The sequence below is a fragment of the Struthio camelus genome, chromosome 1, assembly GCF_040807025.1.
Source record: "Struthio camelus isolate bStrCam1 chromosome 1, bStrCam1.hap1, whole genome shotgun sequence".
NCBI lineage: Eukaryota > Metazoa > Chordata > Aves > Struthioniformes > Struthionidae > Struthio > Struthio camelus.
The window spans coordinates 115,989,544-116,061,632 of record NC_090942.1 but is presented as its reverse complement, the minus strand read 5'-3'; positions in this window follow the sequence as shown (position 1 = coordinate 116,061,632).

Below are 72,089 nucleotides of genomic sequence, written 5' to 3'. Positions count from 1 at the left end.
TTATATCATTCCCTTCAGTATTCAGGAGCAAATATTGTCTGATTCCCCTAACCTCAGTGTGAAAAACTCAAACCTTTGCTTCTACTTCAGGTGAATTAGTTTCCATCTTCATAGCTTCTCTTTTTTCAGCTTTACTCTTACTGGCCTTATATTCACAAGCTATGGGTTTGCTTCATATCATCATTGGGAGCCTTGCCATTGATTTCTATGTTCAAACCTTCATAAATTTCTAATGTTACTATGCCATGGGCAAAAAGTATCTTCAAAAAACCACATAAGCAGCAAATACTAATTTTTCAAAGTAATTTAAAAAATAAATTATGAAAATGTATAAAGTAAAACTCTAGAATACTACCTAAATTCAACAAGATGCAATCCAGTATTAGTTACCAAGTTTCCTCTCTAATAACAGGCTACATACCCATTTGCAATGAGTAAGGTCAGCCACTCGGTAGTTTGAAACTGATAGCTAAACTGAAGCCAAAATTCATACTGGATGCTCATTAGCTACTAAATACTTTACTGTCATCCAAATTATTTTAAGTAATTTGAAATGTATCTACTCAAAGCTAAAAGCATTTGCTCCTCTTTATTGAATGCAAATACGTAAAAGAGCATTGCTGGCCAATACAATTTCATACAATTTGAAAAAAGCATAACTGTGCAGCTGGAAAGCAGTAAGATAGATAATATGGTAAATCAAAATTAGAAAAAATAGGAATAAAACTTGAATGAAGATGGAACAATAATTAGGAAATACAAAAACAGACCTTGACTTCCGAATAGCAGAAAGGATAGCCAGTGCACGTATCTATAATTGCAGCAGAAATTTTGCAGTAAGCAAATCAACAATTCTATTAAAAAGAAAGTATTTTATCTCAGTGGGGCCAAGAATCCAAAAATATCACGTTGGGGAAAGATCTGAGTAAAAAATCTTTTAGATGTCTTCAGATGTCTTACATTACATTTCTGTCATTATTGAGGTTATATTATCATTGCAATTTAAACTTGTACCCTGTCATTAGTCAAAGAAAAGTCTATGACACAGTTCAAATATTTCACCTGAACAAAAATATCATGTGTTTCTCCTTTCTGACTTTTCTCAATGAAGGGACATATAAAATAACAGAAATAAGTGATATTCATACGCTAAAGAAGCCTCAAAACTCTGTTTCCTATCTATAGCTGTGCTATAACACCCTCCTGTGTGAAGTGTCTAGGTTATAGACATGTGAGTCCCAGCAAAAATCAATAGTGCATGGTAAAATTTGGAGCGAAAAACATTAAATGTGTTCCAGAAAAGGCAAGCTTTTTCATTCTAGGGATCTTTTTACAAACTGCAGTGATTCATCTAAAAAAAAAAATCTTATTAAATATCAGACTTCTGAAGTTCAAAATTACTCTTTAATTCTTCAAAGGAGATAGGGAAAAATGCAGCATGCAAAGACTATTTCATATCAAACCCTGCTGAATTCCAAGAGAAAAAGTAATTCAGTTGCTTTTGCCAGTATACAAAAAAGAGGATTTCTGTAGTTATATTTCTTTCTTCTGTACCATAAGGCAGACAGCAAGCCAAGAAAAAAAGTTATCTTTATGTTTAAAAAAAATAAAAAAGCAATTTTATGTAAAAGTTTTCATTGTTTCTGAACCAAGATAAAAGAATTACTTTTCAGTCTGATTTTTCATTGTTTACAGCTTCTTACAAAAAAAGTAAAAGAACTTTAAAAAAAAAATCTCATGCTGTCAGAGAGCTGTTTGTATTAATTCACTGTCAATCACAATAGCAATTATTTATACTTATTAAGCATTTCAAACATTATATGAAATCCTTTATTTATCCAACAGTTTGGAATAAATATAGCTTTTCAGAGCTATGTAAAACATTATATACTTTTTTCCCTTTGACATATTACAGATTTGCAGAATCAACCATACAACAAATGTCACCCACTCCACAGGTTAAAATGCCAACTTCTTCAAATGTTACGGTATTATATGTGAAGGATGCTTTTTGTGGATTGCATTTTCAGACAGTTAAGCTGTGCTGATGGATTGCAAGCTCAAAGTAGTAAATACTCATAAGGGACGATATGTAATGTTATGGGTAATATCTGTTACTCATTAGAAAATGGGCATTTATTTTGTTTAAAAGATCTTTCTATAGACACCTGATATCACTTAGTCTTTGGTTATCACTTTTGATTTTCTGGGGTAATAATAATTTTTTTTTTTAATTCTGTGTATTTCAGAATATAAACTGCAATATCTGTTAAGCTGACCTATGAATTCTGCTTCTCTATAGTCAGCTAGAATGAACTTTTCCATAATATTAGCACATCAGGTATTATTGTATAGTCCAGTTTGACATTATGTATTTTTACCTATTTTATTACATTGCTGGAATGGAATTTTTAATTAATAACTAGTTTCAAAATACTTGTTTTGAGGGAGAAATGCTTGCTGATTATACCTCCCTCTCAATACTTTGAATATAAAATGAATGTAGAACACGGCTTAGGAGTCCTCTAGGAACTTGGCAATGTAAAATAGACAGGGGCATCACATGTAACAGAGTCAACTTTAAACTAGAGGGTAGAATGAACTAACTGATAGCATTCTAACAGTCAAAATGAATGAAGTTATTAATAAAATAGGTCTTGGGAATCTACTGCAATTAATTAGTTTCAGTAGTCATACTACATTCTTTTAAAACTAGAAGTGTACTAATCCCAACTAAATAAAGAGATCAATGAAATCAATCAGTAACAAAAAACAGCATGAAACTAAAACAAAGGTATATCGAGTATTTCAGTAATATTCTGGGGAAAAAGTGTGTACTTAAAAACACTGAAAATGAGCACATATGCAAACAACTTAGAAATCTATCAACTTACATGGATGAGATGGGGAAAAAAAGAGAGAGAGAGAGAGAGAGAGAGACAAAGCAATAGGGATAGGTCTACTCCATAGCTCAGAATCAACTTAATTGAACCAGATGTGTCCTATTTATGCAAGTGTACTTTCTATAGCCTACATCAGCAGGACTAGATTATGAAAAAAATACAAATTTTCCAATTATTTTTTTTCTTAAAAGAAGGCCCTGACTCCTGCCATTGAGTTCAATGAGAGCAAAACCGGGCCACTGATTTGTTTGCCCACAAAGGCTGAGAGCTTGACTTACTTTGAAGTGCTGAGTGGTCTCCAATTCCTTTAACTCCAAATGAGACTGTAGAGAGCCTGGCATGTGCTCAGTCCTGGAAGGTTCAGGTCTTTGATTAAATACTCACACCTTTGCAGGTGTCTCTAAGTACCTAATGTAATTTCAAACAGCCTGTCTGCCAGAGTTCACACACTTTATGAATTTAATGAGGTTTTTTTTTTCCTTAAATAAGTAATAAATGTGGAAGAGTTCTAATCTCAGGATTTTATAAAGCTGCTTTTTCTCAGGCATGAAGATATGATCAGCTATTAAAACTGCTGTTAGGAAAACGGATAAAGTAGGTCTAGGATAAAGGGCTGGGTTTCTTTTCCCTCTTTAAAGATATTCTTTTGTTCCATGTTAAAGTTGCTGCTTGATATAGACAATGGAATTAAAGTTTGGTATCAATAGAAGCTTTTATAAAACTATTTTGGTGAACCATCTTTGCTTATAAAGTTCCACTTGAAAGCTAACAACACTGTCTACAGACTTTCAGGATATTTTTCCTTTTGACATAGCTTACTATGTTGCTTTAAAATCAGGTTTTTTGCAAATATTATGATCAGAAGGAAAAAATGGGTGGGAGGGGAAGGATTTTTGTGGTTTAAGTGCTGTGGTGTGGCCGTTTGTGGTTGAGAAGCGTCAGCTCATAAATAAGGCTTGATTTATTAAGGAGAAATTCCACACCATTAGTCTATGGTCCTCGAAATTGTGCAGTCCTGAAGTTTAAAAAAGAAAATGTGATTTATTTTTAAAGGTTAAATGTGTCAAAATGGTTCCGACTCTAACTAACAGTTAAAAAATGCATAAGAAACCAGTCAAAGCATAATGGAACTGTGGGTAGCAATGAGAAAAAGAAAACTCTGTAATAACTATCAGAAGACGGCAAGGAGATAAAAGATGTGACATTATAGCGGGTGCACACAGATTGTTAAGAGAGATCAGATAGCCCAGGGGGCTGAGCTGGTGACAGAGAGATTTTCATTGCTGTTCCTTGGTTCAGGATCTCACCTACCTTTGTATCATTTTTATCTGGTGGCACTTTTACAGTATGTTGCAGAAAGCAAAAATAAGAAGAAACCTGGACGGTAGAGCAAAGAGTGATAGCCCACAGAGGGCCCTGTGAGGAAAAGGCCCTTGGCCCCTTCGCGTGCAGATAGTGCAGTGCTTTTTGGGGGTCGACACAGAGCTCTGGCTTTGGGGCAGCTCAGGTTCACCACGGCAGGAAAGGGTTTCAGAGGCCCGTTGCCCACCGTTTCCACCAAGATGTCAATCAGCTCCGCTCTCCCAGGGAGCCCTGCCCTCTGCACGGGTTATCGGCGGGGCAGAGAAACAGCAGCTCCCACCGGAGAGCCGCGGTCCGAAAATGAAGCTCTTCTGCTTCAAGATAAATGGGGAGCAGAGCAGAAATGCGACGGTGCACCTGCGTTTTGGGCTGCAAACCTGCCTCCCTGCTCCCACTACCTCACCGGCCGGCCCTTGCTGAAGGCCGCTCGGTGGCATCCGGAGCAGCAGCAGCCTTGGTACCGTCCCTTCAGGTCCCTGCCAGCCGGCTCCGTCGCCTCCTCGCGGCAGGGCAGGCCCTGCGCACCTCCATGACCCTTCCTGCCCCCACCCGGGCGCAGCACCCAGCACCCAGACCGGCCCAGACCGCTCCAGGCCTCCCCCGCCACCCCCGCCCCCAACCCGCCGCCTTCCGGAAGGTTCTCCCATCAAGAATAACCTTTTCCGATATTATCTAAACAATTCTATGCAAACGTAATTTGCTGTGAAATGCTTAGCACTGTTTTTAAAGGCTAATTTCAGGTAGGCGGCTTTCTGAGGTGGATGAGTCTGTACTCTAGACCGGGAAACCATGTGTACCTTCTGCAGAGCTCTTGCTGTCTGAGATAGTTAGGGTTAAGAAAGTGTCTTCTCCGACCAGCTTTAAAATTACTCTTCCATCCACTAGATTTGGGTGACTTAATTCAAATTCCTTTTCAGTGCATGTCTGGATTATCCTTCTTTCTTACCCATAAATCATCACCATTTATTTTATATCCCTTATCTAGTTCTCCCTCAGTCCCCTCACCTTTCCCAACTCACAGGCACTTTCGTCAGCTTCTAGAGTATTTAGCTCTTTGTGGAGCTAAAAATCACATGTACAAAACCTTTTCCTGAAGATATCAAGCAGAAGAACCCAGAACTGGTGACACGGCAAAATTTACAGGTGTAAGTACCACTACGACATTTTTAATATGAACTTTGCTTGATGCCTACACGCTAAACTCTCAGTTAACTTATATATTTTATAATTAACCAAAGCGCTGTGGTTCAAGGACTTTGCTTCATCTCTTGTTGCTCTGCTGCTACAACATGCATGGGTTAATGAAAAGGAGGTAGTGGTCTCCTTACCGCTGATTATGGATGATTTTGGGGGGTAAAATCCCAACAATTTAACTACCTATAAAAAAGAGAATCAATTAAATTTTCCAGAAGAAGAATGCTATGTTCTATGTTTCTCTCTCTCTCTTTTTCTCTCTATATATGGATATATATGGATATAAGTATATATCAATGTGGTTTATGCATGTATGTAATTTATGTATATGGTCAATATATTCATTCAGTTTTAAGGCTCTCCTCAAATGCATGTGACAACCCTTCTATTAAAGAACAGATTTAGCAATCCCCAGTATCCATCCAACAGCTATTACACCGCTAGTTTGCCTGAAGAGAAGCAAAGGGTACCGTTGTTAAATAAATACATAAATAAAACACCAGCAGACCTGCTAAAGAATAGTCAAGGACCCCACTTACAAACTTTAAAACTTTTACCTTGCAAAATCAAGGAGGTCGCCTGTTGTGGATTAATCCTCATGGAAACGGCTGACAAGCCAGAGGTCTGATTTTAGTACATAAACTACATGAACATGACAGCTTAAATATAATTTTAGAACATCATATATTTAAATTTGTAGTAAGTACATTTAATTGCCAAGCTTCAGCTAAATGTTTTCAGTAATTTCTGTGTTCCGAGAAATATTTGCATATGCTTTGGAAAGCAGCTGTACCAAAGAAAATATAGACTTTGTACTTTCAAGACGTTTTTTTCTGGATTAATTAACTTTTATACATTTTTTGGTCAAGGTTTCCTGGGCGAGTTAGACAATGGCTAATAACAGTTTGTGTTTTGAGATCATCATAGCAGATGGTAAGGGGTGTCACTTTTAGCCCTCATTATGAGCTGCACTGAGGAAATTTATAGAAATTATAAACAGGAGCAAAAGCATAAGAAATACTGTAGTAGCACAAACAGTGGTCTTTCTAGCCCATGCTCTGTCTCCACAACATTCCCACCCTGCAGGGGACAGCTGTTTACAGAGGGCATGTCAGCCTCGCCACTTTCAGAACCCACAACTGCTAGTAATGGCCAGCAGGGAGAGGAGGACTGATTCACCTCTCTGAGTCTTCTGCAGCTCTCGCTGACCGCAGTAGCAGCAGGAGCTGAGGTTCCTACAGAGGCTGTTCCCTTGTACTACCTTTCACAGGGTCAAAGCAAAGAATCAAACACCTCTGCTGGAACCTTCCTCTATCAAGACTACAGCCACCTTCGTTATTTTTATAGTTACCTCCAGACCTGGACTCAACCACAGCACCTTTAACAGTATCCAGAGACTCCAGGGGCTGCAGCTGCAGCTTCAGTGCACTTCATGGGCACTTCAGTGCACATGACCTACACTTTGTACCTCACTGTCCCCTGCATGCTTTGCACAGAAGGACTTTGGGAGGAGGGGCAGTGTTATACCCAAAACCTTGGTATAAGCAAAGAGGAACACATCATATATATGGAGCCAAGAATTTATAGACAGTCCAAATAACGTTTTAGCAGTCTAGTAGTCCAAATTATCGAATACAGAAAAGCTTCAATAATAATAATGCAGGCTAAATTGTTACTTAAAAAAAGCTGCCTGGTATCTACTCTGTTTCCCTGGTGTTATGCTCACCCTTCCAGTGTCCCTCAGGGTCCTGTACATGACAGTTTCCGCCTTCCTCAAGAAGAGTGGGGCACCATTACAATAAGTTATCAGCATCCTGAGGTCTTCACTGGGAAGACTAGGAGACTCATGGTAGGTGTCCCATCTTCATCAGTTTTGGGATCTGCTTGGGGCTGTTTTTATGCATCTTTATCCCAGCCTACTTCCTTCTCACTGTCCCCAGCTAAGTCATGAAAGCTGCCCCACATCATCCCACAGTGCCCCATTCTGTGTCCCTGGGGGTTGTTTGCAGGGCAGGGGCTGCCTGAGGCTGTCAAACCCAGAAGCACTCACCAGCTGGAGCTCAGGCAGGCTGGGCAATAAGCACTTGGCCGTGAGGCGCCTGATCAGCCCAGCCCAGCTCAGGACATGGCAAGCCCAGCCACCACTGGGAGACCATGTACAGGTAGACCAGTAAAAAGCCTGTGGCCTTCTACTAGTAATGGAAAAAATCATTTTTTATGGGCAACAGGACACTAACGTATCACCCCTCCAACCCTGACCCCTGCTGCTGTTTTCTCCCCTGCCTTGCCCTTTTTCTCTCCTCACGCTTGTTTACATGAGAAAAACAGGAGGAAAAAAGTCCCCTTCCCTTTTTGAGAAAGTTTTCCTTTCACCCACCTTTGTATAAATCCCTTTCCAGTCTCTTTCTCATCCTCCCTGTCTCTGTATGCACCAATTCTCTTTACCCCTCTCTTTCTCCTCATTTGTGTCCAGTCTGGCCCTACTCTGTTGCTCAGTGCAGTACATTCTTTCTCAGTCAGGTTCCTAACCCCCTCATACCTCCTTGAATTTGTACCCACCTCCCCTACTGGCACACCTCCTCAGTGAGACTGCAGACTATCCATCCCTGAAAGACTTGTTGTATATTATCTCCTTGGACAGCATTTCCTTCACCTGTGGAAGAGACCACGCTGAGCCACTCCCAATGAAATCACATTTACTTATGGGACAGTCACATCTTGCAGACCCACTCCTTCAACATTGGACTGACCTCTACATAAACAAGATTTGGTGTTCATGATGGTAGCTGTCAGTTCTCTATGGTTGGGGCTGGCCCTGGCACTTCAATAACAAGCTTGTTGGAAGATGTGGAATCTTTAGTGGCCGTGAGGGAGTTCAGGCTCATCTGGCAGGAGGAGAGGTTTGTCTTTCCCTTGACTGAAAAGTGATGAAACACAGGGAAAGTGCATATGAGCTGCTTCTGCCACTACACAAGAGGCCATCTGGCAGAAAGTTGCAGCAATACAGCAGCTGAAACAGGAGGTCTTCAATCTCAAGAGACAGTTGCCCATCCTAGCAAGCCATCCTTCTGCAGAGAATAGGAGAACTGGGAGGAGCACCAGATCTGGTTACTCCAGGAGAAGGAATGCTGCATGCACTTCTACACCCAGAAAGGAAGAGAGAACCTGAGAAACACGTCACCTGTCGCTTGGCAGAGGATGGCACTGCTCTTATGGAATCTGTCAGATATGAGAAAATGCAAGAGCTTTCTATGTTGACCTCTTCTTTCTGGATGCCACTGATCCCAGTGTTTGCCAAGCTCCACAGAAAAGCATCCCAGCAGTCAGGGTGGACAACTGGGATGAGCTGGAGTTCCTTCTCTGCTTGAAATCTCACACACTCACTAAGTCTCTGAGACTGACAAGCCGACTGGGGATTTTTAAGACATGCCTAGGAAGCTGATTTTAAGTTAATCTCCTTTCTCTGAAAGCTCCCAAGTGTTGCGGGATTTGGTGAATAACCTTTCTGCATTCACTTTATCTACCACCTTCACGATTCTATAAGTCTGAGACATATCCCCTATCAGCCTTCTCCTATCCAAACTGAGACCTTTTTAGCCTCTCTTTATAAGGTAGCTGCTCCGTCCCCTTGATCACAGTAATTGCTCTTTTTATCCTTTCTTGTACCTTCTCTGTTCATCCATAATATCCTCTGTGAAGCACTGAGACCAGAAATGCAAGCAGTTTGCAAGATGTGGATCACTACAATGCATTGTATCTGAGGCATCTAACATGTTCTTTGAACAATAAAACCAGTTTCTTTTCCTTCTGTTCTCCCTTATTTTTCCTTCTTATCTAATAGTGAGAAAATATAACAACCCTCTGCTTAATATTTCTTACCTCGATCTTCTCTTTTCCCTTCTTTCATACAGACTTGATTACTCTGCAACAGACATTAAGCTTCATTCTCTCCTTACAATAAATCTGTAGGGTTATCAATCCTGTTACAGGAAGAATCCTTAAGTCATCTAAAGTAGCATAACTTTGTTGTCTTTGAGAAAGGAATTGTTATGTTTTGTATACAGTTATAACTCTATAATCATCATGATATTTTTCGGGCTTTGATTCATCTGGGAAAACAGGCAAGCAAACAAAATGATAACTGATTTTGGAAAGAATGAACACCAGCGAAAAGAGGCAGATACTCTTTTTAGCAACCTGCTATTCCATTTTATTCCTGTGATTTCTGAAAAACTTTTAATAATTATTTTTGGTCTTCCCCACAGATGTGAGACTCCTGTGAGACTGTTACCCCCTGCTATTCATGCAGTAGTTACTTGCTAAAAAAACAAATACCAGGACAAAAGTCTTGGTCAGTGCTTCTTTGAGTGCTCGGTGCATAAAACTACACAGCTGAATTCAGGGAAAATGTCACTTTTTTTTTTTTTTTCCTTTTTGCTTTGTACAAGCTGTGAGCAAACAAACACTCCTAGGGCTGATCCAATTTGTAGCGAACCAAACATAGCACCAATCAGTGCGAAAAAAGGCTCTAAATCACTCCAACCTAAGTCCCATTTGAAAAGTAGCTCCAAAGCAGGCATTCAGCTGATACAGCTATAAACTAGTATCAAGGTATGTGGATTCCCAGCACAGTGGAATGACCCCATAAACACTGTGGTGACATATGGATAACTGGACAATATTGGCAACTGTAACCATACCCACATGTTTTCCTGAGCAGACAGATGGACCATCTGAGCTCTTGGGAAAGTAGTTTAACTGCTTCCCAATTCAACTGGCATTTTCACAAATACCTGAACAATAGTTTCGTTCTGTGGAAAACTGGATACCTTTAGGAAAACATCCAGATTTATCACCACCTGCACTCACTTTTAACTTGCAGAAGTGGTGCTGCTGCTCAATTTCACCCATAAGGAAGAGCAAAATATTTGTCATGCAAAATCTATGCTCTACCCAAAACACTACCAAGCAACAAATATCTCTTCCAGAGGAATGAATTTCTCAGCCAGTGGTGTAAACAATACACATGCTGTCATACCGCAGCTCTACATAAGCTATTTCTGTTGAAGATTCACAAAGGACCATGATACAAAAATGATGAGGCTTCTGGCTGTTTTGGGGGATAATTCCTCAGACTTTCACTGTAGCCTCATTTGAATTTTCTGAAGAGTACTATCTTTGGAAAGTTTGTGTAACAACCCAAAAGAATCGTTCCATACAGACTTTTAAAAATGAAAGCCATTAACTAGTAAATCTCTCCCCAGTTTCACGTATATTAAACTCACTAGCTGGCCAGCACAATCTTCTAGGTCCGCCTTCAAACACCTCAAACACCGTGAGACTTCTTTTCCCTCAGTAACATCTCCAGTGTTATTTATGTCCACAGAGGTAGCATTAAGACCAGGATCATGGCAGTCAAGTTCATTTTCACAGACTGTTCATTTTCTTGTTTAAGCTCTTCTTCTATGTAGGTCTATAAATGGCTCATTCCCTTTATGTGTGTCTGAATTTAAATACTTACTTCAACAACACTTCTTTCAATAAATTGATAAGTTTTCAGTGAGACCTCTGAAAGTATGGTGCAAGAACACAGCAAAAGAAATACACGTAATAAAACTATGCTTGCTCTTCTTTTCCTAAGTGTAGAAAGTCATTGTAAACACCTGTTACAAGATAACAAATAACTACAATATTCCAAGCATTGGTATTTCTTTACTAGTTTTTTTCTTGGGATAGCACTTAATTAGTTTCAAGTCTGTCTGTCATGAAGCAGTTAGTGTGACAACATAACTAGGTATTTATACCTTTCTGATGTTTCAAAAATCCATTTTGCCATTAGATTGCATTTTGCCTTTGGCAACATTCAGTGAGAAAAGTCTTTGAAGAATCTGTTGAATATACTTAATGAAAAATTTACCTTTTTATAGTTGCTATGTTCTGTGGAATGGAATATTGTATTGTTTTTGAATGACTATTAAAATATGACTAGCCATTCTGTGAGCCATGAAAAATAAATCTATCTAAATAAATTCAAGTCTATAAGAGATAGATACTACTAAAGAGTTTTGCTTTGACATATTCTCTTACATATTATTTTTCCTAACTAATGGCTGTACTGGTCAGAAGGAGAAGCATGGACAGGCAAAGAACAGGCTTAAATGGTGAAAGAGTTTACATAGACACTGAGTGATACCAGGATCCTTGTTTTCTTAGCTTGTATCAGGTATCTTAGCAAGCTATTTCAAGATATAATTGCAGCATTTCCTCAGAAAATGAAGAACATGATGAACTGTTTTCCTCTATTCTGAAATGCATGTAATGGAACAGCATTTCTCCAAAGAAAACTAGCAAATTATGCTGTTTAATTACATCTTTTTCTGCATCTTGTGACAAAAACAGTTGATGATGGAATGAAGATGAGTTCCAGATGTATCTCCAGTTCTTTGGGAGAATTAATATCACAGTATTAAAGACTTTTTTAAATTTCAGACACTGTGCAGTGAAAGCTAAAGGTTTTAATATCCTCATAATTAGGCTGGGGAACTGGGACCCTGAAAGCTGGGGGTTGGTTGAACAGCTGGTAAATGGTTGGAGAGAAATTGTTATTGAAATTTTTAACAAATTAATTTATCTCTCCCACAATGACTAGTTCTCAAAATCATCTCCACCCCAGCCCTTGAAAAGCTTTTTGATTTTGTTTTGGTTTTTCTTTTGGTCTCTATCCTTGCATATATGTTACTTGACACAACATTTGGAAACTTTATTTGATAAAGTACTCATTTGTGTTCCACAGATCTATTTCCTTGTTAATATTTGTATGATCAGAGGTCCTCATTTGGTTCAATGCTGAACGAGTACCAAACAATCAACAATACGGAACAGAAAGAGTTAGAGGCTTAATCATAAATTAAGGTGTAGCAGATGAATCCACCACACCAGTGAAGGACGCAAGCAGACAGTAAAACAATAGTCCTCCATCACTTTGGGATGAATATGACCTTTTACTTCCCCTCCTGCTCTGCCAGTACACTGGCTACTCTTACAGATAATATCATGAGGTTTGACACAGCACCCTTTTGAGAGTTTGTCGAGAAGCTTCTGCAGTGTGACTTGTCTATTTGTCAGCCTTTCCCTCTTCTCTCCTCATCAAGTATTAATTTTTCACAGTAATGAGGACAGATGTAAAGAGAGGGAATATATGGAGAATGTCATGTTGCTGTCACTAAGGCTGGGCATCATGTCATGCTTGAGAGAAGTATGTTATGCTACATCATGAGTGAAAGGCTCATGCTATTTTTGAGTAGTTGTAAGTTTACTTTTTTAAATAAAAATTACCAATTCTGTTAAAAAAATAAATATATGAAATAGGATGGTGCACAGAACTTAGTGTTTCAGACGTGGATCAAAGGAGGAGTATGAATTGAAGGGGTATATAAAATGATGGCACAGTCTTTCACATCATACGAGAAACATGCATAATAAAGGAAATTATTGACCAGAAGCTGTAGAACGAACACAAGCAGTTATTTTTCATGCAATGTACTCCTAACCTGTGGAATTCATTGCTGCAGACTTTTGCAAATGTGGTCAAAAAGCACTTTGCAAAAGCAAAAAGTAAATTCACAGAAGAAAAATCAATCAAAAGCTCATTTCTACACAATTGTAACATACCCAGTGGATAGCTAAGGAAAAAAAAAAAAGATGAAGAGTGATGGAGAGGCTGGCTTTCATTATTATTTTCACATGCTATCTCCAGGTTTTCTCAGTCTTAACAGCTAGGAGAATAACAATGCACCGTTAAGGGTTTTAAAGAGATGATTAATTTAGATTCACTGATATGTTTACTGTGAATATTATTACAAGCATATCAAATGGCATATTGCAGCCACACAAATATATTTCCTGGAGTTTTAATTTTTTTTTGTTTGTTAATAAGACTTATCATTATCATCTCAATTTCAAAAAAAAAGCGCATAACAACAACCTTAATGTGTTTTTTTTGTGTTGCCACAATAATAAAACAGTATGTAACCAAGAATAAGGCTAAAATATTTTGTCAAATTATTCTACAGATAACACAAGTGCTGAGAAAAAATACTGAATGCCAAAATTGTAGCTGTTCTTTTGCTTTCTTCATTGTCTTATTGCCCCATGAAAGCATGCCTTGCCAGGCTTGGATGGGAGCTAACTGCTACAGCTTGCCTGGGCATCCAAGGGCTACAAGACACTGTGGCTTCCTTCTCCTTCTCTCGCATAGCAGTTGTATGTTGAGAATTTCAGTAGGAGCTGCATTTATAATTTGCAGAGCTATATAAAGTTTGGAATAGTCAGTTGGCTGTGTACAGTATAAATACTAATTAAAGCCTTGTAAGTTAGTACATAGATCGTGGCTTTTCAAATAGTGTCTTCCATGGAAGTTGTCATAAAATCATTACATGTTTGCAACTTTTATGTCTATTTAATGAGGACAAAAATCTAATGTGCTAGCTTGAACTTCCTACCTTTTTGCTTGTCCACTGATCCATTTCTGAATAGCAAAGGAGGGTTGTACAAATGTTATATGTTATTCTGTTTACTCTATCTCCTTCTTTCATTTTGGCTGCGTAGCTTCTGCTAACCTAAAATTAACTATGGAGATTATTAGTGAGCTACTGAATAATAATTAACAATATCTTGATCTTCTTTACCTCACACTATAACCTTTCTTTTTTAATCTGTATGGTACTTTCAGGATAAAACCTTCCTATTGTCTCAATAGGAAACGAGGACAAGGGCTAAACTGCAATTTGTTCTAGCATTTAGGGAGAGTTTTCATCACAAGTATTTCCCCTTCTCTTCAGGTTCCAAAGTAGTTGGTAAGGATACTGTAACATCACCCAGTATAAAAGACTTGTTAATCATATTATTTAAAGAATACCTTTTTAATTGGCAAAGAGAAAGTATATCTCACAATTTACTCTGTTAGTACTTTATGTTTTGAATTTAATTTTGGCCACTGGTAAAAGGAAGAGAAAAATAAAATAGTAAAGCAATATTAATTAGTAGTACTATACTGGAAAATTATTAACTATCTGTACATATGATCTGATTTCAGTCCAGTACTTTAGCACCCATTCACATTATTTTTTGGAAGAAAGCCAGTGCCTATACATGAGAAAAACATATATATACCTCTTTGTAAGATTAAGGACTATGAGTAATATTTATTAAAACAGAGATTTCGTGATACAAACCTCAGGCAATAGTCAGTAGCTCTGTCATAAAAGAATCCCTCTCATTTCTTGAATTCACCTTCTCCACCATTGAAATGCTGTTGCCTGGCGTTACCGTAACTTAAAGGTAAGGCTAATAACACAGTTCTCCTTTCCTTGTTCCCCACCTATACCTGACCGACAAAGAATAGGAAGTATATGTATTTTTCTGTGGATATGACACTACCCACAAAAGTTGCACATGAAGACAGAAGCAGCTGTCAGTATTCTGCTGGTATCCTCTGTACTGCTTAATGTGGAAAGCTGAATGGAATTGGCCTTTGTTGTATTGTTATGGGTAGATATGGGTAGATATTCCAGTTGTGTATTTGAATATGTGCCTTTTTGTTTAGAGTTTTCAGACAAATTTGTCATAGAAATGAGCCATTTTCAAAGTGCACTAAGTAGATTATCTTCTTCCCAAATAATCATTTACATAGTTCATTTCCTAAGACAGATTCCTGAGGCAATAAAGGCAAGCATGATATACTTTCAACACGCCATACACACATATTGTATATCCAACATATACAATATTTTAGGTACTACCAAGCAATTTATCAGCAACATAATACTTCAATATTACTTTTCCTGGATTGCTTTAGTTCAATAATATTCTATTAAGTCATTTTGAAGAGCTAATTTGAAAGATAATATATAATGGTGGCAGGTATACTGACATATCATGCATTCTTTATAAAGCATACACAGCACTGGCACAGTAACTGCAGATTTTGTCATTTCATTGCTTTATGCTTACAAAATACTATTGTATTAGCAAAGAATGTTATAAGTATTCTTCCTCTTCAAAATATGTGCTCCTAAGAATAAGTTCTATGGCAGATGTTACTTATTCATTTATAATTTTCAGCTAATAGCTAATTGGAAAGAATGCTTTCACATTTATTTCTGCATGCTTACAGGTAATGACTTCAGAAACCTGAATCACTAATGGAAATTTTAAAATAGATATGTTTTCCCCTAAATTAAGGAACACCAGGAGAGTTTGTATCTAAATAAGTATACTTTTTTAATATTCCTGTTTTCTGTACTTTCTATTCAAAATGTATATAAAATACTGATATGAAACTCAACTCTAGCTGAGACAGGTCAACAGGTAGCTGTAGGTCAACAGAAACAAATGGATTTGTTGAGCATCTATAGCTATATATACTTGCATATACAAGTAGCTTTAACTAGTTTTGCTCTTATCTTCTCTTTAGCTAATATGCATTAGCCTGATCTCCTGACTTAACAAAGCAGCTTGAGAACTGAACTTAATTTTGGTCATTGTCAGCATGGGCTGAAGATTGGTAAGTTATGGCATACTGAGTTTAGATGCTTTATATCTCTCTCCTTCTTCAGGTAAATAAGTGCCACAGGAGTTACCTGGGCAACTGTTTGCCACTAAAACGTGCTGGCTATGTTACTTTCAGGATAACTTGTCTTATGAATCACCCAACACACACACATACACTATATTTTAAGAACTCATGGGGAAAAAAGTCTCAGAACTCCTTATTATAAAGTAAAAGCCAATAGAAGAAAGGCTTTTGAAAAACTGTCTGTGAGGTGCCTTCCATTTTAACTGTTTACTCATTACTCCTTCACCCCTTAAAACTGAATGCCACAGAGAGTCCTCCAGCAGCAGTGGCTTCCCTGCTGTTTTGCTTTTAGCGCAACTCCAGATGACAGGGTCGGGTCACGTGCTGTCCATACCAGCCCTGAGGCAAATCATAGTTGACATACTTCCTCTGAGAAAACCTTGTCCCTCTTACCTTCTTAGGATGTTTTTTAAAGGTCTCATGACACTCTGCTATAAAGTGTCTTTTATTTCAAATATCATCCACTATTTCTCCAAATCTTAGCTTAACTTTTATGGGCATTTTCAACTGAAACAAAATGTTAAAATCTACATGGCTGCAACCATAGACTTTTAAATGTGCAAACACAGAAAAGTCCTGATACACAGATTTTTATTTTCATTAACAAATCACGTAAATGGGAGCCATTATTTAGGTGTATGGCCTCGTTTGCTTGCATTCTGTACTGTAGTACGGTGTATCAGAGATCGTAGATTTTTTTTTTTTTGCTTCATTTCTTTCATACAGCACACATTCCTAGAATATTTAGAAGAAAGGGGAGAAGACCAACCTATAAAGGATGGAGTGGCAAGAGTTTGATCCTCTGGATTGCAACTTTTGATTCTGAATATGATAAAGATAGCATTGAAAAGATAAATGTATGAGTTGTAGCAGTAGCCTGGAAGAGGGATGGATGAAAACCTGACCCTTTTTTATCCCAGATAATTTAAGGGAATAAAACCTCTTTAATTCTATAGTTATCTGGAAACTAATTCTAGCCAGTAGTAGGAACATGGCCTGAGGACAGACAAGAAGAAATTTAAACATTTAGATTGAGTATACTACTATCGCACTAATTAAGAAGGGAGGTAACCAAAACCTAAGGAAATGGAGAAGAAAAAGATACCACTGCAAGGGACTAGAAAAACAGAAGAACTAGAATTTTGTGTTCTTCCTGACACAGTTTGTATCATGTGCCATGCTGTTCTATGTGCTTCATTGATCTATTTTGTAGAAAAGCTCATGTTATCAATAAATTAGACTGTAAATAATTAGTCTGAATGCAACTACCATCTGTGTTCCTTAATTATTGGACAGAAGCAAAAGTTCGTGCTTTGGGAAAAATATTTCATTAACACCTATGGTTCCACTTGAAAAAGAGATAGGACACAGCTGTGCAGCTGGAGGTGAAACTAGAGAACTATTTTGGAAGGTGTTCCTGGATCCACATTCTGGATCTTGCTTCTCATTTGCTTAAGTGGGGAAGTAGTATGTGCCGAATTGGCACATTCTTCTTCTTCTCTCCTGGCTCCAGTGTTTTGACTAGACAGTGGACTGATAGAGCCAAAGTATAATCTACTTTCCATCTCTGCTGGTAACATTGTTCCTTTCATATAGAATATTTATGCCTAAATGTTGTTGTTTGTTGTTGTTTTGAATAATTAATATAATATTTGAGATAAATATTATAAAAAATAAAATAATAGATATACATTTATTGTCAATAATATATAATATAAACTGGTTATAATATTTAATAAATATAAGCAAATAAATAAGGAAAGTAAGAAAACACATATAATAGGACAAAAATAATTACAAATATAATAATCCTTTATTGTTGTTTTGAATAATATACTCCAGTATGCCTTTATACACACACAGAAGGAACATCAGATTGGACTTTATTTTTGGAAACAAAAGGAAATAAAATATTTCAGTAAGAGTGACTATTTTCATAACTTCTGTTGAGCGAAACAAAAGGAAAATAAAAGGAAGGAAGGTTTGTCACATATTGTGTCAGGGGTCAATTTTATTTGCCCATAAGATACCATGCTTGCCATTGTGGTTAAGATAGGCTACTAACGATGCATTTCCTGGCATTTATAGGCTTCAAATAAAATTTTAACTTTTCAGTTGTTGGTGGTGGTGATATTTAAAAAGCTATTTGATAAATATAATTTAGCACAATCAGGAAGTAAATTAAAAACATAGGTGCCATGTTAGGCTGTTAAAGAAAGAAAAACAAATGTTATCCAAGATAATATAATTCCTATTGATAAATGTAATCGAAATCTGTAGTAACAACAGAATTGTAGAAGCCATATTTCAATAACCTAGTTACATATTTGACACAATGTACTTAGAGTATTAATTAGTGTGACTCTGGTTATTCTTTCCGTTTAACTATTTGAATCATTTTTCTGGATTCTAATCATTCTGTAGTCTTAGTTTTAGACTTCACTGTGAATTTATATAAACTTTAGGTCAAGCTAAGTTCACCAATGACTACAAGCTAAAGTTAAAAGTGCATGCATTAGACAAACCCTAGTTTCAGTTAATGATCATGGACAACAGTAAGTTAATGAATCTGGGATCCTGGAGGTCATTGCTGTAGGAGGTGGACAAAAACAACACATCATTAGCATGAGTTTTTATGAATGATTTCCTGAGATATCTTTTGCATTATTTCCCATTTTGTTCTGTACCATTTAGATCACAGATTTTTCAATGCTTTGTTTTCTGAAAGAACTATGTTATCTATATTGCTTTCCCCAATATCTGAAATATATGCATTTGTTGTTTTTCTCCTTGTCCCATACTTTTATGTTAAAAAAAAAAGTTGAAGTAGACATTCAATACCAGTAATTCATGCAATCTGAAGGAAAAGAGATCAATGGAAGTATCCCACAGACCTGCCTACAAATAGCTACGATAATTAAGCATTTTCCTCTGCATTTATAACAAACATTTGCCATTTGGCTGAAAAGCCAATGCTCTATCTGGTTGTGAATGAGCAAAAGATAGAAAGTATCTATCACTGGAGCCAGTAATTCTTCCTTGCACACACAAAAAAAACCCCTAATGCATAGATTTATGACTTGAAGGTAGAATAACTAATGGCTTTCAAAGTGTTTACCTTCTCATACCAGTCAAAAGTGATACCTTTATTACTCACCTATGATATACACCTCCACACTAGAACATTTACTGTATATTATTACTACCTGTTGTTAACTTCTGTACCTCTGGAAAATTGTAATAGAGCAACAAGAAATCAAAAAGTAGACTGTTTGCTTGTAAGCAGAAAGGAGCAATATTTTCAGAATGAAGATTCTGTCAAACTACATGCTTGTTCAGTGCAGCCTTTGAAGGATGTGACCCATTAAGTTTAAAAAAATGATACTCGGTGTAGATTTGATAACTGAATTACACAGTTTTAGAGATTGCTTGTCACTTCCAAATACTTTTTCTGAAAAAAATAAAAGAGCTCTTTTTTGGTAACATTCAGGAAGACAGCACTGTATCACTTATATTGAGAACATCTTTGGAAGAATAACTTTATACATAAAGATTAAAATCAGTTTTATCATAAAAGATAAAAGCTATAAGTGATTCATAGCAAAGTCATTTTGCAAGGGGCAACTGCCACACATTGTGAGTTGGTAGGTTCAGAGTGGACATCAGAAAACCTTTGCTACTAGCAGTGTATTGAAGCAGTAGAACAAGTTACGCAGAAAGGGTGAGGGATCTCTGTCCCTGGAGGTTTTCAAGGCTCACTAGACAAAACTACAGCTTAATCTTTATCCGATTCGTCACTGGCTTTGGTTTTGGTGTCCTTATCTATATGCATACCTCAGTTTACATCTGATCTCTCTCTTTGCTGACTCAAACCTCCAGACTTCCAAATAATCAGATATTGAAAATTAAGAAATCAAAGTCAAGACTCAAACCCTGTAATTTGGATCCTATTCCATTCTCAAAGGTGAGAGCATACTGAATTTGTCCTCAGCAAGGATACTACAAAATCATTGATGTATGTTGTTTTAAACATGTAAAAATATTAACAAGATTCAGGAAAGCACTTGTAAAATAAATTCCACTTTAACTAAAATAGGCTTACATGTTTCCTTTCCTGGTAAACTGAAGATTGATTTTCAAAAACACAAGCTCTTTTTTTTTTCCCAAGAGGATATTGTCAAATCTCATTGAGCAGATGACTTCTGAAGCCCAAATGAAATAAGAAAAAAAATAGGTAAGGTATTTCAGTGTTTTTCACGGGACTGAGTTTGCTTTTGGAATTATTTTTCACTGCTTGAATTTATGAGATTTTTTTCACCCTCTCTTTGATAGTCTTTTATTTTAGCTTTGCTCCAAGGTACTTTTTTTAGACTAGGTTGATTTAAATTGGATTGTTTTATGGCTTCATTTTCAGAAGCTGCCACTTACACAGAAGCTTTAAAAGCACAGTCATGACAATGGGCTGCAAGTTAGGCAAATGACTGAGTTACCAACTCACACATTACAGGTAGATTTTCCAGAATGCACATACACAGCCGTGGAATCAAAAGAAGTGACTGGAGGTACAGCTGGCCACCAAGATACATAGTGGGCTATTTACAACTGCAAATGTACCCAAATGAATAAGCACTACTTAAAATGAAGAAAAATCAGAAGCATTTGAATACTGAGCCTGATATGAGAAGAAATTACTGTATGAACGTGGTTAAAGAAGATGAATGTGAAGTCCGGGGAAACAATACTGTTGAAGGGAATGGATCTTGAATTGATACAGCTTTCTTGTTTCCTTCAAAAATTGTTTATTATCATTACCAAAGATGTGCTGGGTTCCTCCTGTCCATATCATCTGTCCATAACTTAGTCACCTGGGTCTGTCATACCGTTAAATTACATTAAAATACTTTTCAATTTTATTTTTTCTTCCAATGAAATTGTTGCCATCAGTGCAGTTTACTGAGCAAGCTGTGCTGGATTATTTAAGCAGTAGTGGCTTTAGGTACAGTGATACCTTCTGATTAGTGTTAAACCTTAGCTTATTTTGTTTGGAACATCATACTCCTGGAATGGACTGCCTCTGTTTCTCAAAGTTCACCTTCTTGTGTCCTCCTTTGTATGAATAATAACTAATTAATTACAGAAACTAAAATAATTTATTTGTGAAAGATAGATAATATCTCTGTTGCCTCCTCATCTGGATTTGAGACAGACTGAGTTAATGAGACATGCACTTCAGACTTGTTTTTCTCCTGTGTACCTAAATGGTAATCATTATAGATCTGTTTATTTCCTTTGTTTTCTAGCAGTGGCTCACCTTTGACATAACTTTCAAGTTACTCTACTTCTCTTTAGAATCCTTCATGTTGCTGTTCATTTGGAAACCTCATTTATTTTTAGATTAGTATTTTGACAGATTTCTTGCTTTGAAAAGTATTAACTGTATGGGAAATTGATGCAGCTATCACTCATTCTTGCACTCACTGAAACAGGTGAGAAACTCTGTGATTAACAGGTTACATTGCATAGCTGTATTTTCTACTTGCTTCATGTTTCCTCTAGCTACGTAAAGCCATTCCTCCTTCAGTCTAGAATAGCAAGTGCTTTGTAGCACTCACCTATGATGTGAGACTTTGATTCAAGTTCTTCTTGTAACTGATTAGGTCAGAAACTCAAACTGGTATCTCATGTATAACAGATAAATTCTTTGGCTAATAACTAGTTTGGATTGCAAAGTATTTACTTTCTTTCACAATCAATCTCAATTTCCTACCAAAATTATTTTAAGCGAAGAAAGAGAAAATAAAAATATGTAATACATGCAAAAATATCTTGGAATGATTCATGCAAAAATCTCTCGCGATATAAGTGCATATAGCTGTAGGAGGTGTTCGCAAGATGTCTTTCACAACTACCAGATTGCAAGATTTTTAAAGATTTGTTTGTTGTTTGGCACTGTCCAGTTAAAAAGCTATGTTCCCCTGAGAAAAATCTAACTATCCAATTCCTGATTTTATCCTATTTTAGTACACATAATTATGATGAAAATATTTTCAGGTGGAAAGAAAGAAAAGAAACATGAAGTGAAGAGCTACTCAGCAAACAGCGCTGCTGACTGAAATTGAACCTTACTCACCTTTAAAAATGTCCTGGGATTCTTTGGTTTTGTTTGTTTTTATTATCCTTCAGCTTTGCGCACCTTTGCAATTCCTAATTTCTGGTGGGACCAGAAGGAGAATTGAAGCCTACGTTGCTCATACACATTCATTCATCTGAAATTAATTACCAGTCCTCACAAATAAATCTCTCTTCCACTACAAAGCTGAACTCCTGTAAATACCTGTATATCTTTGACTCAAAAGGCACTGCTTATGTGGGTTACGTTTAACTGTGTAGTTAGTACTGTCACGATCATGGCACAGACACAAATGATTCAAACAGCTTATCAAGAGAGTTAGATTTTAGGTACCTCTTTAAATAGTTTTCATCATTTCTGAGACCTTAACATTTAGCAATCTCTATTTTGAAGAAAGTGCATGGTGTTTAGATTGACTCTCTGTTACTCTAAACAGAACATATTGACAATCAGCGGCTGTAGAGACACGCTGTGACACATACACAGAAGAAAAAAGTTGTCCTTTTTTTCCCTGGTACTTTAAACAGAGCCTGTATGGCTAATGTTAATTAAACCACCCAGAGCTATCCTAAACAAGGGGAAACTTAAAAAATAAAATAAAATAAAATAAAAAACTCTTCTACCACTGGCAGAATTGATTTCCCATGTATATTTTGGAAAACTGATTTTCTTCCACAAATTGCCTTTCAGCGACTAGCTTGGCCCACTCGAATTTCTTCTATGGCCTGCTACTACATATTTCTAATTCTGTTCCCTGTGTTGTCTGTTTGGGATTTCTGGCATACTTCACAAGCACCAGTGGGTCAGGGTATCATAGATATGGATCGCAAATACTTTGTGCAAGCACAAATATGTGGCTTATATACACTAACATATTCTTACAGCTCTATTTTGTCACTTGGAAATCTTTGTCCTCTGCTCAACTTCTGAGGAATACAGAAACTGGCAGCTAATTTGGAATCCATACCTGTGAAGTGGTTAAAACAGCTTTCAGGAGGGCATTAGGAGCTGAAGTGCCAAGATCTGTGTCACTGCAAAACTAGAACACTTCACAGATGAGAGAGAGTTAATCGGGAAAGAATTGTTCTAATACAGAATTAAAGATGGACAGGACCACTGTGAGTGTCCACTTACTTTCTGAATTTCATCCACTGACCTGTGTACTGAGCTCAGTGTATTTATCCAAAATTTTTTTATTAGGCTAAAGCATTTTTGTAGGAAGGTATCATGTCTTGATCTGAGGATATAAAAATGCACCATCTTTGTTCATAGATTTTCCAGTAGTTAATTTCTCCATTCCTCTGGATTTAAAATTACCACCTTTTCCCCTTTTGAATGTATCTATCTGGAACATCACTGTTGGTCCTAGTCACTCAGTTTTTTTCCTCTTTGAAGATGTTTTGGTACTCAAACCAAATCACTTCTCAGTTAGATGTGTTCCCGTGGTTTGTATGTGTAGGCCTCCTTTCTTGCTCACAGGTATGTAACTTTTTATTTCATCTCTTGAAATATATTTTATTTGAACTGAAACAGATCGCTGAGTAACCTAAATTGTCATAGTCCCTAATAACCTTGTAAACAACCACTGATCTATTCACAAATGTTATAACCTTATACTTGCTTTTAGATCATCGATAGAACAGTAACGAAACAGCGTCAGATCTATTGTGAATTTTGTAAAATTTTGTGTTAGAAACTCTGATACTTGATTATGTTTCCCCATGGAAAATTGCTTCATGAAATCTATCAGTTATTAGAACTTGATTCAGTAAATTTGGGCTGTACTGACATTCTTTTGTTTTTAAATCTGTATATGGAATGCAATGCAAAGGCTCTATAGAAATTATTACATGGGCTCAGGAACCTTCATCAATCAAGGAATTAATTTGTTTGACGAGATCTAGTTTCCAACTAGCCAAATATATTCCTTTTCTTTACTTCATTACAAACTGATTTCTACAATATAAGAAAAATAATCATCAATAGGTCAACTATCTGCTTGGACAGCCGTTCACAACGCATCACAACAAAGTATTTGAGTTTCCTGATCTAAGAAAAAGCTCCTACTTCAAGATGAGCCATGTTTTTAAAGGCTTTCAGGTTCCTATAGGTGAAATCAAGAATTTGATGTTCCAAAGTTCTTTGCATCTTTGGTTCGTCTTGTTTTAATTATTTGCAAATCTAGATATTCCCCTCCCCCCCCCCCCAAAAAAAAAAAACCCTGTATTTAAATGTTTTTATATGTTTACATGGTTTGGAAAGTAGCTAATCTTCATTTGGCTGTGAGTCTAACATTTTGCTTTCTTCCGGCTATGAAAAAATAATCAATTTTTAACGTTTGTATTTCTGCATCACTCCAAAAATTTTACAATGTCCCTATAATAATGGATTACAAGTACATTATAAAAGAAGTAAAATAAGCAGGCTTGAATGTCAGACTTCTCTTCTCCTTGTGAATTAGCAAAAGTTTTGCAATGAAATGCTTTTAATCTCAGAACTGGCTAGAAAATACTTTTTTCACTAGATGGCATGCTACCTGGAACACCCTACTGAGGGAAATTATGTCATTCTACCATTCTAGTTTTGCATATAATTTCATTATAATATAATTCAGTATATAAAAATATATCGGAAAACTGGCTAGCTTTCTACAGAGTATTAGGTGCATTTTCAGGAATGCATGCCCTCTTTATAGCAGTTTTAAATCTGAAAATGGAGAAAGAGATGTATCTCCTTTTGAGGCTTCTGAGGTGTATTGGACTGTGAACTAGTGTGGATCTTTGCACCTGTTTATGATCAATTAAAATACATGAAAATTACCATACATTTTTAAATGGTTGAAGTGCTTCTATTAAATTTTGTGATTATAATTACCTAGAAAAGAGTTTAGAAGCTCTCCTAAATGTATATCATAAAGCATGCACCTTACAGCTCATACAATGTGCTTAGTGTGTTTTAAAGAGAGCATGAAGATGCGTCTGCTCAGTGCTCTACATTGCCACATAGTATTTTACTGTTGTTTTTCAACCTTCTAACAAAACCTGTAGAGAAAGTAGAAAAAATTTCCATTGGAAATTATTTAGAAAATCCTCTATGTTAACGATTTTGAATCTTGTTAAGTCAAAAAAGTTTTGAAAATGTTTTAAATGAAACATTCTACTAGTAATATTTATATCTCAGTTTCTCAGAGTTGCCAAGGCTAATTGAAAATCAATCTGTAATCAAGTAAAATTCTAATAGGAAGTCCAGCCCTTCTCTTCCTTACTCAAGTTCACAGTTCATTTTATTTGTTAGGGGGAACGTGCCTGTTCTTGGGGTCTTTTTTAATAAAGGGGCATGATTAAGCAAGATAATTACACAGTTATTTTTTCAATTGTTCATAGATCATTGGGAAGCATATCAAAATGAAGCTTGGAGTTCCTGACATTCATCTTTGTGGCCTCTCTGATGGCATGTGAACATGCTGATAGTTGTGAAAAAATTAAGTGTGCGCTGTGTTACTCAAATAAAGCAAATCTGCTCCCACTGAAGTCACTGGCAACCTTGCTTAAAGAACAAAGGAAAAACAGTCATTGATGGAATGTGTTAACAGTTAATATCACTGTTTACTAATTTTATATGTAGACAATTTTCCTTGAAATTAGAAGGAAATTTCAATTATGAGAAGTTTATGAGATCAAGCTGAGACATACCAAACTAACCCACTATGAAGCAGTTGGTGGAACAAGGATTCTTTCCAGAAGCTGGACTTCAATGAACATCGTAAATACTTAATGAACCCTAAATAAAAAGGACCTTGCTGGAGATACCTTTAAATATCTTGTGACGTCACACAAGTGATTTCTCCTGAAGCATAATTACATTTTAAACCATTCATGTCTTCCCTTTGCCGTGGTAAACAGACCATTTAGCAGGCATTTCAGGTATTGTTTATTCAGTCTTCTTATTTGCAGGAATGCACAAAACTGCCTCCATTTCCAGAGGCACTAATACAGACCAGCTATAAATGTTCAACATTCAAATGGTAAACAACATTTATCTAAGGTGGAAACAAACAGGCATAACCACATGTCAGAAAAGTCATTCCTAGACAGTGTCCTTTGACATCAGTGGACCATCCATCAAAGAATATTGGAATGTAAGAACTAAAACTTCCCTCAACTTTTACTCCGATTTCCTCAGTTTTTCACTTTTCCAGACTTGCCTGTTGGTGATATTTGGCAGATCTATTTGGCTGTAGGTTCATTTGTAAATGTAAGTGAACTTTATTCATACTTACAGAAAAGTCCATGATGGTATAGGGATGCTTTCTAAATCCAGGCCTAAATGAATATCAGACAGAATACTTAGTATCATGAAAGTGTCAGGCCTAAGTTACTCTCAGCAGGACCTCCCAGGGGGACCCAACCCCAGTTCAACCCCTCACGGTTTCCAGGGCTGTCAATGGCCCCCGCCACCAGCCCCCGACTGTGCCTGCTGCATTCGGGTGCTGGAGGGTGAGGGCACAGCATAGCCTGTTCCAGGGTCACCTGGCTCCCAACTGGGCCCCCATGGGGGCAGCCCTATGCTTGTTGCTTGCTGTCAGTACAGTTCTCAAGTAACATACTTTTGCTGCCAGTTGTGCTTACCGTAAGCAAGCACACAATGAATAGTTTTATAGTACCTTCAAATGTATTTAGGTGCACAGGGCAGTACTTCTTTGTCTGTTACAATGAAAAATAACCCCAAATCATGTAGAATGTTCTACAGTTTTACAATGATCAACATTTTGAAATAAACTAAAGAAGCACAGACACAAAACCCTTTTTATTCAATTACTTAATATTCCTTCTTTGTAATTCTCAAAGTATTCCTGTTAAATTAGTTGGAAAAATATGCCATTCCTTTTGTAGGAAAAATTATACTTTTAAATGCCTGTAGATTGCAACCAAACACAACTAAACGCAATGTAGTCTAATGCACACAGCAGGTGCACCAAATTACTAAGCAGACCTTATCTTTTGTCGTTTGAACTGGACGCATTACTGTGGAGAGCAGTAATTTGGTGATGTAAGATGCACAATCAAAAGCACACTAAAAGCACTGCAAGTGAACGATGTATATTTTGCAGTTATAGCTATCAAGGACTGTGTAGATACTCTGCAGTCAAAAGCTGCAATACAATCTAGTTACACTGGACTGAGTGAGGAAGAGTTTTATCTCCTCTCATTTTCAGGAGAATAAGCCCAATCCAAGCTTTGGTCAAGCATCTGCAACTATAATCTTTTGAAAACACCTACAGTGAGATGTGCCATGTTTAAATGGACCCACTACATTGATTCTTATTTAAAATGTTATTTATGATATTGATCCAATGTCCCCCAAATTCTCTTTTAACAGACTGTGTTTAGTAATTTAAGAAAATGATTTTCTTGCACTGCTTCAGCTAGTAGATTCATTTTCTCTTTTAATCAGTAATTTTTATACTGTCTATTCTTTTCCACACACCCATGGTTCTATCTACCTTTCTCTTGTTAGGAACTTCTATATATGTTACTTCTAATTCCATGGCTCAAAAAATATTGTAGCCAGAACTAGACTGGTCTTATTGACTGTCTTCCTGTACAGTTAGCAAATAATAGTTTACATGATTTGTTTATGAGTAGATCAGTTTTATACTCTGAACCCTAGACTCTGTATTCAGCAAAGAGAGAGCTCATTTTGGAGAGCTAGAAAATGTGGAGGAGCTCCTGAGTGATCAAATTCACATTAGGTACTGATCTATTCTCTGTAATACCCCAGAATTAGGGAAGGACAAAGATGTGGAAATGATTTTGCAGCTCAGTTGCTTGTGCTGTCTCCTTGAAAGAAGCAGCTAAAAATCTTGCTCAAGAGTATAGGTGTTTCCTGAACACAATAGAAAGTGCTATGAGCAAAAAAACACTTGTAATGGATGGATTGAGTGCCAACCAGATGAAAGGAACGTTTGATCCATATATTTCATAAGACAAAAACAAGGGTTGAAATCCTACCCTATTGAAATCAATGGCAAAACTCTCATTTTATTTTAAGAGCCAGGTTTTGACCCGAAAGACCTGAAAGGAGGGAAGAATGATGTACTTACTTAGATTCTTTTTTGGACACTAAAAATACAGTCAATATTTTCCCAATAACTTTTTTTTCATGTAAATCCTTGCATCAGGTCTAGTATTTCTCTGAGAATAAGGTAGCTTGTTCAGCTTGCAGTTGAATGGGAGGTGCGTAGACTCATAGGTTTTAAAAACAGGGGCAGGCTCATCTTAATTTTAGGGAACTTCACCCATTTATTCGTATATAATCACCAGCTCTTTGAGGGTAAAAAACCTATATTTCTGACACATCTGCTTACAGCTCTATTCCAATAGTCTGTTTCCACTTTAGATAAAGACTCTCTTGGTGCTCCATGCCTAAGAGCTTCATCTTTACCCACATGGAGCAAGCTGATAAGCATCTCTCTGTTCTGGGACCAAGAAAGAGATAGAAGCAGGTCTTGAGGTATTTTGCTTTCCTTGGCTCCTGTAGCTCCACGTCGTATGTTATCCATGAAGCTCTGTCACAGCTGCACAAAGAACGTCACAGATTCCAGGATGCTAAGCCCTCCAAAACTTCCCAACTAGCTAGGGAAGGCATAAGGCTGATCACATATTTCAGAACAATTGTATAGCTCAAATAGCAACCATAAAAATATTGAACTTGAATGACAAGCTGCTGGGAACAGGACATCTTAAGGCATTAGGACATTAAGCCGTTTCCTCTAATCTCTTCTATTCCTAGTGCACAGATTGCAGAATAAAGCAGGATCAATTATTAGCATGTTCTTATTTGATATTCTATTTTCTTAAAATCAACTATCTAAATCATGGTATTATAAGAAATAGACTAATTTAACTAGCGTGCAATTCTCTCTCAGAATGGAAAGACTACGTAAACACTGTTAAAGGGGAACACCTTCACTCAGCAAGAGTGTATGGGCACACGCTGAGGGGATTGTATGGGAACCAGCATCCTCTATAATATTTCTCCTTTTCTGTTTCGTAAGAGCTTCTTCCAAGGCTGCAAAATACAGAGAGACTCTTTTCAACCACTTTATCATTTCTCCTTATTGCTCATCTTCACATTTCATGTCCTATACTTGATGTTTTGTCTTTCTAATACCTTTCATTGAATGACATAGTAGTCTGATATCTTTTTTATTACTTATCTTTATCTGCTTGACTGAACTTTGTCATCTATTTACTAGCCATTAGATTTATCTTTTTGTTCATTTAATGAACAGAAATAGCAAACAAAATTTTAAATTGCTGTGTTATTCATTGTATCTTGAGAAGCGAAAATTAAGATTTTAACATAAGGGAACAACTTTACAACTGAATACACAATTTATATTTTTGCCATTTCTGCTGTAATGATTTAAATTAATTCACTTGTTCTTTTAATTGGATTAATTCAGGGTCTTTCTTTTTTCTTTTATGGAGAACAAAGCACATTTGTTGAGTGGTTATTTATTAGTGCTATACACCATAAATGCACACATACTAAAAGTGAAAAAATGGTATTGAACTAGCATTATGTACTGCTTTATTAGTAAAATCCATCTAGATTAGATACATTTAAAAGTTCTGTTGTTAATATTTGTATATCATCATCTCTGCAGAAGTAATTGAGGAGTTAAAATAACAGTATTCCAAGTTACTGAGATGCACAGTACAAAAAAACATAGCTAAGTTAAAAAGAGACCTGAAACCTATAATAAACTGGCATTTTTGTGAAGTCAATAAGCTATTCTGATTACATTATTTTCTAGTGCACTGACGTATGTTGTTATTGTACATTCTAATTTTTCTTTATATTAGAAAGCTGCAGAAACATTACAAGAGATAGGACTGTGCTTCAACAGATTGGTGTGGCACCTTGAAGCCTAAAGCTAAGGCTAAATGGAAAAATGCTTGCATTTAATTTTCAGAAATAATGTGATCCCTTTTTTTCTTGTGAAAAGCTGATTTTTGGTGGCATTCTGCAGTATATATCTTCATGGCACAATAATCGGAAGGCTGGCTTTTATAGAAGAAGGAAAAAAATGCCATTTTTGGTTTTTTACTTCTATTTCCTGAGACCTGAACTGTACAATCACATAAATTGCATGTGGTAAATTTACCTGGTCAATGGCAGCTGAAGACGTTACTGAAGAAAGGGAAGAGCTGAGTCAAAAGCATTCCTTTACAAAGAAGCTGGCAAAATGCACTGCTGAACAACTGCTTTTTACTTGCAAATAAAAAATGAGAGAGATAAGGAAATATTTACATGAAGTATAGATGTGCCCCATAGTGTATTAGTGGCACTGCTCTCCATCTCATCCAAGTCTCCTTCTTGCCGTAGAGGCAAGGGAAAGGAGGTGACTGGGAACAACTCCATACCCAGCAGGCTGTTGTCTCATGGTTAGTGGAGACTTGGAAGGGCTCCCAAGGCCTCTTCTCCCTCCTGGGCAGGGACAGCTTGACATAAATGAGTGAGTTTTGCCTCAGGCCCAACCTCAGGAACAGATACCCAAACAAAGGAAACTTTATGTAGAGAGAGTGCATCGGGAAACTGAGACTACACATCTAGTTATTTGTAATCGTAGACACCTTAGCTAAGACTTCTGTGCCTCAACTAATTTACCTACAAAAGGAAAAAAATCTTTCATATTCATAGATTAGTGCATAACTTCCATGTGACATGAGTGCTGGAGTGCAACCATTCTCACATTTGAAGAATTGCCGTTCAGGTAGGGCAATTTCTTTTAGTTTAACTTTGCACAAGTGGAATACAGCTAATGGTGTTCAAGATAATTAACCTTCCTTTTCTTGGATATTGTTGTTGGTCTTGTGGGGAAAAGCATTCTTAAAAGCTGAACTCCAAAGACTTCCATTCTGTTTTTCGTTGCCTTTTTAATTAACCATTATTTCAGTTTCTAAATATTTTATTAGGGAAGAGTAAAAATAAAAAGCTAAACTTTATTTTCTAAACTACTTGCTACAGATTAAAAACAAGATCTGAGCTGGCTATTTAGCTACGAGGTTATCTCCAGGCTATCAATATGAAAGAACATTTTTCAGTGATTTGAGTCCAGACTCATCTCCCCTGAATTAGTCAGCCAAAAGGCAGTTAGACAGTTCCCCAAATTAGCCAGCTGCCTTTCAGTTGCAAAGAAACTCCCTAAGGCCAGATAAATCATTTCATCTTTATGTCCCATAGGCAGTACTTTGGATGGTAGGCACTCACACTGAATGCTCCAGCTCCTTTTTATCTTGACCTGGGCAGCTGGATAGCCTGAAGCCTGCAAGATGCTCTTATGCCAGACCCACAAGATGTCCTCTCCCTCCACCCTCTATGATTCTGCACAACACTAGAAAACATTTCATCACAACTGTGACAGCTCCCTTTTGCAAAGAGAATTGCTTGGTTGTTCTCTAATAAGAGGAACAGAAAACAATCGGTCATTTAAATAGAAATAGCACAGAAAAAATGCTGATAGGCTATTTCCCAGACTTAGGAGATTGTGATCCTAAATACACTTCTGTCCTGATTACCCTTACCACTCCTGACTCTGAATCAAGAGTTCACAGTCCCACATGGGACAGTAGGTAAATGGTGGGTACCACACTCTTCTGTTTTCACCACCTGAGAAGCTTAATGAAGGGAGAGTTCTTCACAAAGAACAAAGCTGTAGAGAGGCTAAAAGATCAGAAGGATTCCACAGCTCCACAGGTCTTGAGGCAGCAGCCACATGCTGTTCTCCAAAATCTCAAGGTCTACCATTCATCCTTGAGCTAGCGAAGAGCATAAGTCTTGGGAACTGCCTCAGCAATGTGCCAGTCAATATCATGAATGTCCCACATCTCATGGCTATGAGGAAGACATGAGTTCATGTCTTGGCACCTTTCAACTGCTTTTGATCCCTTAACTAAAACCAGCTATAGTAAGGAGAAGGCACCTTACCCTTGTGGAGGAGGGCACCAAGACGTACATCCCGTGATCAGGGTCACCATACAGAAGATCAAATTAGAAAAGGTGTATCCCAGCAATACACAGCAAAAATACTCAATTCCATACTGATCTGGAACTTCGTTAGGTTGGATAATGCATGCTTTCCTAACTTTTGGGAAAAGCATCTGTCCCTCATCCCTCCCACCAAATGCCTGCCGAGTGTGCCTGACAGAATAACATGGATGAGATCTCCAAAAATCCCAGCAGTCTGTATGGCCAAGTGCAGCTACTGATTCACTCCACTTTGGGATGGACAAGGCACAGCTTTGCAGTACTGATTAGTGTTTTCTCTCCTTCTCACACTTACTTGCTTGGTCTCTCTGCAGCTGAGCTTCTTCCAGTAAGGTAAAAGTGAAAGAGGCTCCAGCATTTCTGCCCAACCTTGCTATTCTTTCCGTATCACCACCCACTTGCTGCACCTAAAAGAATTCCCTCTATAAATTTAATAAAGGTAACTCGTCCAGCTATCTTTTCAATTCCCTACATAGCATTTTTGAAAATTTGTCTAAGCCCTACCAACTCCTGAAACAGTCAACAGAAGTCAGTTGAAACACCTGTACAACTGCTTGAAGCAGGCTTTGAGAGAAATCGCTTCATTCTTTCCTTTAGCCCACTCGGTCTCTTTTTGTTCTACCACACTCTCACTTAAAATCTAAATCCACATGTTCTGAGAGACTTGCCAGTCAGTAAGTGAAGTAGAAAAGTTAGGGAAATTCAGATTTGGAAGATTATGTACATCTACAAAGAAACTGACATACACAAAGGTTCTTCCAGTGGTTACAGAGCCATGCTATATAATATAGGAGCTCTAAGGGTGGGATGCTTGCAGTATTTATTTTTTCAAAGTTGTATTGAAAATTTTAGGTGTACTGAAAGAGTCACATTGCTATCACCAACAGTATATTGTTTTTATAGTTCTGAACTCTGAACAGCAAAACATACCATGACACAGCATGATTTTGGAGACTATATAAAGGTTAAATAAAATTTGAGGCTAAAATAAATTAATAAATAAAATAAAATTTGATTTTCCTCCTTTGCAGCTGAAGACAATAAAAAACAGTTTAAGTGATATTTTTGAGAATTAATACAATTAGGTACCGTTCTTTTAAATGAATGAGAGCAGAAAGAACTACAGAAACCATTTATAGTCTTAATTTTCTTTAAAAACAAATTATTAATTATTACTTTCTAGTTATACATAGTAGATTTTAAAACTGCATTATCAATGTGTCTACGTCCCTTATGTAGAAAAAAAATCATCATCACCATGACTTCTCTGAGTAATGTGCTCAGAATAGAGCATATGTTAGTAAGCATATACTGATTGGACCTGAGTCCAATTACTTCAATCTTGAAACCATTTTCTGTGTGAAAAACTGTTCTTTAGGAGATGACTGGAAGCTGAATTTGTAAAAAACAGTCCCTCAAGTAGATTTTAAAAACTGTTATTAACCCATTATATTTTTAAAGAGTCCTTTTTCTATTTTTCTTGCAGGTATACACAGCAGTATTTGTAGAGAGCTGAATGCTGTAAGACAAACTGCTTTCCTGTTTTATGGTACATTGGTCCTCTTCTGAGTTTTTGCCAACAATATTTCCCATTAAAATGCTCTGTCTCTAGTGGAAAATTTAGAAAGCAAATGCCCATTCCAATTTTGCTGCCTGCTGTATCAAGTAGAGCAATTTAATTACGTTAAGCAACTATTTAACAGATGCACCAAAATAATGCAGCTACAGTATAACCTTCATACAAAAACGTACTTTATATAAACATTCATATTATATTGTTTATCATACACCCATATGTAAAAGACTGGATATATGTTTCAGAATTCTTGTATGTGTATAATATTCAGTATTAAATCAAGAATTTCCACATAATGAACAACTAGGTTAATACTTCCTCATTTATAACTTGTAATTCACATGTACTTTATATCTTATGCTAATAGTCATTTAATTTGATACTTACACCTATCACTATAGCATGAGGGGCTATACTCCATTTATGTTCCATATAAGACCAAATTAATTGCCTGAGGTCAAGAAGGCGGTGAGTTTTGTCAGGGTTACCCCTTTCCAGTAATAAAGGTGTAGCTGAGCCTGATTCTTGAGAACAACAGGTGCCTGAATTCCACCTTACTGGTAGTGCAAGAGCTGAGCTATAGGCCTACAGGAAATAAGAAGAGTATGGCTCAAAATCTTCCACATAAAACAGATGGCAATCATAAAGTTCTAGTCAGTGGATATGAGTTATGTAATGGTTAAAATACCACTTCTTTACAAGATAGTTCTCAAAATATGCACTTTCTGCTGGCAGTTATGATCTAATCTGAGTAGTATTGGTATCAATATAGTGAGGCTTAGAAAACATCCTTTATGTAAAAACGCACAGATAAGGAAAACACACAGAGTGAAATCTCCCCAGTGCAAATATTCAGTTCATGTCAATGCACCTACAACAATTTTTGTCAATGGAGATTTGACCCTATGTTACCATTAAGGTACTATTGTTTATCCAGTGCTGAGCAGCCTTTCTGCCTTTCACACCTCTGAACAGACATATCTATTCAGGTTGTATCACCATATGAATGGAGCTGTGAAAAGAAGGGCATATAATTAAAATGATGATTTTAGCCTTCTGACAGCTTCCTAGAAAGCCAAATAAAATAACGTAGGCCAGTGCAATTTTGTTCATTTTCAAAACAAAGCCGTTGTTTATGTAACAAAGCAAAGTTTGCATGCATCAAAGCAGTGGAGAGAAGCAATTGCCAAAGGGTAAATTCTATCTGCTGTGAAATATTTTCCCATGACAAATATTTCCTAGGTAATGTACAGTGCTTTACATTGTTTACAGTGTTTGTTCGTTTAAAAACGAACAAACAAATAAAAATGCCAACGGATTGATTAGAGATTTCCAAAGCAAGCTTCTGGAAGATTATAGGAAAAATAGCTAAAATTAGAATCTTTAATGAAATTACAGGGATATGCTAAAAAAATCAGAAGCAAGGGCCACAGCAGTAATACCAAGCTTCACTCCCTTTTCCAGTGTTAGATTTGAGAGCAGGAGAAAGAAGGGTAGGTATCGCTATCTCCAGCTACAGAGGAAGCAATCATGGTCTAAAATATTCAGCTCTCATAGACATATTTAGCTCCTAGCCACTCCACATCATGAAACGTGTTATTCATGATTTAGTCTCTAAAAGTCAAATAGTTAGCAGATGATTTCTTTTATCTAGAGCCACTTGTACCTGGCTGACCAACTCCTAAAATCACTCCTTTTGAAATTATACATCTTTATTTTAACATCTTTATTGACAACATCCCTGTTGTCAATCAGTGATGTACACAATCTTCTTTTCTTGAGAAAGTCTGAGGGATGTACAAAATCCACTTTTGCAGAAGGCAAGCAACTCAATTTTTTTATGATATATTAGTTAAAACAGTAAAAGGTTTCTTTTTCCCAACAAAGCAAACGTTGGATAGTTCAAAACACATTTAGTTCAGAAGTGCCAGGGCTGTAGATACACCAGCAGGGTCTAATTGCTCTCACCAGCTTGTAACCATCTTCCTCTGTAAACCTCCTGTGCAATAACTCTCCCTACCTCTCCCTCCTCCTCAGGCTGCCCTGCTTCCAGGAGCACAACCTGGTCTTTAACTGGCAGTGGGAAACTTCATGTTTACTTACAGGAAGCGAGGACTCAAAGCCTGAGGGCATGAACCTGCTCTGGGATTTCTCAGGGATGCTTCTTCCACCACAGTCACCTAGCTGCTTTGGCGCCAATATTTCTGCACTGTGGTTGAACACTACATGAGACATTGTCTGGCCACAAGACCACCATGGCCTTGTTTGCTGCAGAGAGCTCTGCAAGGTCCTGAGGCCTGTGGCCGAAGATCACAATCCTACCATGGCTATGCCAAGCCTAATGTCCCCAAACCATGGCCCTGTCCTCACCGCCGCAGCTCAGTGCCAAGCTCTCTGCTTTCCCCATGGCTCTACCCTCTTCTGCAGCCCTTGAGCCTGCCTCTGCCGTAGCCACTCCATCCCCACCAACAGCACCCCTGTTTGAATACAGTGACTTTCCAACAACTTTGAGAAGACAGGGAGGGAAACACTTCCAGCCACTGGACCACCCTATTGACTTGTGTTCAGGAGAGGAGGTGCCTTTCAGCTGTATGGATGCTTTAGTGTGCTCTGAATTAGCAGAGTACCTCAGGGAGCACCCTGCACATGGGTTCATCTACTCTATCACTGCTCTTGCAAGGCAGACTTCTTTTTTTGATATTTTATAGGGGTATTTTTTGTCAAAAAGAAAGCATGTTCCAGAAAGGATAAAAGTTGAGAGCTGAAAACTGTTATGTGATGCACTAATGAAAGATACCATCTCCATTTCAAGCTAAGCAGAGAGACAGAGTCAGAATTAGGCTCTTTAGGAAGGATGGACCAGGATAGTGAGGAGGGTGAGTTGCCCTTTATGTGAGAGAGCAGCTGGAATGTATGGAGCTCTGCCTCGGGGAGGATGATGGGCTTGCTGAGAGCTGCTTATTGGTAGAGGATTAAGGAGCAGACTAATATGGGTGACACTGTTGTGGGTGTTTGCTACAGGCCACCTGATCAGGAATAAGAAGTAGATGAGGCCTTTTGCAGATAGCTGGAAGTAGCCTCATGTTCACAGGCCCTGATCCTCACAGAGGACTTGGACCTCCACAATCTCTGCTGGAGACATAGCACAGCAGGGCACAAGCCATCCAGGAGGTACCTGGAAAGCATCAGTGAGGTGAGGTGAGGTGCTCTGCTGGACCTTGTACTTATAAACAGGAAAGGGCTGGCTGGAGATGTGAAAGTTGGGGGTAACCTTGGCTGCAGTGACCATGAGATGGTGGAGTTCAGGATCCTGTGAGGAGGGAGCAGGACAAAGAGCAAGATCATAACCCTGGTCTTCAGAACAGACTTTGGCCTCTTCAGGGACCTTCTTGGAAGAATCCCATGGGATTGGGCCCTAGAAGGAAGAGGGATCCAAGGTAGGTGGTTAATATTCAAGGATTACCTCCTCCAAGCTCAGGAATGCTGTATCCCCATGTACAGAAAGTCAAATAAAGGCATAAGACGCCTGCATGGATGAACAAGCAGCTCCTGATAAAACTTGGACATGAAAAGAAAATGTCCAAGAGGTGGAAGTACAGATAGGTGACCAAGGAGGAATACAGAGACACTGTCCAAGCATGCAGGGAGATGGTGAAGGCAACAAGGACTTCTAAAGGTCCATCAGCAGCGAAAGGAAGACTAGGGAAAACGTAAGCCTGTTGCTGAATGGAACAGGGGCCCTGGTGACAAAGGGTACAGAAAAGGCAGAGATACTGAATGCCTTCTTCACCTTAGTCTTTACTGGTAAGACCAGCCCTTCAGAATTGCAGGCCCTCGAGACCAGGGAGAAAGTCTGGAGAAAGGAAGACTTTGCCTTGGTGGAGGGGCATCAGGTTAGGGATCACTTAAGCAAATCGGACATCCACAAGTCCACGGGCCCTGATGGATACGCACACAAGTGCTGAGAGAGCTGGCTGATGTCATTGCAAGGCCACTCTCCATCGTCTTTGAAAGGACGTGGTGAACAGGAGAGGTGTCTGAGGACTGGAAGAAAGCAAATGTCACTCCTGTCTTCACAAAGGACAAGAAGGAGGGCCTGGGGAACTCCAGGCCTGTCAGCCTCGTCTCCATCCCTGGAGGTGATGAGGGAGCAGCTCATCCTGGATACCATTTCCAAGCACCTCATGGACAAGAAGGTGAGGAGGAGGAGTCAGCATGGATTCAGCAAGAGGAAATCATGCTTAACCAACCTGACAGCCTTCTATGACGGGGTGACTGGCTGGGTAGATGAGGGGAGAGCAGTGGATGTTGATTACCTTGACCTCAGTAAAGCTTTCAACACTTTACTGTGTCTAATTCTGGGCTCCCAGTATAAGAGAGACGTGGAGCTACTGGACTGAGTGCAGCGAAGGGCAACTAAGATGATTAAGGGACTGGGGCATCTCTTACATGAGGAAAGGCTGAGAGAGCTGGGCCTGTTCTGCCTGGAGAAGAGAAGACTGGGGAGTCTTACCAATGCGTTTAAATATCTGAAGAGAGGGTGTGGAGAAGATGGGACCAGACTCTTTTCAGTGGTGCCCAGTGATAGGACAAGAGGCAACAAGCACAAATTGAAACACAGGAAGTTTCATCCAAACATAAGAAAAAACTTCTTTCCTGTGAGGGTGACAGAGCACTGGAACAGGTTGCCCAGAGGGGTTGTGGAGTCTCCGTCTTTGGAGATATTCAAAAGCTGTCTGGATAGGGACCTGCTCTAGAGGACCCTTCCTGAGCAGGGAGGTTCAACTAGATGATCTCCAGAGGTCCCTTCCAACCTCAGCCTTCTGTGATTCTGTGAGTGTCTTTGAAGCTATGCACTGAAGTAGTGAAATATGGCTTCAAGTTTATTCTAAGAGACAAACTGTCATGAATTATTTTACAGCTAAGCCATCATCAAGTTAACTTCAAGTACTAAAAACTCAAATACATATTTGCTGACTTATGCAATAATCCGAATGTATTTGGACTACTTGAATAAAAACAGGAAGAAAACACAAGGAACCTAAGCTATCTCACTGCTCTAGTTCACCAAACTCTCGTTTTACCCACTCAGTCCAAAGTACTTAAGATGCACTTCCACTGTCACTGAAATCTGACGACCATATGGGCTGACATGGAAAAAGCAACTGCCCCTACCCTTGCTTCTTCACCTTTCCTGCATCAGCAAGGGCTTTTCTGTGGCCATGTGGTAAGCTGAGCTGGGATGGATGCCACTGAAAACTGTCCCTCAAAACCAACAAACAAGCAAATCTACATGGCTACAAGAACACCAGCACCAGCACAGGGGAGGCACTAGGAGGAAGCAACTGAGGGTGGAGGGTGAGACCTCCCCTTTTGGTGGAAGTCTGCTCTTGCTGCAGGTCTACACTCTCAAGAGTGTGACAAGAGAGAATATAAAAGAACAAGTTGTTGGTGGTGAGGAAAGATCTTAATTATATACAAATGGGAGTGAGCCTCTCCAGTGATTTGTACCAAAAGGAGGACCAGATGCTCAAGTGATGTAAATCACCATGGCTCTTTGCAAATGAGTGAAGTGCTTTATACTAATTGGAGGCTGAGATTAAATTATTACTGCTCAGATCCACTAGTCTAATCCAGGTTAGGGGTAAATTTCAGAACTGTTTATTAGTAAATTGAAATAAATCACTGATTATCAATGCATATGTAACTAGCAGATGGCTGTATAATATATGAATGTTAATATTTCTATATTTCTTTAGTATAAAGATAATGATTGCTTTGTCTGTTAAAACTAAAACAAGGATGTTTTTATAATCTGAATATGCAGAGAGCTACACATATTTTAGCATTTTAAACATTTTCAAATCAGCAGCTCTGATATTAAAAGTGCATTAGAATATGCCAGAAGAGGTTCTGTCTTCTCCTGCATACAAGCTCTGTGTAAGCAACCTCTTCTGAACACTGAGTGTCTCCCAACTCTATATAGCATTGCTGGGTTTGGACTCCGCAAGACTGAGAAAGTTAGATAGGACATCAAATGTTGTTAAGTTAGTCCTGTAATTCAACAGTACTTTGTCGTCAAAGGAATTGATCAAAATAGAAAATTACCAAATCAGAGATAATGGCCTTCTGAGAATATCATATGAATTAATAATGTATCTATCTGTTGTATCAAATGTCTGTGTGAGATGATCTGATTTTATACCAACCACTCTTAAGACAGTTTTGAATAAGTAAACACTAGAGACGATTAATATACAAGATAAAATAACATTATTAATTAAAAATATAAGCTAAAACATTATTTATTAATTTTCCTAAATTTAAATCAGTAGTAATTATGAGTATCTAACATCAATTATGTATGCAGCATCATATAGGAAAGTCAGTCTGAAACTGTAATAAGTAAAAGTGCATCTAGAAATAACTTGAAAGAGTCTCTCTGAGGGAACAAACTTTATACATCAGCATGCCTTCCAGTAAGGAGCCAAAAGTCATAAGCTGGAAGAATAACTCAAGTTCAAAGTCTGAGAACTAGTGCTACTTAGTCAAGTTTCTGTGATTAGGTAAGAGAGAAAGCCTGACAGAGTGTAATGTTTACATTCGGTAAAAATGAATATACGTTGAATCTCTGCTAAGCATTTAGTTTGGTAGTTAAACTAATGCAGAACAGCATAGCAGAGGAACCTTCTAGAGTAGAAAAACTGGGGGATAAAAAACGTTGCTTTTTGTTTTTTGTTTTTTTCTTTCATTCACACTTGTCATTAAGGAAAGAGAGAATTCAATGGAATTAAAGTTCAGAAAAACTTTCCCCAGAAGCAGAACAAGCTGCACAACTGAGCACCACAAGATACTATGGAAGATGAGCTCAGTAGTGTTCAGAAAAGGCTGCAACAATGAGAACAGGATATTCTCACTGTGCTATCCCTAGTGCAATGAGTACCAGATATCCTCAAAAACTGATCTTATAAGGCTGACTCCCACAATCTGCCTGTACTGTAGAAAATCCCAAAAGAATTAGAGAGAGAGGTTGACAGTCTCTGAACTGAATTTCCATGATGACAATGGAATTTGAATTCATTCCTAAAAAAGAGAATTCAGTTAACTGCTATGCAGAAATGGATTTAAGAGTTTGCCCCGAACAATGACCATGCAATGAGTTATGCATAAGACAAAGCTTGCTAATATTCTCTCTGAGTCATACAGAACAACTTTTAGTTTTAGCCAAAGCTAAGTGTATAGTGTTTTTGGGAGGCCTTTTTTACCTTTCATCGTGAAGTATAATAAATTTTCTGGACAGGAAAGAAATACTAAACTCATTGAACACCACATATCACATAAATCTTGGGGGGAAAAAGACATATATGTGTTAATTTAGGGCAGAGTAACATTTTAGTTCAAGGGACAATGGTAAAGCATTGGAGAGAGCTACACAAATGTTACAAAAAGATACAGAAGCTATAAAAAGAGAGATGTGTATACAGTGAATAAAATTAAAGCATGTTTATGGAAAAAGTACCGTGATGTTAAGCAGAAAGTCAATCAAAATATGACAAACTGATGAGGAAGATGAAGACAGATAAAGAATAATGAGTAAAACGCAATCTGAAAAGAAATAATTAGAAAATAAGGAAGTGCTAAAAGGTAAAAGATTTGAAAAATGAAATATTGCTATAAACTGTAGGATGTCTGTACAGTGTAATACGGAGAGAAGATTTACCTTTCTTTTCCCTAATATGGGGCAAAAAACTAGAATGAACTTAGTATGAAAAGGACAGATATTGAGTCAGGGAAAATACTGCAGTTTGAAACTTCTGTGAACATAAGAGTTATGATGATTCTTTGAAAGATGTCCCTAGAAGTCAAAGTTGTGCCTGATGATAGAGCAGCCTCGCATGTGCTTCGCTCTCTGTCACCTATCTGAATTGCAGGTGTCAGTGCTAAAAGAAAACAGACTTCACAAGACTTCATGGAAGGCAAGGAGCAGAACAAGATAAGACCGTTATGAAGACAGTTTCTATATCATCATTGGCAGAGTGGCATTTCTATAGCGAGGGTACTATACTTCCTGAGATTGTGCTGGGGAAATCATTATCTTTCCCACCACATTTTCGTACTTGTTTTTAATTAAAATGCTTTCTTCAGTGATATACTTGCCCTTCTGTGTCTGTCGCTTATCGCAGATCACAGAAATTAGATAGTGTGTTTTGCCCTGTTCACCTGATGATAGCTTTTTAAACACGACACAGGAGGTCAAGAATGATGTTAAGTAATGCCACACAGCTTTGCAGTTTTGCACATTAGGTTAGAAAGCTGTATTTCATGCCCCCAAGCAGGCAAAAGTTGGCTCATGTAATAGTCACACGTAGCCTAGCTACTTAGGAACCAGCTTTATCTCAAAACATGTTCCCTCAACAGGAAATTTTAAACCATGAAAATAAAAATGTGATTTATGAGAAGTTTCTCCAACATAATTTCAATATATGCTTAATCAAACATCAGCTTTATGTTCAGGTATCTGAGATATTGAAGTTAGCTATTTTAATAGTTGCAAAAATGCATTTATCTTTCTTTTTAGGGTCAAATAATCATTGTGTAGGTACTCGTTAAGTCAACTCTTCTCCTTACATGAACTATATATATGTGTGTGTGTGTGCGTGTGTGTGTGCGTATATATATCTCTCTCTATATACATTTGTATGTATGTATACACATATTTTTCACTTTCTTTATGGAAGAAAGTATTGAAGCTTTAGCAAGGCAATCCTTGCTGTAAATGGTTAAATATACATAAATCTTATTACCTGAGAGCACAATATAATTTAGTCAGCTGTGGTAAACACGAATTTCTACTACTCTTGGTGCCCCATCCCCATGCCTCTGCCAAACTTCTAGTGGATAGTTAATTTATTTAAAATTTGTGCGATGGTGCAATGGAAAAATTAATAGGTTTGTAAGCAGTCAAAATAATAATAAATACAGCTCTTGCAAATTATAGAGACTCCAAAATGCAAGCTACAAAATACTGTTTGTGATTTGATTCACACTGCTTTTCACTGAAGTATGAACACTCTGATATTTAAGACATAAGACTATATCCGGGACACTCAATATCCATCTGTGCGTTCTGCATGTGTACACGGTGCACACCAACTCATTTTTTTTCCTGATTAATTTCACAGAGATGTGCAACATAAAGAAAAGTAAAAAGGACAGTTCTAGTCTCTTTCTTCTTCTGTTTCATAAGGATTGTGATTATTCTGAGATTCCCTTGTCACTGTCTGCAAGGAAAAAGGGCAAATATATTCTTTCTGGAAAAATAGGCTTCATGATTTAACTTCTCTAGACTTGTTGTCATCCATTTAAAAAAGAGAAATGTTATTATGTGACCACATTTCGGTACTGCTGCAAGAAATAATCTAGTGGACTGTACATTTATTAACTAGAAAAATTCAAAGGGATATACTTTATCTGCCTACTAAAGAAAGAGTCCGAGGCAAATCTAAATAGGAAGTAAATAACAACCACCATTACTACTGTGAAACACTAACAGCTTCCTCCAAATAAATAGTTGTTCGAAAAAACCAACTGCTACAGGAAAAAGCATAAATACTTGAAAAGACAGGCTGCTGATGACAGTGACCACATTATTCAACTTTATGCAGTGCTGAAACCAGCTTAAGCTATTTACAGCTGACGAATAGGATTTTTTTTAACATTTAGGTGAAACAGTAATCACACGCAAAATTAATACCTAACGACAAACCTCTGTTCTGAGGTGGTAGAATGTCATGCTCGCATTCCTATTCCAGTACATGAAAAGTTCGTTTATTTTCATGTATTTAATCTGGAATGCTTAGAGCATTGGTAATATCTGAAAATGACAATGAATTAGATGACAGAGAAGCCACCTCCAGCTGAGGTTTACAAACATTGCCAGTTTTGAACAGAGCTCTTTCGTTTACTTGCTAATATAAAGCTAAATACTTACTAATAAAAGAGTGCTCAGAGGTCTTTTGTTTTCCAAGGCATTGGCTAAAAGATCTCAAAGTCCTGCAATGCCCAGGTTTAGCCTATGGCATAATGCCTATGTTATAAGTGCATAAAACAGGAAGGAATCCAAACTGAGGAGCCTAAATTCAAAATTTAAACCTCAAACCCCTTGCCTGTCTGTTATCTGAACTTGCAGAAGCCTAAACTAGTTAAATTCAAATAGGTCACTGAGGAATGTTCCCCACATACCTGGATTTCAATGTCTGTTTGGCCTGCTCTGAGCACTCCATCATTGGTCTAAGCCTTGTTAGGCATCCAGAAAGTAGATGTGAGGAGAACAATCCAGAAAGCATATTTTTGTGCTGCCTATGTTATACTCAAAATCTTGTTATGAGCAAAAGGTCTGTATTTGGAGCCAAGGATTTTTGCTAGCTTAATTAAAATCTTAATAATCTAATCAAAACACAACATCTACTATTAGTCTAGTTAAAACAATACTGACACTCATATATCAAGTTAATACAGAAAAGCCTCATTAATAATACCCTTAAAATCATTACAGAAGTAAACATAGGAACACCAGCCCCTTTCCTCTGACATGACCCTCACCATCCCAAAGCCCCTTGGGGTCCAACAGTTGCACCCTTCCCCAAGCAGACAGAAGGTGCTGAGGCTGCTCCTCAGTGTCCCCAGATTTTCACACAAGGACCATGATGCTGGTGGTGGGGTCCCTCACCCTCAGACCTGGGGTCCATTTCGCTTTCCCTTGATACACTTTCGTAGCCCCACCTGCTGCCCAGCGAAGGGGTGAGAGCTGCCCTGCAGTCTCGGCCCCAGGGGGCTGTTTGCAGGGCAGGGGCTGCCTGAGGCTGTCAGACCTTCCCTGGTGGTGCTCACCGAGCTGCAGCTCCGGCAGGCTGGGCAACGAGCACTCGGCCACGAGGCGCCTGGTCAGCCCAGATCAGATCAGCCCAGCTCGGGACATGGCAAGCTCAGCTGCTGCTGGAGACCCTGTGCTGGCAGGGCACCCTGGAGCTTGCCTCCTCCCTCTGGTAATGGCAAAAATCAAATTAATTGGGCCACACCTAAGACCCAGCAGGATCAGATCCTTTATAGACTGAAATTATGGCCATTTTACTTTATTTTGGTCCATTTTCAGCTCTAACAGAGCACTTCACAAATAAGCTGGAGCTTTCTCTGCATACAGATTGCTGCAGGTATAGGTTGCTGGGAGGCAGGAGAGGACAAGGAGCAACACTCTCTTCACTTCTGTCCTGCAATGAGAGAGCACTGGCTTCTTCTCAGCAGGAGCTATGCCCTTGCCAAGGAAATAATCATCAAATTAGAGAGGCCAAGAGAGATGGACATGATTCTGTAGGCAACACAGCATCTTAGGTGCTGGATAATGCTCTTACTGTACTGGTTTTAGCTGTTACGACAAACACTGACTAGACGAGATACAAAGTAATCCTCGAAACACGGCCAGGTAGAGGACCTGGCAGCTGCTTTACTAACTTTGCTTCAACGGAAGCTTGTATACAGTCATCGTGTATGGAGGAGAGATGAACTGTATTTTGGAAAGCAGCCTAGGATGCCTGGGAAGCCCAGAGGACAGAGTAAGCACCCCGATAACGGAGCCAGGAAGAAGCAGATGCACAGGCCTGCCATGCACTTCCATGAGCTTTCCTAGGTGGCACTGAAGAAATCTCAAAATGTTTCTGCCTGACTTAGAGGGACCAAAACCAGAAAGCTGGTTCATTTTACATCCACTCAGGCCTACAGTCACAGCTCTCATTTCAGCACACTGAAAGTTCACATGACTCAAGCTCCCATATACCTGCAGCACTTTATATGGGATGGCAGCTGCTAAGTCACTTAGAACTTCAGAAATCCTTCTTCTAGAAGATGGATAGAGTACTAACAACAATATTTGCACTAACAAATCACTCAAACAGTATATCGCTGTGTTTTACTGTAACTCCCAGCCTCAATCTCATTCTCTCTAAGACTGAGTGGTCATACAGATTTTCTGTTATCTCAGAATTGAACCTTTTCTCACCAACATGATAGATTTTGTTGCTCATTTTCTGCCTCAGTGGTGGTGTTCACTGGGAGCTGAGATACAAAATATGTTCAAATTCAGTTATTTGATTATGATCTAATTACCCAGAAATCAAAATACAAACAAGATCTAAATATAATTTTGCAAAAGAATCATAATACCATTGGACTGTTTCCACTTGCATGAACTAAATAAAAACAAAGCCAGCTAAATCTGCAGCTGTTTTTCTACTTATTTTTAAAGGCTTTTGAATTATACAAAGTCAATGAACCCACCTCCTCTAAATACTGCACTGACTAAAATAAATATCAGGTAAATACCAGGACTCATTCCTAAAATTTGCTGAACACATGCAACTATTTCAGTTGATTCTGCACAGAACCTATGAACTGTTGAGAACCCTGGGAACTGTAGCAAAATTCACACTGACACATCACATGAAGCTAATAATTCATCTCAAAGAGAATAGGAACAAATTCAGCTTGCTAATGCAATATTATAAAGCTCTGACTCATCACACTAACAGAGAACATCTGATTTTGTCCCTTTCAGGCCATATTATAAAAGCACATTGCTAAAAATTGCCAGGTTAACACTGAGTGTGTACCTGCTCTCTCCACTTCTAGTTCATATCTCTGTAAAGCACAAAGCAGAGGAGAAGAGGTATATAATATGCTCCCTGAGGCATAACCTTAATCTAAGCAGAAATGGCTATTACAAAGCCAAACAATCTTATACATAGCTTTTGTTCTCCAAACCGGCACTGCTGCCCAAGATCACAGCTCCCCAAATTCGGCAAGAGCAATTAAACATCCTAGGAAAACTAAAATGTCATCACTACGGAAGGTACAAATCGTGTATCAAGTTTTCTTTTCACATGCTTGTAATTGTGTTCCTATGAAGTGTTCTCTAGTAGATCTAGATTTGTGCATTTGTCAGAGAGCTCCTAAAAATGTATCTTGTGATTAAACCATTATTTTTGGCAAATGAATACAAATTCAGCATTGAAATATGTCTGAATCTCTCAATGCTTTAGTAGCTGCACATTCATTTCATATACTGTGATGGGATGCTCAAGCGGCTTATCATCCCATAATATTTCATGTAGGTACTTGATTTATTAGAAATAGGGATCCTTCTCAGCTGGGTAACAGAGACTGTATTCCATAAATCCATTCAATACTGAAAGGTAAAGTCCTGGATCCTGAGCCGTCACCTTAAATATGTGTGAGTAGGATCAAGTGAGGGTTTTGGGAATGACATCTTCTTTTCTATTCTACTAATGGAAAATCTACTGCTAAAATATGCAAGGGGCTCCCTTTTTCACAGGTTTGCCTTGTATAGATTAATGAAAGAATGTACACATGAGCCTATATAGCTGTAAGAATCATTACTTACTTTAAAGAGAAATAGCTTAGTCCTGTAATGGTAGATGAAGGAGAGAACTACAAGTCTGTTTACCCCAGCTGGAAAGTTGGAATCAGCTTCGCAGGTGGCTTATATGTGGAGCGCCTGTGATTTGTAGCTAAAATAGTGGTTGTTTCTAGGCTATGGTCACACCAAAGGGAACTATTTCACAGTGATCTGAGGCTGGATGAGTGTCCTCTGTGAGTATTAAACCCATTACTGCTTCTAGAGTACTGAATCACTAAACTGGCCTAAAGTTTGTCCCTGGAACAGAGTCAGCAGAAGTCCTCTATAAAGGTCATCATTGTTCATAAAAGTGCAATTTGAATCTACCAGTAACATCTGAAATGAGCGCCTTTTCCTGCTTTCCTTGTCGGAGCAATCAGCCTTTGCACTGACAGTGCCGGTCCTAGTGGGACCAAAACTCAGGTCCACTGTCATATTGCCTGGGAACTATAGCCACAGGGTCAAAATTCCCAAAACACAAAGCAAAGGATGCTTGGACCCTCTACTCTTTTGGTTTTGGAGATGTTACCTACTAAGTGTGATAACAGCATTCAAGTTCATTTGTTTTTTAAAAATGGTATCAGAAAGTGTTTGCTACATTCCCAACTTCAAAAAGTACGCCATCTAATTTAAGAAGTACCTCAGCCTTTGAAGAGGTGATATTCAGAGTTACCATTGGAAGACATAAGATTGAATCAAAAGTCAGCACCATTTTAAAATCACTTGGTCAAATTAAGATTAGGGAGGGAAGCATAAAATAAAAATGGATAGAGTTGGGATAGGAATAAAGTGTACTGAGGTGTAATAATAGCAACATTTTAGTTAAACAAAACAGTTTGAACTCTCTGAACTCGCTTACTTCCTTAAAATACATTCATTTTAAAGCTCTCTGGACTGTCTCTTTGTCACTTTAAACTCAAAATGGATCGCATGTAGCCTGTGCTAGGAACACTTTTCAGTACTGAACAGGCTACTTTCACTAGTGAGATGTAAAGCAAAACAGTTTCTTCCTTTAGTCTTTTGATGCAAGATAAATCCAAATACTTCATAGCTTTAACCACATGAAATTCACCTGAAAAGAACCTCCCACAACAGCATGATGTTCCAATAAGCTGATTATATCATATACACATAGCTTATTAATATTCTAATTCAGCTTCATTTTTTACCTCTATTTGGCCACCATAATGTTTTATTCTACATATTTCTGTGATGATACAATAGTTTTAACCTCAGCAGAATGTTCCTTTTATCTTATTTTATTTTCACTTATTCTTCCTTATACAAAGCACATAAATCCAAATTTCCAATTGCTAATGTGGGACCACAGTTCTGAGGAATAAGGTGATCTATCTGACTGTAACTTCACCTTCCTCCTAAATTAAAACTGTGATCCCTCACAGCTGGGTTTTAGATGATTACATATTCAGACTGTTTCCCAGCTAAGCTCTAAACATTACAAGGTGATGAATGCCCTCATTTCCCACCTCCCACCTTCTCTGCTGCAAAATGCTGGCTAGAAAGCATCAACTCTGTTTTCCAGAAAAGAAAATTGAGGAAGATTTGTTTACATTTGGGAAGCAGTGAGAGGAGAAGGAGGTGAGAGTCTCATCCCAGCCTAATTGGTATCATAGTGAAGGGCACTCTCACAGCATGCTGAAGACCGAGGCTCAAGACCCTTATCTGCCTCAAGCAGAGCTATAGTCTCTCTCAGACTCTTATTTACAATGTATGTATTAAATATCTCTAATAGGCCAGACTAAAGGGAAGGGGAAGAGAGACAAACAGGCAGATAGATGGATTCAGAGGCTTGATAGGGCACACAATATTTTTGACCAATTCTCTTGCAAAGACTCCTGATTTCAAGCACATTTTCATGCATCAGTGAAGGGACAGTGCCAGTTGCCAGTGCCCTGAACCCAGGTGGCCAAAGAGGCATGGGGAGTGCCATCAGACTCAAAGAGCCTGGCTCATGGACTATTAGCCTTGTGGCAGTGGTAGATAGCCTTATGGCATCATTACTGATTTTAAGTGTTTGTTGTGTGTCTGCTGTACAGGTCAAGGCAGAGCCTGAAAAGGAGAGAGGTCACATTGTAGCTGCCTGCACCCCACTGCAATGCAGCTGCCTGCACCCCCAGTAGAGCCTGCTCCCTGGTCCCATGTGTGCAGCCACAGAGGGGGACCGCAGGAGGTGCGTGTAGGCTCTGGGACAGGAAAGCTTTCTTATAGCTCCTTCTCATATTATCTCATAATATCTTTAAGAGGGGAAGTGCTAGGCTATGAGTGCAGAAGGCCTGCAGCTACACTGGCAAGATAACAATATGAGGAATTGCAAGGCATTATAGAGAGCAAAGGGGAGCAATGTGTGCACAGCAGCTGGCCAACCTTGACCGGTAACTGCACTAACAAGGTAGCAGCACAAGAAATGGCAGAAATGGGAAATATTACAGATAACAAAGTGGGATGGTAGCTTCATAGAATTGCTGACCCATGGTAGTAATTGCCAGGGCAACCATGTGACAAATACTGAACAACAGTGTAAAAACAGAGCAAACAGAGGTGAGCCGTTTATTTGGGAGCAGATGATGATGCTAAAGAGGAACAAATGGGAAGAGAAAAAGGGGAAAAGGGAGTACAAGGGGTAGCAAATCATGCCAGTTAGGTTGTTCTGGGGATGTTAGGCAGCCTGGTGCCTAATTAGCAAAGTGAAATAGAACAATAAACCCCTTGGTCTGACCATAGGAGTGTCTGATGTACACCCACGGGTGGTGGAGGGAGCTGTCATGCAAGGGAATGCACGGAGGGGATGGACTGGGCTCCTTAACCTCCTTCTTCTTGAGTGACGATAGCTAACAATGCAGAGGAAACAATTTTCACACTTTTACTGGTGAGTTAAGGAAACAAAATCCAAATGTGAAGAAAAGAGAAAATGAGGTTGTGGAAGACATAGCTTTTAAGACTTATACATAGCTCTCCAAAAGGGTATTGATCTAGATATAATCCTCAGTAATAACCATAGAAACTTAAGGAAAGTAAGCTAAGCAAGTTTATATTAACAAATAAATAACAAAGATTAATTCTTAACAGGATCCCAATATTTCCCATTCTTCACAGCCATCCCTGAAATCCCAGGATGATTCAAAAATCACTGCAGAAGATTAATATAGAATTGTGTAATCAATCATATCCTGTCCATAATTGTCACTTCAACTTCTGCAATATAGTGCTAGCTCCTGGAATGACAATCTTTCTTAAAGAATCAGTGGTAGAAGACAGCCGCTCTCTAAGCTGAAAAGTAATTGCCTATCTTTCCCATTGTCTATGCATCAGTTATTCAGTGGACAGATTCTCAGGGTAGTCTACATCAGTGGCTAAGAGACAAAGAAGGAAACATATTTGAGTTGCCTCTGTAACTTTCTGATCTTTAGTGAAAAATGGCATAGTTAAAATCTGTAGATAAAACACAAAGAAAGAAAGATATGAGGGCAGGCCAGCAACAATAAAAACAGCAAAAAAACCCCACTTTTTCATTGAAAAATAATCCCAAACCCCTAGGAAGTGTATTTTTACCAAATTGTTCTGTAAAACAGCAATACTTTTTAATTTTATATGTTAAAATCTGAATGGCATGTTAAATTGAAGTTTGAGGATTTTAGGCATTTCCTAGGATCTCCAAAATTCTTTTATATCTTTATTTTACAATATTTAACTTTCCTTGCAAACAGGTTATATATTCACGATGCTTTAGGGACACAGTCCTAGCTCTAAAGACCTCACTTTCCTTGGCAAAATGGAGTCTGCACAGAGTAGCTGCAGATTAAAACCTAGTGTAAACTATAATATACAAATTGAACTGAAAGTAATTTCCAAAGGCAAATGGTAAAAGAAAGGAAGGACTGAACTGAGGTGATCCTCCCCCTCTACTCAGCCCTGGGGAGGCCTCACCTGGAGTCCTGTGTCCACTTCTGGGCTCCCCGGGACAAGAGAGACATGGCACTCCTGGAGAGAGTGCAGCAGAGGGCTACTAAGATCATGAGGGGACTGGAGCACCTCTCCTCTGAAGAAAGGCTGCGAGAGCTGGGCCTGTTCAGCCTGGAGAAGAGAAGACTGAGAGGCGATCTCATCAATGTGTACAAGTATCTGAAGGGAGGGTGTTAAGGGGATGGGGTCAGATTCTTCTCCGTGGTGCCAAGTGACAGGACGAGAGACAACGGGCAGAAACTGAACCACAGGAAGTTCTGTCTGAACATGAGGAAAAGGTTCACCGTGAGGGTGACAGAGCACTGGAACAGGTTGCCCAGAGGGGTTGTGGGAGTCTCCTTCGCTGGAGATATTCAAAACCTGTCTGGATGCGATCCTGGGAAATATGCTCTAGAGGACCCTGCTTGAGCAGCGGGGTTGCACCAGATGATCTCCAGAGGTCCCTTCCAACCTCACCCGTTCTGTGATTCTGTGATTCTGTGAAGTGCTCACAATGTAAATTTGTGTTATTACCTGTATGCTACATATGAGTCTATTCAAAAAAAAAAAAAAGATGAACTTAATCTTTAGTGCCTCAAGAACATACCCTACCCAGAGAGGAAAACAAAAAACACAGGAGGGAACATGATAAAAGAGCTGGTGAAGCCTGTGGAAAGGAACTGTTGAAATATCTGGCTAAAGTAACAGGTAAGAGTTAGGGGAGGAGCTGAAAGACAAAGTCAGGCTCCCTGGTAAGACAAGGTTTAAGTCAACTGGCAACAGTGAGTAAATCAAAAGACGAAAGTTAAATTAATTGGCAGAGCAAGTTAATCAAATGGCAGGGATGAATTAAAAACAGGCCAAAACCCAAAAGGTGACAATGGAAAAGTTAATCAAATGGCACCAGTGAGGTGAAAAGTGGCAGAGTTAATTAATGGCAGCACAACTCAGACAGAGAGTCAAATGGCAGGAAAAGATTAAAAACTGGCAATGTTTATCAGCAGTAAATGACATGTAGGCTGCTTGGAGGATCCAGGAGATGGCAGCTGTGCAAGTGCCACGCTATCTTTCTGTAGGAGTCTGGAAAGGGTCTTCCCTGGAGCTGAGCAGAGCCTGGAGCCAGCCGCAGTGACAGCCCCGCACTGACCACGGGAGCACACGGCAGTCTGGCCAAGAGATACTTCAGAAACAGAGCTGTGCTGTGGAGACTTGCTATTTTATTTTACCTGAAGACAGGAGGGGCAACAGGGTGAACTCAGTCTCCTGGAAGCCATTTGAGACGGGACTGTAGCACTGAGGCACAACCCATCTCAGTCTCAGCTCACCGAGCTGGGCTGGAGCTGCGAGCACTTCACCCCATTATATTTGCCTCCTGGTGATTAGATTGATGCGTTTCAGTGACGAACTGCACAAACCACTGTTATAATATACAGATAGCATCAAAGGGAAGCTTATTTTATCATTTATTTATTCATTCGTTCTTCTGTGGCCTACATAGGACTAAACAGCACCTCAGAGTGGCCCCTTCCACATTTTGGCTGTAGTCAACTGTGTTCACAAATTATCCAGGCAACTCAACAGGGAGGAAATAAAAAGCACACAAATCACATTTCTGATCTGGAAGCAATTTCTGTGAAAAATAATTATATATTCCTACTTTTTTTCCTTTTTTTTTTTAAACTGGCTAGTAATTTATAGCCTTCCCATTTAGCTTTTGAGAATTTAATTGCTACATGAGCCATAGGTGAAAATTTTTGAAAGCTTTTTGAAAGGCTAAGTACACTTAAGCTACTGGATCATCCCTGTCAGCATGCTTTTGATTACAATAAAAACATTAAGAGACTGATGAGGAAAGATTTACTTTGCAGAAAGCACATTTGTTTTTCCCAGTCTATTGCATTATTTATATTTCTCTTCATTGTTTTTTTCATTTTTTTTCATAGTTTTCACTAACTTTCTTGAAACCACAACAGTTGCAAAAGCAAAGCCAACAGAGCTACGGCGCACTAATGGTGGGTTGCAGTTGAGCAGAATATTATTACTCACGCCATGTGCTCCAACTTTTGTACCAAAAAGTGAGATAAAATATAGGATGATTTTTTGAAGAAGAAAACTGAACATAATATATCATCAAAGTGTATTAGCTGTCATCCTCTCTGACTAACTATGGACTTATTACCCATCAAGAATTGCAGGGAGCCAAGACATTTAAGACTGAACACCTGACAAAGAGACCTGTGGACTTTCTGCTTGGTGAGGTCCCGTGATGAATGGCTTGTTCCATTCCTGGTGGAAATTAGCAGCTCCTCCTTTAGAGAAACAAACCTGCCAAAACCAGAAACAAAAATAGATACAGTCTAAAGCTAAACATAAAGGTCAGCATATCTAATAAAACAAACTACCAAGATCAACATTTTTGTTGTAAATTGTACCCTTCAGTAGTTTCTCTTCAAGAGGGTGAATGTCATCTGTAAAACCATCAGTCAATCAGTACTTCAATACACTCATTGCAGTGACCTTACGTTTATCAAAAAAGCACACACTCATCTACCAAAAAGAAGCTTAATAAAATCTATCCTAATTATAAGGGACATAGATGCAAAGTATTCTCATTCAAGGTGACTCGTTTGTAAAATGAGAGATCAGAGGAGGTTGGAACAGATGAGGGTTTAAAAGCCCTGTTTGGGGAATATCTAATTTTCCTTTTCTAGAATCCAGGATATTTTCCAACCACTGCAGTCTCAACAGGAATCTTTATATTAAATCTTATTCCAAGATTCAAGGATGACAGACTTTGCTTGAAAGTTACAGGTTCACATAGACATATTTGTACAGCAGCTCAGCTGATCTCTCCATCTTATCTTTTACATTTTCTAAAATTTATGTAACTTTAAAAAGAAAGTTGTAAATTTTAAAACTTCAGGGTGTAGAAGATGGTACTTCTCTGCTTACGTGAGTAATTTCAGTTATATTTTTTAGAGTTCTTCTAATAAAATATGTCAGAGCAACACTTCTTATGCATTTGTTTACACACAAACAAATAAGCAGCATTTTGATTAAGCCAAATAGCTGTAGAAAGATCTGTATAATTAAAGCATCTATTATTTTTTAAAACACCATGCAAGTGTCTGCTGCATAACTAATTACTATTTGCTGAACAAGAGGGAATGACTCTTAGACATCCCTGACATCTACTCTCAAACTGTTATGCTAATCGAAATAAGACCTGCACCTACAAGATGTGATTACACAGCTTCCAGTTTTGTGCAAATGCAAACGAACTTTCAGCTAATGCCTCAACATTTATAAGCTTCAGTTAAGACAGGGACACTTGATTACCGACGTGTAGATTCTCTAGTGGAGTAAATTGCTGTAGCTACACAATGCCATGAGAACAATTTAAACAGCCTGAGGCCACGTCCTTTAGAAGTAACAGAAACACTAAGACAATTTTAAAGACATACCTTTCGCATGACGTTTAATCATACTTGTATTAAGATAACACTTTAAATTAGCAATGCTCATTTTCAAAATAATTGCCATCTACAATGACCACATACAAACAAAAACATTTTCTGTCATGTTGGTCAACACTTAAAATCCATCACCTCTAGGTGAAATTGGGAATGAAAATAAACTGTTCTATATAAACTTATCTATTAATCTATCATCCAGAACCCTTCAGTTTTCTGCAGCGTTCACCATCATTTTTGTGCAAATTTATACTGATAATAGAGTGCCTCTGAACTTCTGGGGAGTCTTTATCCAAGGTGCCTGTAATTTGTGGATACAAGGGAGAAAATGGGATTTCATTCTTGGTAAATTTTGAGCTATCAAAGGAATCAATAATTAGGAAGGAAGATGGCAAGCAATGTAGCTTAGCTAAGACCTACTATTTTAGTAAGTCCATTTAAATGTGAGGAAAGTGGTTGGAAATTATCACAGAAGCCATGGGCAGACTTAAGAGTAACAGATAGGAAAGCAGTGATAGCGAGTTAAGATTAGTTTGATAGCGGTAATCTCTTCCAGCAGGAAAGTTGCAAGGAATAATCCCCACCATGAAGCTGATGAAAACAAACATGATAGGTGTGCACAATTTTTAGTATGTCAGCAGAGTTTCACCTCATGTTTATTAATATAATGTAAAATGTTCAAAAGCTCCATGAGAATGCTATTTTAATTTTGCTTGCTTGATATTACTCCAAGTAATAAAAATATTACTGCAGCTATAATTCGATATGTGATAGCAGAAGGGTGATCTTTTTTAAAAGCTGATGTTTAGATTCAGGATTCTTCTGTGTCCCATATGCCTCTAAACAATAAACTATTAAACCTTTTGCTCAAGCTCAAAGAAGCTTGATTAGCTCCAGAGGAAAATAATGAGATATGCCAGCTCATGTTCCCTAAAGTCAAAATTAGATTTTGTGCAGGCATCTTCCTTATTTTGAAGTCTAATATATTAACTACACTGAGGAGAAAACAAAGTCAGTCATGGACATGTGTCAAAAGAGGAAGGTTCTCCAACCTGTTAATTATGAATACCTTCTAGTATTCATGAAGTGAAGTCTACAATACAGTGAAATTAGCTTAACACATAATAATAGCACTAGAACTTCAGTCTTGAGTAGGCAGACTTGCCACATAGTACACAGACAAGCTTAAGACTGTAATATATCAACTTCAGTATTGTCATTACCCGAAACAGCTTGGTTCCATTTACACTAGCAAGAGGTGGATACGACCATTAAATTATTGTTTTCAGTTTCTTGTCTGTAAAATTAGGATTAAATTTTACATTTTTGCTTGTAGAATAGAATAATAAAAATTACCAGCGTATTTTAAATTCTGAGAGATTTTTCAATAAATTTTTCCTAGATATTATATTTCATATACAAAAGAAGTAGATCTAGAGTGTAATAGGAACACATTAAAAAAAAAAACACTTTATTTTTCTCATTTTTGCCTTTTCTAATGTTCTTAGAAAAAGAAAAAAGAAAAAAAGAAAAATCTATGTAACACTGAACATTCAAATGAAATGTTGTTTAGTGACAGTAAATAAAAAATACAGAACTCCTTCATAATTCTGTTGCTGACATAAGCTGGAATCTTTGGTATCATTGCATTTTAAAGGAATGATATACATCACTTGACTCAATACTATTCTTCCATTAATACATGTGAGCACTCTTCCCTTTTCTCCTTCAGAATAAACCTAAAATCTCTCAGCTACAAATAAAAAAAAAACACAAAAAAGGAAAGAGAATGTGTCTAGGAAAGACTGATAGTTGAAAGTTTCCAGCATCATCTGCTGTAAAGAAACATGGAATTTGTAGGAAGTATGAATTCAAACTGGATACAGAAAACCCCTGCAGAAGCAATTGATGCATGGAAGCTGGGTCTGAGAAACTTCTGTGTTTAATGCTATTAGCTGGCAGCCTATAGTTGATGTAGCTGTACCTCTTTCTGTTGTTATTCTACTGCAGATAAATAAATTATCATCGCAGCAGAGTTATATACCCTAAACACTAGTTATAGAGTCTGTCTTTTTCAGTTCAATGAATATTTATTTATACACAAAACATGAGTAGAATTATAGGAGAGAAAAACACACAGCCACACAAAATAAGAAACCGCATAAGAATCCAAAGCTGGCTATAGAACTCTTGACTGCAATATGGAATAAGGCAAATTAGCAATATGGACATACTTCCATGGAAAGCAGATTGCTGAAGTGACTGTACAGAGAGAGCTAAGCCACTTAGGGTTCATAAGGTCCAAAACGATTTACACATGCCAGATGACTTCAGACAGTTCAAGCTGCTGTGCAGAAGACCTGGGGAATGAAGGCTTGTCCATCACTTGCAGCATAACAGTTTAGTTATGCTGCTAATACCAGTGGTAACTCCTTTGTGACTGACAGATTAGAAAAAAGCACAGCAACCTAAACACATTAGAAAGGAAGTACCGTTACTGCATGGGATATTTGGTCATAATTAACACAAAGGTAGTGTTCACTTGGTGTAGTGTTCACTTGGTGAGTTGTCATGTATAGATCTCTTGGCAGCAAGTGAATGCTGTGATTGATCAGAGGCACAGAACCAGAAAACAACACAACTTAACTTGTGCTCTTGGGGGAAGCTAGTTGCCTAAGTTATCAAGGCAAACAGTTCAAGCCAGAGAAGGAAAGAAGCAAAGTAAAAAAACAAAAAGAGGGATTGTTGGTGCAGTTTTAACAACCATGAATACAAACCTTATGCTATTTTAGCAGTTTAATATATCACTTTCTACATTATGTAGATCATCTCATTACCACATTTTGAAAACTTTAATCATAGTTTTGTATGTTAATCGGTTATCACAAAACACAATGTAATTTTCATAGGTTTGCTACAGATAGAACTCCTCTTCTCATTTTTCCTTATTCTTCATTTAAGCTTTTTTTTTTTCCTGAAATAAACAATCTTCTGGCACTTTAATCTGTTTAATTTTGTTTTCACCTTCACTGCCTTTCATTAACCTAGCTTCCCAGTTTGCTATCATCTTATGCATGTCTAGATCACCTCCCTTATTATTATTCATTCCTTTTGTTTTTTTGCCACATCTGTGTCTCCATCGCCTTTTAGGTTACACCCAAATTATGGTTTTATTTTCTACTAAAAAATAAAGAAGTAGTTTTAACTTTAGGTTGGCTGTTTTCATTGAAGCTTTGCTTTTAGTCTGTTATAATGGATTTCATTCTTTTCTATCCAATGTCAGTGGAAGTTAAATGCGCAGTATATAACATGGAATATTGCAGAGAAGCACACCATTAACTATGTTCATCACATAAATGTCCAAATGCCAGGTCTTTCATAAGATCATTCAGTGAAAACTGGAACAATCTAGACTTTAAAATCTATTCTAATAATCTAAAATGAATTGACATTAGTAGCTCAAATTATTGGTAAGTAAAATCCTGAGAAATTTCCTTCAAGAAGCAGACATGTGCAGGCACAATGCCTTAGTAATTAATTGTCTGCCATCATTTCTATTATGAAGCCAGGTTCTAGGCAACATATTCTACTTACTTAAAATTAGATCAAGAAGTTTTGCACAATTCAGATTACTTTTAATACACAGAATTAAGCTCTGCCTGAGCTTGACTGGAAATCTTGATATATGTTTTTGTCCTTTTCCAAAGACATTACTTTTGATATAGAATTTAGAATATAGAAAAAATGCATATTATGAAAATGAACCCTTAAAATTAGCAAGAAATTATTTTTCATAGTAAGATAAAATGAACTGTTAAAAATTAGCTATGCACTTTATTGTTCTTTATCTTCAGTAAACAGTTTTGCCAATCAAAATGAAAACAGATTTTAACAAGTTGGACTAACATAAGTTACAATAGCTTTACCATATATGTATTGATATTTGTGTACTAAGCTGATGGAAATCAATGAGACTATTTGATAGACATCAGGGGAATCTGAACTGGGGTTTAAATAAATCTGGCAAAATTAACCCCTGAAGGGGAAAAAATGAAATGACCTAATTTAACCGTGCCAATAGCCCTGTTAAATAGCAAAGAGAACTGTGAATGCAGAGGGGTTTGCATGCGTGAAGGAAAGCTCACTCTTGTTTCTGGAGATTTATCAAAAGACTCAATATAATATTACTAATCTGGTCAGCAGCAGACTATTCACTGCAGTGAAGCCTTCAGTGATCAGTTACTGCTTCTCTGTCAGGAACCATGACTATAATGTCTATCCATATTTAATTTATAATAGAGTCGTGTGGTGATCTGCCTTCCTGTGGTCAGATATTAAGATTGATTCCTGAAGCTTAGGTGGCAAAATGCAATCTACATTCCTTTAAGATACACTGAAAATTTTAAGAACTTCAAGATTATGTAAAGATGTGTCTATCTATCTATCTATCTCAGACATAGACTAACAAAGTCACCACAAAACTCATCCCAGGGCTTCTATCTTAGTTAATGCCGCGCTACGTAACTCACTATATTTCTGACCATCTTCATTTGTTCTTACATGTGTTAATTTATACAAGCCCTTCAGCAGGGCTGTGCGTGATTGCTATGAGGGCAGCACTGAAACAATTACACAATATTCTCAGCACTTTTTAGTTCATATTTGGTCAAATACATTGCCATCCTTATCGTTATCATTTCCCCTTATCTTTGTCATTCTATGTGTGCAGTCCATTACTTTAATTATTTGTATCATATGCTGAATATTATACAATCTTTGACATTTTTGCTATATGGAAGTAGGTAACAATCGTATTTTTTCAGATTTGTCCTTTTCCAATTCTTGTATCACACATGCTTTAACAATGTAATTAAGTAGCATCTCAACATGTTGGCCCTTATGCATTATTCATCATTTGTCAAGCTATGATCCATCATAATGGCCTGGTGGGAGCTTTCAAACCACCTCATTTGATCAGCTTAATCAATTTGCTGCTATAGATTAATGTCGCTATGCTAGTGACAGGCATACAATAGTAAGGTATGTCTAGACAATAGTAAGGTATATCTAGTTTTACTCTAGATTCTCTGCTATTCTAAGTGTCCATATGGACTAATATACATATGTGTGTATATGTACATGAGTATCTACATACCCATGGAGAGAGACAAATAGCACCTTTGAAAATTTAGCGGTACTGGTTTACGAGGGAAGGGAGAAACATCTGAGTATGTCATAATTTCACATCTTTTCTTCCTTTCACTGAATATGGCAGACTATTCCTTCCCAAGTGTTACTACTATATACCACCCTATTCTGGCATATTTTGACTATCAATCACTTGTGTGTGCCCAATACTCATGTACCATACAGTTCATACATATAACTGACATATTGACATATTCAAGACAAAGATACAGTGCTGCTAACATACAGGGACCAGGGCATTGACATTACTGTCTTGCTAATCATAATAAAAAGTTTAAACTATTGTTTAAAGATTGTTCTATAACAATCCAATATCAGTAAAACGCAGCCACCAGGTGTATGAGTTCCCTCTACATGATCTGAAACTATAAAGGCCTCTTTAAGAGAATCTAAACTATCCTTTTTGGATTATTTCTTGCTCCTAATCTTTAGCACTCTAATTCTTGTCCTTCTTGTAGGGTAAATGCATTTTCACAACGTTATGTCTTTGGTTTCTGGTATGCGGTTCAACATGTTTAAAACTTACAGTATGATGCAGCCTGCAATAAAGACACGCATTTTATAGGTCAGAGCTCATGAGGGTCTCTGGAATCTAGATTCACACATTACTGAGTTTTTACACCAGCTGTTTGTTTTGAACAGTGTTTATCCTGATCTGCTCACAGGTAGGATAAAAGGAATTAATTAACAAATTACATTTTAAAGGGGGAGGAGAGTAACTCTGTGAGATCACATAGCAACATACACAGGAAGAGAAATTAACTCCGATTCTGCCATGCTAATGCTGTATCTCGGGTGTCTCTTGGGTCGAGGCAGGATAAGTAGGTACTTCTCTGTATTTAGTAATGTAAAACCAGGACTATTCATTAATATGAAAATATTAAAAATATCTGTGTCCTTGAAATAACACCTACAGTTTTCTGATACATTGAGCAGCAGGTTCCCAGAAAAATATAAAAAATAAAAAAAGGAAATAAAAAGAAAAAAAAAATCTTTCTTTCATGACATCCCCTACAGTATCTTTGTGTGTGTGAGACTGAACATGATAGCTATCTTACGTACCAATTGGTCTCGACGCAGACCTGATGGTGCTGGTAATATGCAGCTTGCCTAGCAAAGAAAGATGATCAGCAAACATCTCCAGAGAACTTGAAAGATATCATTCTAACCTCTGTGAACACGCAAACTGTCACTGAACTCTTGTCACCAAGAGTGCACAAATGAAGCATTACGATTACCTAGTGTGAACCAGATGTATGTGAGTAAAACTAATTAAATCGTATTTTACAAAAGAGAAAATTCTTTCTTTGTAACTAAGTGGAGAACTCAGAAGGCTGGGGCAATCCTCTCGATGTCTTATGTGCCTAATTGGAGAAGAGGAAGGCTTATAGCCAGGGTTTATGATACCTTTGAAAGACATATATCACGTCTGATGGTAAACTTCTAGTGAATTGAAGAACTCAGAGACTCTTGGCTAGAATAGTTTATCCTCAGTTATTGTCCATTTTGATCCAAAAGTCTTATCGAGAGTTCTCTTAAGACCTGAGCTGTCTCTCAGAGAAGAGAGAAAAAGAGGAAAATTAATAGCTCAGTAAAGTCCTCTGAAGTGTATGTGAAACTGAGCTAAGGGCACGCTGTACGGAGGAGTGGTAGATAAGCACCCAGTGAGCAGATCCCAATTAGTGAAGAGCAATTGTAGCTGATGGTTGTCCAAGAATTTTGATTGCCTTTGCACTCTACTTTATGCCCGGGCACTAGTTTTCACTTACTGCTCAATCAGTTGCTACTTCTAATTAGCACCTCTCCTGGCTGTTGTTGTTACTTTACAACAGTAAATTACAGTGCATTTTGCGAATTAAAATACAATGGTATTACATTTCAAAGACTGTATACGTCAAGCTGAAAATTCATTTTTCATGACGTAAATGTGCATAGACAGAAAATGGCACATACTCACTCACCCACGCGTTTGTAAGACAACAAGCTAAGGTTACACTATTTCCTCTCTCTACCTTTACAATGTGCGATGGAGGGCTTTGAATTACAGTTATCTGAGTAACATTAATTCTACAACTTTCTACCTTTTAAGTGCTTGATCTCCCCGCTCAGAGGCTGTATTAAACATATGTATAAATATACATTTATGTGCACATTCAAACACTTATGTATATAAGACTTTACACCAGAATGTTTTGTAAGATACTCATACCATTGGCCTGTAATCATTCCTTCCTCTTAGCCTTTGAAATAACTAGAAATTTCATGTTCTGATCACTGTGAGGTGCTAATAATGTTTTTTAAAGAACGTTTATAACCAACAGATTTAATCATATGGTGCAGTCTGGTTTTATAAAAATTGGGACAAAATATTGAATAAACGTATATATTTAACACCATATCCCCCTCAAACCTTGGGGGGCCAGAGAAAATATAATTCAGGTGAGGAGAGGAAAAGGGGGAAGGTCAGCAGAGCAGAACTATAACTAGATACTCACAACAAGTATTATGGAGTTATGTCATGGCCCCATATACCATGGTTGAAATAACATTTGTACTAGGTATGCTGTAAAAGTAAGTCTATAATGAGTGTGAAAACAGTTACAAATAAAATGGCTGACTTTAACTGATTCAGAGTTAACTATATGTTTTGTTTTTTTTACTGTAAGCTTTGTATTGCTTTATATAATAATCTCTACTAGTAATTAATATTCTTCACCATGCTGTTTCTAAAATGAGATTTTAAACTCCTTGGGGAGAGATCATAACCTTGATTTTTCTATTTAAAGCATCTAGCAATCTCCTGTCCACTACAAATTAGTGGATAAAGTGGTTAACAACTCTTTTTCTAAACATCTTTATTGCACAGATCAGACACTTGTTAATTCATCACACATTGAACCATATTAATTTCAAAGTGAAACATCAACCCCTCAAAAGTCCTCTTCACACACATTTCTAGTTGCTGAATACAATTTACTGTAAAATGTTCATAAAAGAGAGATTTGGAAAGCCTCGGGATATTTGAGTGCCATTCACACCTAGTGAATATGCACGCAGGTTACTAACACCACTGTACATTGAGCCTACCTGGCATCATTGCTGGAAAGCCAAGCAATTACATAACTTATTCAGCAGTCCAACATACCCGTACAGGCCTGAGTTCAGCTTAATGTACTATCTTCTCATTTCTTCCTACCCCACCATAATTTTCTTCTTATTTTAATCTTCTCATTCTCTCACTAGCCCTTGATGTGTGATACTTTCCAAAATGTCCAAAACATGTAATCCCTTTTTATTTTTCGTATTTTGCATCAGATCCTCACTCTGTATATTTTTTCCTCTCCTGTACTGACTAAAAAACTCTCCCTACTTTACCTCATCAGAATTCTTATCCCGGAGCAATTGTTTAGCTTATATTATGAACTCTTTGAACCATAAAGAAACTCAGTCTTGTAAGTGTTATGGTGACTACAGTAGCAGTAGTACAATATCCACTGAGAGCCTAGGGTATTAGAGAAGGAGGGTAGGGAAAGGTAGAGAGATGCCCTGCAATCACTGAGAGTTATTTTCTGCCAGCCTAGCTCTAATGTCATAGTACTAACCTTTAAGGTATTTGCAATGGAAAACTTAGAATATATTCTCTGTACAGCCATGCACACAGAACTGCTACCTTAGTGGAATGCTACAAACATCAGTATCTGAGGAATAAATAATGTAACAATATTTAGTAACTGGAAATAATTTTTCATGTCTTTAGTTTCATAATACAATATTTTAAAACGCGCCTGAATTTCTCAAAATCACATGTCATTGTACCATCTGAATATTTTCAAACTCCATATGACACTGATGCAAGTATTCAAATAGTTTAAATGAGATATTTTCAAAATGGTACGTAAATCAGCACTTCAAACTTAGGGAATGTCTATTCTAGTTTAAATGGAAGAAAAATTTCTATGTACCTTCTATTTATCTACCTATCTGAATAGAAAAGCAGAAAAGCATAAGGAATAAATATATAGTTAACCACGTTCCACTCTTACAGCATTATTTCTCTGAAGCATTCAAAGTATTCTCATTAATCATTCAATAACAAAACAGAATTGCTTAATGGTAAGTACACAAGTGAAACCTTGCACATATCATTTGGCATATTTATATCTTTTGTAGTTTTTAAATAGCAATGCGACAGTTAAAGGATATAAGAGGTTTTTACAGAGAGATAATATTTAATATCAGCCTAAGCCAAAAAACACCTGCTTTATTTTTTCCTATTAGACCAGCAATAAATCTTTCTTGTAAATCCTACATCATTACTTTGATACATATTTACAGAAAATGAAAACATTAATCGCTTGCAACAATTCTGACATGGAAAATATATAATGCGCATTTCATGTAAATATGTGAATAGTTTAATATAGAGCACTGGTATACAAATTAACTGTTGTCTTTATCTGTTGTTTGCATTAAAGAAATTCGATTATATGCATGTAACGATTGTGAGCACACAGTAGAAAAAGCCAGAAAGAATCAGTGCTGCTCAATGTTCCAGGAGCCAAAAATCAAACCATTACGTATCTTTTCATGGAGAATTACACACTGCAACTTTTTTCTGAAAAACAAACATTTAAATGGTGCGGAGGATGAAATGATAAATAATATTTCTATACTTGCACTCCTAAAACCTTTATTTTCCAGCAGATAGGAAAGCCAGTATAACAGGATCTCCACCTTTTACTGACGCAGAGTCATATGGTTCATAATATACACATTTGTGATTTGCACTTCATACTGAGAGCTGACCATTTTTTCACCTAATTTATCATCTATTTGGTACAATACATTATCATTTGTGTTGATCAATGCTTTTCAAATTTTAGAGACAGCCTGCCTAGGGAGCCTCAGAGATGTGGCAAATTAAAAAAAGGGAGGAAAGAGTGAGAGAGGAATTACTTTTGTTTCTTTCCATCTAGATAATTTATAATCAGGTTTTCACCTAAGAAGAAGTTTTGTGTTTGTTGAGGCCATATAGATTCAAAAGAAAGGTCAAAAATATTTTCAGCCCTTGCGAGAGATCTTTCAAGGGAATCTGGAAAACCTGGGGATGAAAAAGGGTATAATTCTGGCCAAATTTCCAAGCATGTCATTTTGTTACAATGTAACTTCTTCAGAATTTGAAAGCAGTGCATGATTTAAGATATTCTTACATCACATAAAGGAATTCAGTAGTCACTGAGAGGCTAATAAACTTTTATGCCATCATTCCAATTATTGTCAGCCTTTACATGTCAGAAGGATGAACACTAAATTGCTTGACATGCAAAGCATCCGAAATACCATTGCATATAACACGGTAACGTTTTGCAGACTGGACTGTATCAGTCATGTCATGAGCTGTTTCAGCAATATGTGAATAAGCACACTCTGTATTTGTCACCAGGTGCAGCGGAGAAGCAGTGATCACTTACTAAAGTTCTATTGACATAAAAACTATTTCTGCTTTTGAAGGGAGTAGGATTTGAACATACTTTAAAAATGCTTTCTTAGACTTCAAAGTTCCTTTAAACACCGAAACTCCACATAGTAATAAGGATTTTCTTTAATGTTTATTAAAGTACAGAATTAGAGTACAGAATTAGAAAGGGGCCGTCACAACCGTACAGCCCTGGCACTACGATCCTCCCGGTCCTGGCGCCAGCTTGATGGAAGAACTGGTGGATGGTCACTTCTGTTGCTCAGTTATGATAATACCCTGCTCTCAAAAGATGTCACCTCTCTGTGTCCCAGGAGGTTCTTCTGCCATCAGGGAGGTGAGGAGGAGGCACTGCTGCTGTTGCAACCCTGATGCACCACCTCGGCTGTACTCCATCTTGTTCACAAAACAACACATATTGTCGTTTTTGTGACAAATATTGTCTCCTGGGCTTCTCTGTCCCAGGAGATGTTTTCTCTGGTCCTCTACTCCTTTATGTAGAATTTATCCAGTCTTGCACTATATTAGAAAATTGTAAAGGAAAGGTTGAGAAATAGGCATCTTGGTAACTGTCTTCTGTTAAGGAAAAGTCAATTTCTCTAACTAAAAATCTAACTCAGATTATGAGAGAACTCTGAAATTATAAACAGGCAATATTACCATCTTTAAAAAGAGGCCAATCACATACACATTTGAATTAATGATGAACTAAATCTGCCATCACTAGTGTAGTCAGTACAGCACATTTGTATACACATCTTAATACACACATCAGCTCTACAGAGTATATACATATCCACAGAGCCCATATTACTGAACACTTAATTCTACTAAATCTGAAATTTTCTTCCTCCTCTATCAAATATACATGTATCTGAACTAGAGAATAAATTTCACTCGTGCATAATACGCATCTGTTTCCTTCATCCACACACAACACTATTTCTAATCATAGCGTTCTGCCATGTGCATCCAAACCGAGTAGTGTCCAATGCTAATGGAAACACATAAGTTACTATTCATACGGGATATGTCACTATTTTGTAAGTAAACTTGTCAATTGAGTTCATTTTTACCATCTGATTATTTCAATTAAACTATTTTGGGTATTTCTAAATAAATTTTCTCTGTTTTTATATTTTTACCTCTTTCTTTTCTGAATAGAAAGTGAAAACAAAGAACTCACTGAAACAAGAGTTTTGAGCTTCCCTAAGGAGAAATGGAGAAAGCATATAAATACTTCATTATTTATACGATTGTCAAGGAAAACATGATGACTAATGTGTACTGTGGTAGCCTCTAGGTGTCCTTCTCATGAGCCAGGCTCTTGTAGCCTATCGACTGTACAAGCATAAAGTAGTAATAGACCCTTGCTCAAAGGTGCTCACAATCTAATAGGACAAGTGTTAGCAGATGTTACAGTTAGCAGAAGTTACAGATGGCAGTAGTGTGAGATAGTTCTGCTCCAGAGGACAAGCACTGCTCTCTTAGTACTCCAACTACCTATCTACGGTATATTTCAAAACGGAATCTAAAAAAGAAACAAAGGATTGATTTTCTGAGTGTTAGGGGCAGCACAGGAGAAATTAGAAAGGTAGTTATATGAAAATGTGACACCTCAGAGAATTCTTCTTTCTCCCTTCACATTAGCTACCGACACCTCGAGTCATAAGTAGTCCTTGTTTCTTAGCTTTCTTCTTTGTCTACCGCAGAATACTCTATATCAGATAATGTTGACTATCACCTAGAAAACAGTCATTAACAATAAGGTAACACTATGCACTTAGAAATAAAGGTTAGAACAATGAAAAAACCATATCATATTAAAAAACTGGCAAATTAAAACATGTATTCCATAAAACATTGTTCTGTCCTTTTCTATCTAAATAGTATATTGGATGAATGTTCATGGTTGCAATAATTTTGACACTGGAGCTCAGTGAAGGAAGCTGTTTTTGAAATAGGGAATAAACTCTTTTTTTTTTTTTTCAGAATGTGACAAATTGCCTGAAGAGGCACTGGATTTGTAAAAGGTTTAAGAAACTGATCTAAAATGTACATCTGTCATGAGAGGACTGAAGCGGTCTACACCAACATCATAGTGGTCTACTGCACTGAAATTCTGGTTTGCAGGAAAAATATTAGCATATCACTGTAATACTCTGTGTACTCTGTGTGCATTATCAAAACCAAGTCCTGGTTCCCTGAACTGATCTTAAAAAGAAAAAAAAAAAAAAAAAAAAACAGAAAACAGCCTTCCATTTTCTGATTATCTCATGAATTACTATATTGGTCCTTCCAACTTAGTTTCAAGAAACATGCAACCAAAGCTACATTACTAAACTGCTATCAGGATGGGCTTGAAATTTGGGCTTATATACAAGCCGTAGAAGTTGTTAAACCTTTGAGAGGAAAGGGTCTTTGTCACATGTTCCAAATGCAATCCTTCCAATTACTGCGCCTGGGCTTCCCAATTATTACTGCAGACATTTAGTCCTGTAGACTACGGAAACTGAGAGTGTGTTCTGTGTCATAAAGTGGACAACTAGTGAGATCTCTGAGCTAGTGCCAAACAAAGTAGTAATGGCAATAAGTACAGCAGAGTCATGTCAGTGTGGAGCTAATTATCTCTGCTGGGACACCAGGCTAATTAGCATGACTGTCATGCCACGCTACTGCACGTCTACAGCTTTTGCAAATTAAGCTAGTGCGCCTGTCCAGGATGCCACCGCTCTGCATAACTCGCTTGGACTGCAGTGGGAGGACCGCAGAGCCTCGCGCTGCGCGGTGCAGACATGCCTCTGAGCTCCCAAATGGTTCAGAAACGCTTCAAGGAACTCTGAAGGAAGGTGTCTTACTACCACAAGGAATTATTACAACTTATTTTTCAGCATAAGAAGTTGTTGTTCACAACTTATTCTTGTAGCTGCTGTTCTGAGTTTTCTGTTTCAATCAGCTCAGAATAGATCTTTATTAACAAAAGGTCTGGGCTTTTCTTTCTCACTCAGCATGCCCTGACTGAGTGATTAAGCTTTAGAAATAAACTTTCATATATTTTTACCAAGATAATTTCATTCAATTACACCTATCGATGTAATGTCTGAGCTTAAAAATGAGACTGAAATTTCCCTAGTGCAATTTGCTTGAAATTTGGAAAAAATTCAGTACAGATTGCAGCTTGATTGGTCTATGCTAAGGGTTTGATCTTATGAAGCCAAATAAATGGTTGGACAGCAGGAGCTGGAATCAGAGCAAATCCTCTGCGACCTTAAGACCTTTGAGATTTGTGCTTTGACAAAGAATTCACTGCTACAAAACATATTCAAAAATATACCATGCACAAAATGAAATACTAAATATTCTTAAGTTAGGGAAGGTTAGTAGACTTGTCCTTGAAACAGAAGCAAGCATAACAAATCTGAGAAGCACGATTATTACATGTCAGTCACTCGACATTTCTTTGACCTTGGCTTTGCTTTTTATTGCAAGTATATACTCAGGCAAGTTGCCTTACCAGGCTGTACCAAGGACTGCAATTCTGCTTCTTTGTTGCAGTTTTTAAGTAACCACTATATTTAAACTCAATCTCTTTCACATATGTTCTTTCCTCTCAGCAGACTAACGCAGAAGAGAAAAGACAATCGTTCAAGGAGTTTAACTTCTTTGTAAGTAAAATATTATTTAGTTTGGGTTATCATCACTTTCATTTCTATCTAAATCTTGTGATTTGGTGCATCTATTACAGCAACAACACAAATCCATGAGATCGATTTGTTTTCCCTGAGAGCTTATTTTAAAATGTAATTTGCACTAGGCTTGTCATTTATAGTGACTGCAATGATTTGTGACTTAATGAGGGTAACTCCAGAAGGTGAAGCAGATAGCGTGATAGTTTATGATGTTAACATCTTACCACTAAAGGAGAATTCATAGGCATCCCCAGTTTCATGTTACATGGAGTGAGTTGCTCACGAGATTCTGATTTTTCACTCTTACTGGCATAAATCTCCAATATTTTTCATCTCATATGTATTTAGGTACTCACAACATTTATAGGTGATATTTCCAAAAAAATGTAAGTCACAAATCCATCGTGTGGCATTTTTCAAAGTTCAGTCTCCATATAATTCCATAACAATAACTCTGTAGACAAATTGCTCTCCAATTTGTTAGTCTAATTGGCCTAATCATTTTTAAATAAAATATTTTTAAATATTTCAGATACATAGCTGGCCATTAAACATCAACTTTATCGTAAGAGAAAAACACTTATATCAGAAAAGGGCTTTCAAAGCCCTTGGATGTTAAGTACAAACTACTCCTCTTACACTTGCCATCATATTTATGCTACTATTCCTTAGCCTTCTAACAGCAATCACATTTATCTGAGAAACTTCAGCCTTTCAGTTGGACAGCTTCTTCTGCTTCTGTCATGCTTTCTGATAGTGTATCCCAATATGTGCAAAATAAAAGCTCAACATAGGCTTTATTGTTTCTCATACTTCACCTTCCTAATCCCAGCAATATGTTATTTATAAACTAAGAGAACTCATCTAAGCTAAACCAGGTGTTAAGAGGTCATTCTGTTTCTTTCATTTACTTTAAATGAGTCTTAGTTTTAAAAGTCATCTTAGGCGGACGCCCCTTCTTTATTATTTATTATCTAATGAGCACTGAACTGCAGAATCAGTACTTTACTACGTAAAGAGAAGCCAAGGCTCTTTCTAGCTAAATTTAGTGAAACAGGTAAGAGCCATAAGACATTGCTTATTATTGCCTAATTGCCGGACTAACTGCTCATTATTTGCCTAAATGCTTGTTTTCCATATTGCTCATTAATTGCATAATTGCTAAATTACCATATGGCTTATACTTTGCTCAGCTACTGCCCTTTCATTGTAGTGTGCACACTTCTACCTCAGTAATGAAATTTTTGGTTGCCTTCATTGTTCCTCCCACCTCAGAGCGGTCCTTAATTTTAATATTTTGCTATTTCTTTTGTTTCTCTCCAAACATTGCTTCCCCTTTTCTTTTCCTTTTTCTGTATTGCTATTCTATTAAATAGGTTTTGCAATCATGAGTCTTTGTGTACTTTTTCTTTCCCCTGCATTCTGCTTTCTGCTATATTGAATCATAGGCCTGAAATAAGCTGCCTAAAGTAACAAATGACTTAAAAAAAACAGCAATTTTAAAACAGTTTTAAGAGTCCTCAGCTAGTGTCAAATAAACTACTGTAAACCACATAACTTATACCAAAAACAGGATAATGGGTCTTTAAGGCTCAAGCTGAAGCTATGATTTACCTGACAAGAGGCTGGGAGATTATAGAAATTAGATTAGTACCAGCCTGTCCAAACCACTATGACAGTGTTTTCTGTTCTTCATAGTTCTAGAGATCAACTCTAAGACAGATAAAGTCATGCGCTGATTTTAACAGGTGTAGGCAACCTGCTGTACTTTTTATCTTTCAGATAAAACCTGCCAACTTCAAATAGGTAACAACATAAAATAGTTCTAGCATGCTCCAGAAGACGAGCAGTCACTTTAAAGTAATTTATGCATACAAAATTGTCAATAGTGTGTCAAAAAACCTCCCATGAAACAGTTAAACTGAGGTCTACGGAGTAGAAAAAGTTCAGTTTTGAGCAAGTATTTTATTCCATACAGATTATGCCTCCCAATTTAATATGCCTGCTACTTCTTCTCTTGTTGTAGATGTTAAGTATATGACAAATTTCATCACGTCTTTTCTTTGTACAGGCAAGTAGGCAAACATAAATCAATCTAACATAAGTCTTCAATCCTGTTCTAAGAATTTTTTCTACTATATTCTCTTTAGAGAAACCATTAAACTTCAAAAGTCCAAAACACACTACCAATGGAGTATTGCAAGAGTGGTATCAAGTTAGAAAGATGGAATATAACCACCCCAAATTTTTTTGTTTACAAAATCCCATGAACCATCATTCCATCTTCTAAATCTTTTATTACATGAATAGCTATCTAACAGCCAATCTAGCTAGTTTATGCAATCTCTGCACTCTCATGACTCAATGGAGTGCATTCTAAATCTCATCAGTACAAAATATTTGTTTACTGACTTGAACTGAGCAAACATTCTTTTTTTTCTCCTGTGGGATATGCACTGCAGTCACAGACAGCTTTAAAAGAAAAAAGATATATGCAAAACTTTTGCTGTCCATAGATAGCTGGCATACTAACCACAAGGGAAATTAACTCACCTGCTGAAAATATTAATTTCGTTCTAGTCTGTCTACGTGAGCTTATTGTATGAGCTGTCAGAGACAGTCATTGCTGAGAAATGGTATATACCGTCAGGAATTTTATTTGCAGAAAGCAGGCATTTTATCAGTCAGAGAATACTGCTGAATTCACAAACTCAAACAATGTTTGTCTGTAACAAACTGAAAATTGCACAGACCTAAAATAATTCTGGTTGAAATGCCTACTTTTTAACACTGAGTAAAATTAAATAGTGACTCATGCAATGTGGAACACAAGTAGATGCTCATGCTACAGAAAGAAGAAGAGTTTATCAGCACCTGGGTCGTTTGAAAGTCCAAGAGGAAGGGTTTTTGTTTGTATGTTTCATAAAATCTTTTAAAATCTATTTAACAGAGAATTAC